Raw genomic sequence first — 71,668 nt, forward strand, 5'->3', positions numbered from 1 at the left:
GCCTTTTCAGACATATTCAGATATATGTGGCAGGCCGAGTAGCATTATGGATGCATACTTATCTGTAATCTTATCATGCAAATGCTTGCACATGAGCCTTAAGCCGCTGCGCCATGTGCAGCCAGCCATTTTGTGCGCGGAAGCTGCCCAAGTATGGCTTGAATCAGTAGCGGCCTCTACAGGCAGAGCAGGGAGTGCGGCAAGCAAGTCACAGGTGTGGCTCACCCCCAGTCACCTCTCCCCGACCGGACTGCTTCATTCTTCTTTGCTTCCCCCACTGCTGTGTTCACCGCAGGCAAGTGGGCTTCTAATTCACTTGGTTCCTCAACCCAGGCAAATGAGAAGCCCACACATCTGGGGTTAACATGGCGGCAGGGGAGGTGAGACCGAACGAGGCAGCCCAGGAGGTGGGAATGGGGGAAGGTCAGTGGGAACAAGACCCACCTGTGGCTTGTTTATAACCCTGCCCTGCTCCACCTGTATGGGCCACTACTGTTTTGAATGCATGCACAGTTGGTGACATTAACTGAGCAAAGAGGCACCTTTTTAAACTGGCGATTCTCTTTTTGAGCAGGGGGAGAGCAACTGGCCCTGTCCATCCCCAGCACAGCATCCCTCCAGTGGCTGTTGCTGGAGTTCATCTTATTTATTTATTTATTTATTTATTTATTTATTTATTTATTTGAAACATTTGATATACTGCCCACTCCGAAGACTCTGGGCAGTGTACAAAAACATGAGAACAAGACAGCATTAAAATTACATTCTAAATAAAACTAAAGTAACTAACAGGGGGGGGGGGGGATAGATAAACTACAGGGCAATAGCCTGGCGAAAAAGAAAAGTCTTCAATCAAGATTTAAAAATCTACAAAGAAGGAGCTGAACGAATCTGCAGGGGAAGGGAATTCCAGAGAAGTGGGGCAGCAACCGAGAAGGCCCTTTCACGGGTTCTAGCTCCCCGAACCTCTCGGAAATCGGGACTGACAAAAGGGCCATCTGACCAGATCTGACCGGATGGGATGTAACTGGATGGGAGAGGCGGGTCTGTAGGTAAACAGGTGCCAAACCCGGTTTATGAAGAAGGCTCTTTATAACTTATGTTTCTTTTTAAATTCAGTTCATTTCCATTATTACTGTCACAGACAAGCACAGTTTACAAACGGAAACCCAATGTTTCTGTTTTAGATTGTGAGCTCTTTGGGGACAGGGAGCCATTTTATTTATTTACTAGTGTTTTCAGGCCCGTTGAAATAACAGGCGCTAGTAGGGGAGAGTTTCTTCCCCCTGCCCCACTCCCTCTCGCCTTTGTCCCCCCTGCCCCTTGCCCGAGCAACTTGTCCCTTGTCCTTGCCCCTTGCCCTTGTCCCCCCTCCCTCTTGCCCGAGCCCTCATTACCCGATCCAGCCGGCGACAGTCGGGCGAAGTAAAAGCATATTTTACGAAGAAGAGAGGAGCTCGCGAACAGAGCTCCTCTCTGTGCTAAGCCACTGCCCAAACTGCCGCTATGGATGCAAAGGATGCAATATGGATGCAAAGGATGCGCCCAAAGCACCAGTTTGGGAAGAGGCTTAGCACAGAGAGGAGCTCTGTTCGCGAGCTCCTCTCTTCTTCGTAAAATATGCTTTTACTTCGCCCAACTGTTGCGGGCTGGATCGGGTAATGAGGGGTCGGGCAGCTGGGAGGGTGAGAGGGCGGCCGGCGGCCGCAGAGGCATTCTCATGGGCCTTTTTGGCCCTTAATCATTTGGGGGGGAGCGGGGAAGGAGAAATTGGGCAGCTGGGAGGGCGGGAGAGTGGTCGGCGGCTGCGGCCGCGGTGGGAAACATTTGGGGCAAGGGCAATTTTGGGGCCGGGCAAGGGCCACAAAGTCTTCCAGCCGCCCGTCCTTGGCGGCGCCTCTGCCGCCACCTTGGCCAGCTTCCCCCACCGTCTCTTCCTTCTGCCCGGCTTCGGCGGCACGGCCAGGCCTCGGCCATGGCTCCGGCGCCGCCGCCACCTCGGCCACGCCGCGTCCAATGGCAGAGGCGGCGGCTCTGCCGCCGCCTCGGCCAGTTTCTCCTGCCGCCTCTTTCCCGGCTTTGCGGGGCTTCACCGGCTTCTTCGGGGCGGCCGCTTCTGGCCACCCAACATGGCCGCCGGGTGCTGGCGGTCGTGTCTCCCTCGGCCTGTTCTGGGCATGTGCTCTGCGCATGCCCAGAATGGCCGAGGGAGGCACAGACACACACTTGGTTGTCCACGGACGGACACCAAGCCTTTTATTAGAGAGGATATCTATGTAAACCGGTTTGGGGACTTTTGTTGAAAAGCGGTATATAAATATCCATCGTCATCGACATTGTCACAACAACAACAATAACAATAACTAGCTAACCTGGTGCAGAGCATCTGCGCCCCTAGTTCTCTCTATCTCCCTCTCATCCCTTCAGCTGTTCTCCCCACTCGCTTGAGCCCCAGTTCATCCCCTCTTCCGATGGATGGCCTGGCCGCCGCTTCCTCTACCTGCCTGGCAGCTGGCCTGACCACTGCTTTTTCTCTCAGTTTGGTGGCCAGCCTGACTGACGGTTTCTCTTGCTGGCCGCTTGCCTTCATCTTCCCCTCCCATTGCTCACAAAATCTCATGAGAGCTGCCATGCATGGGATTAGCGATGGGTATGCCTTAGAGAACTATATAGATAGATAATGTGATAGGCACATTCTGTTCTCCTAGTGTAACGTTAACCAAAAGAACCATTTTCCTCTGGTCTTTTTCAGTCAATGGGGAGGAGGGCTGGTCTTGTGGTAGTAAGTATGAATTGTCACCTCTCCTAAGTAGGATCTGTCCTGGTTTGCTTTTGAATGGGATACTACATTTGTGTGCACTGTAAGATATTCCCTTTAGGGGATGGGGCTAATCTCGGAAAAGCATCTGCATGCTTGCAGTTCCAAGTTCCCTCCCTGGCACCTCCAAGATAGGGCTGAGAGAGACTCCTGCCTGCAACCTTGGAGAACCCGCTACCGGTCTGTGTAGATAATACTGAGCGAGATGGACCAAGGGTCTGACTTAGTATATGGCAGCTTCCTATGTTTCTAATGGAGGACCAAGCCATTTCAGAGTCCGTTGATGCAGCAATTTACCCCTGCTAATTGGGCAAGGAGACTTTTAAAATGGTGGCTGCTTGAACTTGGAGCACTCATACTAAGCAGTACAGAGACTGCTCTCTGTCGCCACCGCACCTTTGCAGTGCCTGCAGAGAATGCCAATGGCATGCAGTGGGCAAAGTACAGGACTGCTGAGCACTGCCCCCTCTGAGACGGTTAAAGAACAGCATGAATGGCTTGTCAGACAGTCCGGAGGACAGCGGGGCACTCAAGAATAGATTCAGGGCACATTCCTGAGTGGCCCAATGCTGTCAATATGCCGTGCATGACAGTGTGCTTGGCTTTTAGATGGTGAGCCCTTCTAGGAACATAGGAAGCTGCCATTTACCGAGTCAGACCATTGGTCCAGCTAGCTCAGTATTGTCTACACAGACTGGCAGTGGCGTCTATGTTCAGTATGTTCCTATATTCCCCTGGCACTATGTAGAGATGATCTAGGGTTGCCAACTTTTCTTTGCCCCAATAAGGGACACAGTGGGGGAAATATGTGGGGGGCTAATTGTGATCCCGAGTAGTAGTGCTGTATGTATGTAACCACATTCAACTTAAACTAGTTACAACTTAGATTGCTTCCTCTGCTTATTGATATAACCATTGTTAGCCAAACTGCGTGTGACGTAAATTTGTTTTCTAGGAAGAGAACGTAAGAACATAAGAATATAAGAACAGCCCTGCTGGATCAGGCCCAAGGCCCATCTAGTTCAGCATCCTGTTTCGCACAGTGGCCCACCAGATGCCGCTGGAAGCCACAGGCTGGAGTTGAGGGCATGCCCTCCCTACTGCTGTTACTCCCTTGCAACTGGTACTCAGAGGCATCCTGCCTTTGAGGCTGGAGGAGCATTGTTAGTAACAAGGCTAGAGGTTTTGAGGCTAGAGAAGGCTTTGAGGCTTCTCAGGGCTTTCAAGGCTTTGAGGCTAGAGAAGCGTTGTTAGTAACTATCGGTTTCACACACGAGCACTATCTGGTAGTTATTGCTTGCATGATTGCCATGATCCTGATACCTGGAGAATGACAAGCCAGTCAATCATTAATGAGTCAGTCAATCATTGATGTTGATGTTTCTGTTAATGCCCCCAACATTAGTGGGCAACAGTAGCGGTAACCCACCAGACCCACAGAGGACTCTGGTAGGGAGGGAGAAGGGAAAGGAGGAGAAATGTGTACAGAAGCAGGCTCCTTTCAAGGCTTAGAGGGAGGGTGGTGGTGGTGTTAGGTAAATCAGCAGCATGCACTGAGTGATGATAACCTCATCTGCCATATTGAAAATGACAATTTCTTTGAATTATATTTTTTCTTTGAATACTGATCATGGTGATCACCTTTATTTCATGATTAGTGAAAATAGCTGATTTGATCTGGGCCATAGTTCTTCCCATTGGCTGAAAATAAGGAGGCCATTTTGTCCCTGCTAATAAGGGGCTGTTGGTAACCCTAACTGGTGACCACTCCCACTGTGAGGTGTTGCACTTTGCCCAGAGCCGGGAGGGGTCTTTAAAGGGAACAGAGCCCCTTTGAGCCCCTGCACCATCTGAGAAGGTGGGAAGTGTAGCCCTTCCCAATGCTTTCTTCCTAGAGTGCTTAGAGCTCTCTCTCTCTCTTTTTAAAATAAATTTTATTAGTTTTAAAGATATAAAGATACAAAAGTGAGGGGGAAAAATATGAAGATTAATATAAGATCAAAAGAATAAGATACATCTCCAAACTTGCAATAGCCACTAATAAAAACAGTTTTGCATACTTGTTTAGCAAACTTGTTATCCACAAGTAAAGTACATTCTTATCATCAAAGTTGTCTAGTCCGGCCAAACATACTTTTAAAGCAAAATCCAAGGAAAAAAGTATAGTGACAAAAAAGTGGCAACTCTATCAGTTATGAGCTTCAAATTAAACCTGAATCTCATTGATTTTTTAATATCATTCAGGTATTTAGCGTATTATCTCCCACAAAATATTGAATAATTACATCAAGGCAATCTCTCTCTCTCTCTCTCTCTCTCTCGCTCTCTCTCTCGCTCTCTCTCTCGGGCCCTCCCAGCACTGAGAAAAGCACAGTAGTCTGTGGAGGTCAGCACAGTGTGGAATGGTTCTCACATCGAAGGGTTTTTGCCATAATTGCCCCCACTTGAAGAATAGTGAAGATCACTGCTTATAAAGACCAAAGCAGTACGTGCTTTACCAAAGATCTCAAGGAGGGAGAAAAGAAACTTCTAGCACAGAGGAGATGGCTCCTCCAAGGAATAAAACAGGGCAGCTCCTTATAAATGTGTTATTCTGAGATAGAGCACCCGTGACGCCAGAGGCATCTCATCCTCTGATGTTGTTACTGGCACATCAGGCATAGGATATACCCCTTTATATATACCCCTGAAATTAGACCTTTGGTCATAGTGCCTATTTGGTTGTGAAAAAGCAGAGATTGAGCACAATTATGGCAGCTGGTGCTGGGGCAGTGCGGAGCCTAGGGGCAAAGTTAACAAAATACAAGTACCATATTACAAAAGTATTTCTGACTGAGGCTGTGTTTACATGATTCCAGAAGGGGTTTCTGCTTAATCCCTGTGGGGCAAGAGTGTGAAATCCCCAGCCTTTGAGGAAATGCATGTGTTGTATACTAAAAGGAAGGTGGCAGGTCACTGAGTGAACCAGTCTGGTGGCTAGAGGCCACCTCCAGCTTCAGAGGAAAGATGCCTCTAAATACCAGTTGAGCCTGATCTAGCAGGGATGATCTTATCAGACCTAAAGCAGAAGGCCGCTTGGAAGTCATCCAGGAATTGATAGGGATGACTGTCTGGAGTTTGCCAAATTATTAGGCCATATGAACAATTCAGGGAAGTTCTTTCTCGTCTTCACTCCAGTTTTTGCTTATGTGGATTTTATAAAATGGTGGGGTGGAGAAATCTTTTATAACTTATACTCTTGGGACATCTTATGCTTGTGCTTTTTCTGAGGCTTATGTAGATTGGCTCAATTCCAAAAGATACATATGAATTATATCTATTTTTTCTTCTTTCTAATCAGAATCCAGCTATAACATCTAGTGTTGCAAAAATTTGTGCTGCGGCATGTAGATAATTAAAAAATCTAATCTAATGTATGAAATAATTAAAAAATCTTCCTAATTTTGGTTAAGTACAGCAATTAAGGAATTTATCTATGTTAACCTAGCTATTTAATTGTGATATGTGCTCTAATGTTATATATTTTACTTATGTTATTGTGCTGTTTTATGTTTTGTTCCTGCTTGTGAAAGACCAAAATAAAGATTTCATTCCAAAAGGGAATTTTACCATCTTTTTCCCCTCTCGGATCAATTTGGACCAAACTTTATTGTCCTTCAGCCATTTCCAGAGATGTCATTAAGAAGGTCCTGCCATGATGGATTATATGCATCCATATGCACACCAAAATTACATATTTCCTTCATGTCCTGTAGAAATATTTGATGAAGACTTTCTTGGTAGGGCAGAAGCAGCACAATGCCACACAGAATTGGGCCCATTGAAATCAACAGGCATATGCACACTTAAACCTGCTTTGGATTGTGGTCAGAGTCTAAAACAAGAAGGATATTTGGGAGTGCCGTTTCTTTTGCATGACTTTAAATGTTGGGTTAAAGCATTCAGTCAACGTATCCACCTCTGATAGGAAATGGGGGTGGAAGGTGTTTAGTTGCCAGTTCGAATCCCCGCTGGTACTATATCGGGCAGCAGTGATATAGGAAGATGCTGAAAGGCATCATCTTACATTGCGCGGGAGGAGGCAATGGTAAACCCCTCCTGTATTCTCACAAAAAAGAAAAAACACAGAGCTCTATGGACTCCAAAAGTCAAAATTGACTTGACGGCACACTTTATTCAAGCTTTGCATTCCCCCCCGCCCACCGCTGCTTTACTTCCCCTGCTGCTCTACTGCTGCTGCAACCACGGAATCTCTGGCAGAATCCACCATTACCAGGAAATAGTCGCACTGTACATTTCTTCTAGTGGGCAAACTAAACCCAACCCTTTGCATCCAGAGCATGCTCTTTTAACTAGGGTGGCCCATCTCTGGCTTGTATGATGCTAGGGGAGAGCTCTCCAATGATAATGACATTTTTAGTACATATTATGAAAACATATTTATTTATTTTAGAGGAACATGTCAAGTAGAAAACAACAACAGCTGGATATCAAAACATTGTTATGAGCACATGGATCTGACGAGCCAAAAAAGTCTAAATTGAAGCACAGTATATACAGAAGCATGTTTACATTTACAATTGTGTTACAGAAACATCCATACTATTATTAACATTTATATCCTGCTTTTGCTCCAAGCAGTATACACGGGATACCCAAATATCCCATTTGTTTCCGATTAGCCTGCAGGGCTCTACAGGGCTTCTGCTGGGAGAGCGGCTTGAACTGCTCTCCCTGCAGATAATCATCCAGCTACCCCTGGGTGGCCAGATCGGCCACCCACATGACTACTGTCTCCGTCACGGAGCCAGTAGGGGCGGCAGGGATCAGGGGGCCACCTGGCCCCCATATGTCCCAGAATGCCCCACACAAGTGCACAGGGCATTCTGGGGAGACCGTGGTGACTCACGGTCAGGAAAAGGGGGTTAGCAGAGCGCTTGCTCCACTAATCTCATGGGGGGGGGGCTTAAGCGGGTTAGAAGCCGGGAGCCTCACTGCTCCTGGAGGTTCTCACGACCCCTCGAAAGCGGGCCGGGCTCCCTTAGCCCGCTTTCGAGCGGCCATGTGAATAGCCTCATTATGTTGAGCACTCATTACAATCTGTGTATAGTGTACACAGGTGCAGTGATCCACATGTTATACTGAACACAGGCACAGCTGGAACTTTCACATGTTATATTGAACACAGGCACTTTCTACCTGTACCCTGCATTTGAGGGGGCATTACTCAGCTTCACTTTTCAAATGAACACAGGTACAGCCATTCACATAAACATGTTTGTGTGCAGACCTCTGAATGCAGGTACAACATAATGTCTGAACAGGGCTTGTGTAAGGATTTCAGCATGAGTCCAGCATTTTAAACACAGCAGCACATCAGTTCCCATGAAACCACACTGGCTGTCACCAGCTGCTGAGGAAAAACTGGCTCTATTCATCCATATTGCAAATGCAGCAAAAAACTGTATTTGCTTTTCATCGCCATGATTTGTCTGGAGTCCAGAAGAGAATTTCAAAAAGAAGCCACTCCAGAGAGTTTCAGCTTGAAAATCCTAGCAGGAGCATAATTTGAAATGTGATAAGCCCTCCAACCCTCTTGGTTTTCTCCTCCAAATTAAGCAAGGAATCGCTCTTCCCCCTTCGAGGAGAAAGCAAAAGCACTTTCCTTGGAAGTGCTTTAATCAACCATAGAAAACAAAGGAGTCTTTCAGCATCATGTCTGTACCACCCATGTGAGAAAACGGGATCTGGCCCCATTTTCGAGATGGGAAGCCTGAGGCGGTGAAGGAAATGCCTGAGACCCCACAGGGTGGTGCTGTTATCTGGCAAAGCCTTAAGGCAACCGGCCACACAACCCAAGCTGTACCTTGGGAAGGCCCAAACCATTTGGGAGACCGGGTCCGTAGCTCAATGGTAGAGGTCCCACGTACAATCCATGGCATCACCAAGTAGGGCTGGGGAAGGCCCCTGTCTGAAACCTTTGAGGGCTGCTGCCAGTCAAGAGTAGACAAAACTGAGCTAGATGGACCAATGGATCGACTCAGTGGAAAGCAGTCCTATGGAACCCTCTCCAGAACCAGGGCCAGTTGGGGGAAACAACAGCCCAGGATTAGTTTCTGGGTAAGTGTTGTATTCAGTTGCTGGGCAGTTGCTGTATTCAGGCTCCCCACGAACGGCAACTTTGAGTGCAGCAGTCAGTCAGCACTGGGCATGCGTCTATAGAAGTCTAAGGAGTAAACAAGGATGTCGGAGGGAGAGTGGCTGGTACGCCAATGTCCAACATGCTCAGGATGCTTTTTGAGTCGCTGCTGGATAAGTTGCCCTTGATGTACAAGATGGCAGTCAAGTGCTTCTTGCTGTGAAACAGAAAACATCAACCATCAGAAACACCACGAGAACACGGAGGGAGAATAGAGGCCAGAAAGCAAACTTGGGAACTGCAGCCCCGTCCTGCAAGGAAGTCCCTGACTGCAGATAATTAACCTATGGAATTCTCTGCCACAAGAAGCAGTGACAGCCAACAGCCTGGATGGCTTTAAGAGGGGTTTAGATAAATTCATGGAGGACCGGTCTATCAATGGCTACTAGTCTGGTGGCTATAGGCTACCTCCAGCCTCAGAGACAAGACGCCTCTAAATTACCAGTTGCAGGGGAGCAGGAGTAGGAGAGAGGGAGTGCCCTCAGCTCTTGCCTGTGGGCTTCTCAGAGGCATCTGGTGGGCCACGGTGTGAAACAGAACGCTCAACTAGATAGGCCTTGGGCCTGATCTAGCAAGGCTTTTCTTATGTTCACAGCAAGCAGAAATGATCTAAGGGTCCTTCTCCATGTCTTTCCCAACAGCAAAGTTAGGAGCCCCACTACCCATTGAGATCATCCAGAGAGGTCCGTCTGCTGTTGCCACCAGTTTGTCTGGTGGCCACTCAGGGATGGGTTTCTCTGTTGCTGCCTCAAGGCTTTGGAATGTGCTCTCTGCGGAAATAAGAGCCTCCCCATCTCTGAAAGCTTTTAAAAAATACTCTTAAGACACATTTATTCAACCAAGCCTTTTAACTAGAACTGTGGTTTTAAACTGTTTGGATTTTCTGTTTTAATTTGTTTTGTAATTTGTTGTTGTAAACTGCCCAGAGATGTGAGTTTGGGGCAGTGTAAAAACACACCAAATAAATATATAATTAAAGGTAGCACAGAGACAGCATGTGATGGAGGAAGAACCTTATTCAAGAAGCATTTCCTGTTTAGGGAGTTCAGAGCTCCCACTGCTATTTTGTTGCTTACTGAGGACTAGTAGCATGATTCTGCATGTCTAGGGCTGCCATATGGAAAAGAGGACAGGTCTCCTGTTTCTTTAAGACATGCACGGAAGACAGAATTTCAGCAGGTGCAGCTTGTCGTGCAGGGAAAAGAAAAGCTCATCTGCTATAAACCCATCCCTAAAAATCACCTGCTAAAAATCCTTATGCTTATTTATTAAAGGCACAGGAGGAGACCTGACCTCTTTTCCATCTGGCAGCCCTAAGCATGTCTCTTCCAGCAGCTAAAATGTCACGGAGAGAGGATGGAAAATGGAAAATGCCTCATTTAGGACGTACTTCCTGATGAGAGAGTTCAGAGCTACCACTGCTCTTTTGCCATGATAGTTCTAGTTCATGAGGACTAGTAGCAACTGGTCTGAGAACCAGCTTCTCAATGTGTGGATTGTAGTTGTCCAAGCTCTAATCTAGAGCAGCAAACACCTGCAAGATACCCCTTATGAAAGTGCTTTTTCAAGGAAGCAGAACTTGGTGCAGGTTCGGTTAGTATCTGCTAGGGTGTGTTACTCCAAGGCAGGAGGAAGTGGAAGTGAGACAGGTGTGAAAACAGGAACTGAGTTGGGCTGTCCCTACTCTAGACTCTGCACAAATGACTGGCATATGATCATACCGGAAATTATATCTATCTGCTCCCTAGATTTTCAGGCTGGGTTGCATAGCTAGTGTACAGCTAAGGTGCAGGGTGCATTGGTCCAAAGCTGGTGAGCTAACAACCCGTATAAATATGCCATAGCCTTTCACCTTACAAGTCAACTTACAAAATGCTTTCTCCCCTACCTGATATCAGGATATCTACTAGCCAGTCCACCAACTTCAATCTTGATGGCATTTGTATCTTGGAGCTTGAGGATCTCAGCTATGCTTGGGAGAGCAGAATCCAACCATGTAGCCTTGGACCCCTATGTGGGGGGCAGGGGGGCGGGGGAGAGAAAAGTCAATTAAATCACCCATCATGCAGGCGCCTATATACATTCTCCCATCCATATGCAGAAAGGATGCTTCGCTATAGAATAACTTGGTTGGCAATGACCCGGATGCCACTGGAGTTAAGTTCTTTCCCACAAGGCAGAATCCTGTACATGTTAGACTGAGAATTCATCACACACCCAAGGCCAGCTTCACGGCCTCGCAGACCAGTTTGATTCCAAACTTTATTGGTCCATCCTTTGCTCCTCAGTCAAAGGAGGAGTTCACAGGGGACCACAGGCAAAGCCTGGCCATGCACAACGTCCCGAGCCTTTGGAGCTTGTGCTTGTACCCCTCCCATGCCTGTGTGATCTCCTTCCAATTTAGGTTACAAGAAGTCAAGATCGGTCATGATGTCTGTACCTTGCTGGACATCATGATCAGTCTTCCCTCTAACAGGGATTCCCTGATGCTGTTGACTACAACTCCCAGCATCCCCAGCTGCAATGGCCTCTGGCTGGGGATTATGGGTGTGGTAGTCTACAACAGCTGGGAATCCCTGTTAGAGAGAACACTGCTCATGACTGATCTTGACTTATTGTGTTGTCAATGCTGACTGGCAGAGGCTCTCCAGGGCTTCAAGCAGGAGTCTCTTCCAGGCTTACTTGGAGAGGCCAGGGATAGAACCGGGCACCTTCTACATGCAAAACAGATGCTCTGCCACTGAGTGATGGCCCCATCTTATGCATTTGCACTATTGTGCTCTTATGCCAACATCCCCTGCAGCATAGTTACCCCTGCTAACTTTCAAAGTGGTGATTCTCTTCTGTTTAGCAGGGGGAGAGCAACTGGCCCTATCCAACCCTAGCACAGCATCCCTCCAGTGGCTGCTGCTGGTATCTGCCTTAGGTTTCTTTTTAGATTGTGACTTGTGAGCCCTTTGGGGACAGGGGGACATCTTATTTATGTATTATTTATTTTTCTATGTAAAAAGCTTTGAGAACTTTGGCTGACGAGCGGTATATAACTATTATAGTAGTAGTAGCAGCAGCAGCATATACAGCCTACAGTGTTCCCACCCGAAGGTGCACCACAGGTTCCACTTGCACAACTCTAGTCTGACATAGCCAAGCCAACTAGTGCGACACCCTTGCGTCTGCACATGCACAGCATTAATCTGGATGCTAACCAGTATTGTTCTGAATCGTGCACCAAAGCAGTTGTTTCGGCCTACAACTCCCATCATCCCTTGCTACTGGCCACTGTGACTAAGGCTGATGGGAGCTGTAGGCCAACCACAGCTAGGGGGCCGCAGTTTGACACCCCTGATATAGGGCAATGGTGAAGCCCAATAAGCTTTGCTAGGCCGTACATCCAATCATACATCCGTACATCCAATCATACATCCAATCATTCTCTAGAATCCTCGGCAGTGCCCAGAGGTCCCATGGCAGAGCCTTGGAGTCACTGGAAGGCCTGTAGCTTGGTGGAGAACCACACACGTTGTATGCCAAAGACCTCAAGTTCAATCCTTGATATTTCCAAATAAAGCTGGGAAAGACCCCCTGCCTGAAATCCCGGAAAGCTGCTGCCCGTCAGAGCAGACCATGAAGGCTAGATGGTCAGTGGTCTGTCTTGGTATAAAGCAACTTCATATGCTTATAAAAATGAATAGGAGCTGAAGCCGAGACTCAGTGGAAGAGGATCTGCTTTGCATGTAGAAGGCCCCAGGTTCAATCCTCAGTGACTCCAGGCAGAGTTGGGAAAGATTCCTGCCTAAAGCCTGAAGAGTCAGTGTAGGCCAGGGATTCTCAATGTTGGGTCCCCAGATGTTTTTGGACTTCAACTCCCATAATCCTCAACCAAAGGCCACTGGGACTGGGAATTATGGGAGCTGAAGTCCAAAAACATCTGGGGACCCAACGCTGAGAATCCCTGGTGTAGGCAATACAGTACTGAGTTATATGGACCAATAGTCTGACTCAGTATAAGGCAGTTTTTTGTGTTCATATCCTCAGGGGTTCCTCAGCAGGCAAATCATTGCGGAAAGTATTGCAGAAATCTTGAAAATCCCCTTTTCAAAGTAATGTTGTTTCTGAGGATATGTCATAATATTCTTTCCCCATTCCCCATTCTTCCCAGATGTCCAACATCTGGCACATTTTAAAAAAAGTCTCCTTAAGTTTCGATGTTTGTTTTTCTGTTCTACATACTATGCTATAAAAATACCAAGCCGAAATTCTACACTTCAGTCTCTAGCTTAAGCAGTTCATAGTTCAAGTCTTGGACCCTGTGGACATGAAGGAATGCCTCAGACTATGTGACAATTACGAGGCTTTCCCCACACAGACTAACCACAGAATCAAAAGAAGAAGAAGGAAAAAAAGACCTATGTTTTGCAAATATATGTTTGCTCTAATTTGACTGTGAAAACAAAGGAAAAGGAAATGTGGTCTAGGGAAAACAGGCATTTGCGTTCAAAGCACCATGGGCCTAATCCACTGGGAATGGACTTCATATATATCCCAGCAAGCTAGAAGGGTAAATATTACAGAAATAGCTATGTTTTCATAAATGTGTAACATGTTTATGTTAAACATTCCAGGTTGGATTGCAACTAATACTTCCATGGAGGGAGGACATTCCATTTGTGCAAGCAGGAAAAGATGATTTTCACTCACCCCCCTCAATCTGCTCCCCTCTGAAAATCTCCCAGCCCTCAGGAACATATTTTCAGAGGGCACGGAGGGCTGCAGAAGGAATGGGGGGGGCAGGGTAAATGAAAATTCCTCGCTGTCATTTAGCAGGCCAGCGGCGCGTGGCGGGGCGGTTTAGAGGATGATGTCCTATGATGTCACTCTCTGCTGTTGCTGCCTGTACTTTAAAGGTAAAAACTACCTGAGGCAGGGTGCTAAATGTTGTCCCCCTTGCATACACCCTCTTCTCCCACTTTCCTTTAAAAAAAAATGGGGGGAAGCCATCTTGCTGGTGCCCCAATAACCTGCTGTCCAAGACAACTGCCTCACCTTGCCTCATGGAAGGGCCGCCTTGCACTTTCCCTACTACTTCCATCCAGGGAAGTGGGTGGCCACCCAGGGGTGGCCAGCTTGAGGATCTCCAACTGTTGTTGGACTCCAGCTCCCATCATCCCCAGCCACATATGGCTAGAAAGCCTCAGGTTGTCCACCCCTGCATTAGTTGGGATCCAATCTGTTTCCTCTGTATCCTGATATAGGCTGCTTTCTCAATGCAGCCTGATCTGACATGTTTTTCTTTCTTTCTTTACTAATTACTACAGTTGGACTTATTCCCAGAGAAATGAGTCCAAGATTACAGTCTTAAAGATCTAAGGCAAGTACCCTCATGTTCATCCCCCTCAGTTGTCCCACACAATAAGCAACTGGACTTACATTCTCTTTGCAAAAGGTGCACAGAATGGAAGCATTTCTTTGGATGAGGTCAGATAATTTGCTCTGCTCCTCTGGGGTCTTGAAGTACGCTCTCTTCTTCATGAGCCTTACAAGGTGCTCTCGGACCAAGTGGAGGTGGATTTTCCCCATGATCGCCTGTGGCAGAAGAAGCAAACAGTTCATTGTCTGAAGTCAAATGCAGCAGGGAGATAAAAGGTGCCTTAGCTAGGGAGGAGCTGTAGTTCAGTGGCAAAACATCTGCTTTGCATGCAGAAGGTCCCAGGTTCAATCCCTGGCAGCATCTCCAGTTAGGACTGGGAAAGATTCTGAACAAACCCTAGAGGTTTGTTGCCAGAGTAGATAAAGGGAATTTGTGAGCTGGCCATGAGACCAGTTCAGTTTGAATCTGGACCAGATCCGGGCTTGGGCTCGGTTGAACTGGGTCCAATCCAGTTTGGCCATCAAACCGGGCCCAACTGGCTTGGGGGTGGTGGTGCAGCAGCGGCATCGACATCAGAGAAGGTGGGAGGCTCCTCTAACCCCCCTCCCACTGGCCAGCCAAATGACAGTGCGGGCTGGCAGCGGCCTGGGCCAGAGGCCATTTCCATGACTTCCGTCCATTTGCACAGGCCACTTGTGTCACCATGCGATTTGCCTGAATCGTTACCACCCGAACCAGCCCGGCTCAAAGCGAGCTGGCTCGCACATCCCTAGTAGACAATACTGAGCTAAACAGATCAGTGGTCTGAATGTTGGGTTACACACTGCACAGTGCTCTGTCTGCCTAGCAACCGAGCATTTGTGCAGTTGCACAATGGCCCTCTGTTACACAACTACATTCGCACAAATTTAGCATCTCGTGAAAGAGTGCCCTTGTGCAACTGCACCAAAGCCGCACTGCCAAGTGGACGGAGTGTTGCACAGTACGTGAGCCGCTCTGTATACGGCAGCTTCCTATGTAACCTATGTGGATCAGCTGTGCTTTTCAAAATCCTTTTCTAGTAACTCTGGGATTCCTCACTGAGAAGATCAGTAATGATGGATGGACTTTCCTGAAAGTTCCCGAAATGTGCTTGAACCACGGTTTGAACCATGGTTTATGCACTTGCCTAGACTCTTATGAGGCTGCCTTATCCTGAGTGAGACCACTGGTCCATACATCCCGGGATGGGCGATTTTGACTGGGAGCAGCTCTCCAGGGTCTCAGGTAGGGATAATTCCCCACCTTGCCACAGGTTGGGCCTCAGGCTGGCCACCCCTGAACTAGTATTTCCATGGATGGAAGTAGTTCCATGTGCATAAGAGGCAAGAGCAGCCCTCCCATGAGGCGAGGCGAGGCAGCTGCCTCAGACAGCAGATTATTGGCCTGCCAGTGAGATAGCAAGATGCCCTCTTGTCCCACACTTTAAAAAAGGGGGAAGGGGGAGAGGAGGGTGCACACAAGGGGGGCATCCTGCCTCAGGTGTACAGAGGTCTTGGGCCTCCACCAAGAAGGGGTGATTTTCGCTAACCACGCCCTTCCAATTGCAGCCCTCTGTGGAAAAAATGTCCTGAGGGCTGGGAGATTTTCAGAGGGCAGCAGAGGGAAATGGGGTAAGCAAGGGTCATTCCCAATCCTACCTGGTGATGCCAAGGATTGAACCTGTGACCTTCTGTATGCAAAGCAGATGCCTCTCCCTATCTCTACTGGGCAAATGCAATCTCAGTGGTTCCAAAACTGAGATTTATTTGCTGTAGATTTGTTTAGTAGCAGGGAAGTTTAGATCCCCTACAGTTACATAATATCTGGATCTTGTCCCAGCACAGCCAACTCTGAGGTTTTCTAGATGGCAGTAAAACACACTAAGAATAGAGCTTGCCAATACATTTAAGGCAAGCGCTTAGGGAGGATCCAATCAATCCTACAGATTGCCACTGTCTTTTCTTTAGGGATCTGATGGGGTGGTCATATGGGAAGAAGGCTCCTGGCGCGATTTGCACTGCGCCCCCTGCTGGCCAGCTTATGTCTTTCATGATGAACACAGCCCTTTTCAAACCACTTTCCTACTGAATGGAGTTAATTCCAGAAAGCAAGAGCTGGCCAGCAGGTGGCACTGCAAAAATTATGCCAGGAGTCTTCTTCCCATGTGACCACCACCTTGTCAGATCCCAGAAGAAAAAACAGTGGCAATCTGTGGAACTCTCTGGATTTTCTGTAAGTGCTTGCCTTAAATTTATTTGCAAGTTCTGTCCTTAGCATGTTTTACTATTGTCTAGAACAGGCTTCCGCAACCTGTGGGCCTCCAGATGTTGCTGAACTACAACTCCCAGCATCCCTAGACACAATTTATTGTGGCTGGGTATGCTGGGAGTTGTAGTTCAGCAACATCTGGAGGCCCACAGGTTGGGGAAGCCTGGTCTAGAAAACCACACATTAGCATAAAGTATGGGAAAGTCTCATAAATAACCTGCACTGCAGGCATCAATGACTGTCTTGAATGTTGCTTATCATACAGCGCTTGTTGGTGGTGGTGGGGAAGTACTTTAAAATAATAATTAGAATGATTATTACAGTCATAAATGATGGATAAAGGGTGATAAATATCCAGTGGAAACAATAAACCCGCCCCCTGGGGGAGTTTGTGCTTTTTTCTCACTTGGTCCACATAAGTAACTTCATTAGTGCCGCAGATTATTTTAAGAATAAAAAAGTAGGAAATTCAAACAAATGGTCCTTCTTTGGAGAGTTTACATTGGCTTTGAGTTTACATTGGCTGAGTTTACACTGGAACAAACATCAAGCAGTAGGTTTTCAGAGGAAAAGAAACTCTTGTGATATGACTGGAAGGGACTTGGCCCAGCTCTTAGACTTCTGAGATGGAAAAGGTCATGAACACAGAAACAGATAATTTGGTTCAGCCAATCTGGGGCACGACATGGAAGCCAAAGAAGAGAAGCTGAGCAGGTCTCTTTGTTGAGCTAAATCAGTTGTTTAGTGGAAGACCCAGATCTGGGAATCCTGGGTCCCTGTCAAACATGAAAAAAAGTGGTGTGTGAAGGTGTTATTTGGAAGGGAGAAGCAACAAGTGGGGGAGTTTGCTTAACTCTTCCCCAACCTACCACTTCCCTCCGCACTCCTTTCCCCAAGCCAATTTCCCGCTGCTGGTGGGGAAGGGTAGTGTAGGGGGGAAACAGTAGAGAGGGGGAAAGTTAATCATTGTTCTCCCATCCATCATGTATCCCTTCCAAACTGCATCTTCCACCCTCCCACAACTGCTTTTTTTATAAATCCGGTGAAGCTCCAAATTCCCAAATGTGAGTTTCTGTCAAAGTTCTAGTATGACCCTTTATTGCCACAATACCCATAGCTTTCTCCCTTGGCCCTAACAAACACTGCAGGCAATAGTTTTTCCCAGAAAGATGGAAGTGGTTTTCAAAGTGGGTGCATTGAAAAAGGCTTTTCTGCACACACTGGGTTGACATCTAGACTAATGATGCATGCATGGAAGAACATTTTGCACATGCAATGGGAGAGCGGTGATTTTCACTCCCCCCGCTTTCCTCAACAGTCCACTATGACCCCCAAAATATGTCCCTGAGAGTTGTGGGGCTTCTCAGGGACATATTTTCAGGAGGTATAGGTGGCTGCAGAAGGAAGCGGTTGCGGTGGAACAAGCTGTCATGTTGGGCAACTTATTGAAAGTGTTGATTCAGTATGCGGTATCTCTGAAAAAGGCAAATTCCATGCTTGGAATCATTAGGAAGAGGACTGAAAATAAAACAGCTAATATTATAATGCCCTTATCAAATCTATGGTGTGGCCACACCTGGAGTACTGTGTACAATTCTGGTCACCACATCTAAAAAAGGACATTATAGAGCTGGAAAAGGTGCAGAAAAGGGCAGCTAGGATGATCAGGGGCCTGGAGCACCTTCCTTATGAGGCCAGGCTACATCTGAAGCTTTTTAGTTTAGGGGGAAAAGGTGACCAAGGGGAGACATGATAGAGGTCTATAAAATTATGCATGGTGTGGAGAGAGAGACATTTTCCTCCCTCTCACATAACACTAGAACCAGGGGTCAACCCATGAAATGGATTGTCAGGAAATTTAAAACAAACAAAAGGACTTTTTCCACATACAGACTGATTGCCAGGAAATTTAGGACAAAGAAAAAGGAAGTACTTATTCACACATAATTAATCGATGGAATTCTCTGCCACAGGATGTGGTAAAGGCTACCAGCTTTAATGGCTTTAAAAGGGGCTTAGGCAAATTCATGGAAGACAGGTCTATCAATGGCTACTAGTCTTGACGACTATAGGCTATTTCCGGGCTCAGAGGCAGGATGCCTCTAAACACTAGTTGCAGGGGAGCAACAGCAGGAGAGAGGGTATGCCCTCACCTCTTGCCTGTGGGCTTCTCAGAGGCATCTGCTGGGCCACTGAGGGAAACAGAATGCTGGACTAGATTGGCCTTGGGCCTGATTCAGCAAAGCTGTTCTTAAATTCTTAGGAAGGGAGAACTGCCGAAAATCACCCCTCCCCTGTTGCACACGTGGAACGTGAAATGTTCGTCCGTGCATCTGTCATTAGTTTGGATGCCAGCCAGTGTGTACACTCATCCCACTTTAACCTCAGACAAACAGATTTTGCTGGGGGTTTTATTCTTTCAAAAGCTGCAAGACGTGTTTGATCAAAACTGACACCGAGAGAGAGGACATGTGTGAGCACGATATGGAAAACAATATTGAAACAATTGCCAACCTAGTCTGTCTCCAACCCTCAGACTACAGCAGTCACCTCTGATCACCCTGCATAACCTTCCTGCTTTTTGGGGTCCTGCATTGGTTTACCTCGCGAAAAGGGTCTTTGAGAGACGTGAAGATGGAAGTGTGATGTCTAGTGGTTGCTATGATGTCATCTATAGTTCTTTCGCAAGAGCGCCATTTCTTCTGGGTAAATGTTTTAAAGAGAGGCTGAAGAAAGTAACACACATACATAAATACCTGCTCAACATTTGGAAAGCAAATTCCTATGCTATGTTTATTTGAATCCAAGACTAGTTTTCTTCTGAGTTATTTAGTTTTAGAAATTGAGGATTGTCTTAAATTTGGAATCCTGTTCCCTTTGGGTAAATGGAGGTATAACCTGTATTTAACCCCTGTTTTTAAGGGTAAAGGTGTTGAGTCGGTGTCGACTCCTGGTGCCCACAGAGACGTGTGGTTTTCTTTGGTAGAATACAGGAGGAGTTTACCATTGCCATCTCCCGCACAGCATCAGATTATGCCTTTCAGCATCTTCCTACATCACTGCAGCCCATTATACTGTAGCTGTTTCCCATAGTCTGAGAAACATATCAGCGGGGATTCAGGGTCATCTTTAATTCAGGGATTCTATTTGGGTAAATAGAATTATATTTGGGTAAATATGGTATTTCTTTCTTGGATTGTCCCTTTTGCTAAGCAGGGTTTGCATTTGGTTTGCAAATCTGGATGATTTGCAAATTTGCCCTGGTTTGCATTTCGATGGGTGACCACATGTGAGTGCTGGCTGTTGTATGACCCCCTTGGGGGATGGGGCTGTAGCTCAGGGGAAGAGTATCTTCATTCTTGCATGCAGAAAGTCCCAGGTTCACTCCTTGGCATCTCCAGGTAGGGCTGGGAGAGACTCCTTGGAAAAAGACTACTGTTTACATCATTCTGAGCTATCTGGACCTATGGTTTGACTCGATATAAGGCAGCTTCCTGTGCAACCCTTTCTGATTATTAATATTAGGTGTGGTGGCAGGGCTGGGGGGAAGAATTCAGGACCTTTCCAGTCTTTCTCCTCCAAAATCCATCATAGTATATGAGTTTCAGAGGGAAGGAGTAAAGACAGGGCAGGTTCCTATTGCATCATAGGAATATCGGAAGCTGCCTTGTATGAGTCAAACCACTGGTCCATCTAGCCCAGTGTTGTTTGCACTGATTGGCAGCAGCCCTCCGTGGTTCAGATAGGAATCTTTCCCAGCCTTAGCTGGAAGCACCAGGGATTGAACCTGGGCTCTTCTGCACACAGAGCAGATACTCTATCACAGGGCTATAGCCCCACCCCACAATCTCCTCCTTACTGGTCACTGGCAACATCTCTGAATTCACTTTCTATTCATTTCCCTTGGCTGGCCATTTTTCACTGGGAGTTAAAGCTTTGCCACTTTGATATACAGTCAGCCAATAGACATGCAGCATATCCGGAGGATTACCTGCAGCTCTTGAAACAAGTCTTGAAGGAGCACATCAAACCCGATGCTTTGAATTTCACGGAGTGTAGTAAAAATCTTCTCTTTGACACTGTCCGATGCGGTGCTTTTTTCCGTGTGGGTTCTGAAATGAAACAAGCAACAGGAAAGGGATATGGCTTGTGCTATGTTTGTTATAAAATATCCACCCTGTCCTATCTTTGTGCTTGAAATAACTTGCAAAATGCAGTGGGCACAGTGCCATATACTTTTTTAAGGGCTACAATCAAAAGATATTACTACTTTTGAACATTTGTTTTATTTTTATTACTTATTTGGTACATTTGTATGCCACCCAAAACTTGCATTTCATGGCAGTTTACGCAAACGTTAAAACATACAAAACTGCTTTATATAAGCTGGTGGCCAACGTTCTGACTAATAATGTGTGCTTGCCTCTAAAGGAGCTTGTGTCCACAGCAATAGCATCTCCTGGGGCTCTCACACAGGGGTTTGATTTTTGCCAGACTCCCCTTTCACTGGAAGCACTCTGTGCAGCATGAAATTATGTCCCTGAGGGTCACACAGTCTTCAGGGGCATACTTTTGTGCTGCACAGAGTACTTCCAGTGCCTTTATTAACTACACACATGGAGTATTAGTCAGGATGGTGGCCAATGTCACTTGGCAGGGTGTGTGTGTGTGTGTGTGTGTGTGTGTGTGTGTGAGAGAGAGAGAGAGAGAGAGAGAGAGAGAGAGAATTTAAATTGAATTTGTAAATTAATGTGATTTTTCAAATTAATGTGATTTTTGATGTAATTTGGCATGGTGCAATGGTGTAATTTACTTTGTTTAGTTTCCTTTGTTTGTGGCAATGGATACCCAGGTGGCATTGGTTACCCAGAGTGTTGTTGCTAGAGGTAAGCACACCAGCTGTAGCCCTACCAGGAGAAGGGAACCTAACTCCTCAAGAAGCAAGAATCTCAATGAAAAAATCTCTCCTCTAAAGGGATAAATTGACCCTGCACACAATTTTATACATGTGTGAACACTTAGGATGCCACTGACGAAGATCCTGAATCGAAACGTGTCTGGTTTCTCCTACAAAAGCTGGGAGCCTCTGTTCGAAGGAGTCAGGCTACTGGCAGAAACAGGATTCTGGGTTAGGTGAACCTAAGGTGGAGGCCATGCATATGTACATATGTCAAATGACTATTCCAGTGCATATACTCCATTGCAAAATTAGCACGCATGCTCACTCAGTTCTTACCGAAAACTCAAACAATTGTTAATATTTGCAATGATTGTAGCTGCAAAATATTTGTGCTGCTTGTTCTCCCTGATGTAGATTCCCAGCTCCTTCTTGTAGCTAGAGAGACAGGGGGTTGGGGCAAGGAGAGAAATAATGATCAGAACAGATGGGTCTGAATCCAGGTTTGTCACTGTACAGCATGTATCTCTTCAAGAACTTGACCCTACCTTTGCAAAAAGGCAAAGAGCTCTTCCAGAAGTAATGTTGTCATTTGTTTGCTGAGGTTTGGTGAAATCTCATTCACTTCCTTTTCTATTCCATAGATAATCTAAAACATCAAATATTGAATAGTCAGCATTGTACCTCCTCATCCATGATCTTCCATTCCCATACCATTAAAGGACATGCATATTTGAAGCTACCTTGTACTGCCATGCTGTCAGTCCGTCTAGTTCACTATGGATAACCTTGACTGGCAGCAGCTCTCCAGAGTTTATTTATTTATTTAAAACATTTATGCCCCCACCCGTCCAGTACACTACTGCTCGGGGAGGCTCACAACATTAATAAAAAGTTACAATGTAAAATAAGACTAATAAAGTTGAACAAATTTACGTCAAACAAGTTAAAAGACCAGGCTAAAACCACATTTAAAATTACTGTTTTAAAAGTTTCAAATTAAAAGTTACAAATGCTAAAAATGGAGAACTATAAAAACTAAAGAACCTATCAGATATAAACAGAGATGAAACATTTAAAAGCCTCTTTAAGAAAACACTGAGGGAGGGGGCATGGCAAAGCTCTTCAGGGAGGGCGTTCCAAAGCTGAGGGGCCACAACTGAAAAGACCCCATCTCTAGTTCCTGCCAACTGGATCTATGTTAGTGGTGCGGCCATGAACAGAGCCTGAGATGATGAGTGCATGGCCCTGGCAGGTTCATATGGGCGAATGTGGGCCAGACAGATAACCCAGCCCTAAAGCCATGTAGAGCTTTAAAGGTCAAGACCAGCACCTTGAATCTAGCCCGGAAGCAGACTGGTAACCAACGAAGCTGCCACAGAATGGGGGTGACACTCATACAGTACAATACAATACAATACAACAAATATTTATATACCGCTTTTCAACTAAAGTTTCCAAAGCGGTTTACACAGATATAAATAAATAAATAAAATGTCTCCCTATCCCCAAAGGGCTCACAATCTGAAAAGAAACATAAGCTAGACAGCAGCAACAGCCACTGGAAGGATGCCGTGCCCAGGATGGAGAGGGCCAGTTGTTCTCCCGCTGCTAAATAAAGAGAATCACCACTTTTAAAAGATGCTCAGTTAGCAAGATACATGAAGTGACTTGTGCCCACAAGCATCCTTGCAGCAGCATTCTGGACCAGCTGAAGCTTCCAAACCGTCTTCAAGGGCAGCCCCATGTAGAGTGCATTGCAGTAGTCTTTCCTAGCCATAAGTGGAGATGCCAAGGACTGAAGCTGGAATCTTCTGTAGGCAAAGCATGTCCTCTAGCACTGAGCTACGGCCCCATCCCCAATCATATATCGCACAACTCTTATATCCTGTTACTAGTCTACTGTTGCATTGTCTTGCCACTGAAATAGAATTCCTAACCCTATCTGTCTTAAGTAAATTGTTACAGCTTTTGTTGGATGCTGAACCTTGCAGTCCCAATCCAGCACAATCATTTCAATGGAATTTAAGTGCACGTAGCCATGTGCTGGGTTGCGGGGTGTATCTATGCAATATAATAAACAAGTGGGGACACATGAAGTGCAATGGAAATGTCCAACTCTGAGGACGGAGGAGTAGTTCGGATGTAAGAGCCAACCCCAGCTAGGGGTGTGCATGGAACTGGTTGGCCCAGTTTGGTTTGAGTCTGAACTGACCAGCCCAGTTTGCTTCTGTACCCCCTAGAACCCCACCCCACCCTGGTCCGGTCAGTTTAAAAAAAAATTTTTTTTAACCTTTTGAAGGCTGGCGGGGAGAGGCGGGACCTTCGAGGACACCCGCCCCCCTGCTGCCCCAACCAACTCCCCCAGAGGGGAGAAAGGTAAAAAAATTCACGAACTGGTGGGGGGCTTCAGTCCTGGTCCAGACGGAACCGGGGGAGGGGGTTCGGTTCAACGCAAAACCATCAAACCCCCAAACCAACCCCCCGAACCAGTTCGCACATCCCTAACCCCAGGCCCTGGCACCAGGTCGAAGCATACATTTGCCAGCCAAGAGACCCCAGAGTCAGAAATCCCAGCACTGGAGACCCAGAGCCAGCACCTACTAAGCCTGAGCAGAAGCTCCCCGCACCTCAAAGCCAGTCCTTTCTTCCCCAAGTACCTTGTGCTCCCCCAGGTCAACACACCAGAGATCCATGATGGAGTGGAGGAGGAGTGCAAGACTCCATATTAGGACGCTGCCCCTTTAACTCTCTCTGTTCTTTAGCTAGGGAGATGGAGTCTGGGAGGGGGTTGTCTGATCCAGGAGCCATTTAAGGCATCATTCCCATTCTGACCCTTGCCAGAGCAAAGTGCTCACATGAGCTCTCCAGGGTCCTGCAGCCAAGCCTTGCCTTGCCTTCTGTTGGACCTCCTGGGTTCTTCTCTGTGGGACAGGACAGACAGGAAGTTTTCTTGACTGCAACCTTCCTAAAGTTACCAGAATCTGCTTGGATTGGCTTCAAAGAATCCTGAATTAATTCAAGATTTGAACCCACACCCTCCAATTTCAAGAATCTGGACTCTGACGGCACCTTCCTTTTCCTGACAACCCGACTGGCATTTTGGTCTGAATAGTGAGGGAAAGTAATGACAATTAAAAATAGTTTGGTTTAAGATAAGTTCCCAATACATAAAGGAAACCTTAATTTGATTGAACGTATATATATATGAATAAGGTATATTACCCGGATGACATCGATTGGTAGTTCACTGTGAAACTGATTGTGGAATTTTCCAGGTTCCTTCTCTTGTGTCCAGTTTTTGACTTCCGTTTGTAGACACTTGGGCAGGTAGCATTTAACAGAATCCTTTATAGGATAAGGAAACATAGAAAGCTGTCTTATACTGAATCAAACCATTGGTCAGTATTTCTAAGGTTTCAGACAGGAGGTTCTACAGCCAGGGATCAAACTTGAGACCTTCTGCATACGAAGCAGTTGCTCTATCAGTGAGCTACAGCCCCATCCCCAACACCAACAGAGAAAACCCCAAAACAGATTAAGCAGCTGGAGTTTCATTATCGCTGGCTGTTTTACAATTAAAGGGCCCACCAAAAGTGTCTGAAGGAGTGCCTGCTCCCATATGAACTTGCCCGTTCATTCTGTTCATCATCTTAAAAGGTTCTTTTGGGGGGTCCGCTGAAGGTTAGGTAGATGGCAAGCAGTGTTCCCTGTAACAGAGATTCCTAGATAGTGTTGACTACAATGCCCATAATCCCCAACTGCAAGGGCCTTTGGCTGGGGATTATGGGAATTGTTGTCAACAACATCTGGGAAATCCTGTCACACGGAACACTGATGGCAATGGGGAATAGGGCCCTTTTGTAGTCATGGACCATAGGAAGCAGTCTTATACAGAGTCAGTCCATAGCTCCATCTAGCTCAGTATCGTCTACATTCACCGGCAGTGGTTCTCCAAGGGTTCAGGCTCAAGTGTCTTTCCCAGCCCTACCTGGAGGAATTGAACCTTGGACCTTTCCCAGCCCTACTTTCTGCATGCAAAGCAGAAGTTCTACTACTGAGTGATGGCCCCATCCTCCAAAAGCTGCCACATGTCCTGTATAATGTGTAGCTAGTCCCCTACCAAGCATGTAGGAAGCTGCCTTATATTGCGTCAGACCACTGGTGCATCTAACTCAGTATTGCCTACATCAGGGCTGCACAGCTGTGGCCCTTCCACAGATGTTGGACTACAACTCCCATCATCCCCAAACAACAGGTCACAGTGGCTGGGGATGATGGGAGTTGTAGTCCAAAAGCAGCTGAAGGGCCAGAGCCTTGGTCTACACTGACTGGCAGTAGCTCTCCAAGGCTACCTGGAGATGCTCCAGGGACTGAACCTGGGACTTCTTGCATGCCCAGCAGATGCTCCACTTCTGGGCTACCTCTCCATCACTGTCTCATGGGACATCCTCATGAGAAAAGTCCTGCTGGATAAGACCAAAGGTCTATCTAGTCCAGCATCCTGTTTCCCACAGTGGCCAACCATATGCTTCTGGGAAGCTCTGAAGCAGGACATGAGGTTACCAGCCCTCTCTTGCCATTGGCAGGAACTGGTATTAGGTAGCATACTGCCTTTGAACCTGGAGGTAGCTTCAGAGGTACACCTAGATAATTTGAACCTGGAGGCACACCTAGGTCATTTGAACCTGCCTTTGGACCTGGAGGTAGCTTCAGGGGTGCACCTAGGTAAGCCCCCACTTGAGAGCATGTTATCTATATATATATAATTCGCTAAGACATACGTGTGGCTAATCCCATGCTCTCGCGAGATTTGGCGAGCGAGGGGAGGGGGAGAGGAAGGTGAGTGGTCAGCGAAAGGAAGTACCGGACCTGGTCGGCAAGAAAAGCACCGCCTGGCAAGAGGAAGCTAAGCTGCGGCCAAGATGGCCGCCACCTGGCAAGAAGAAGCTAAGCAGAAGTCAGGCCAGCCGCCAAGCGGTGAGAGGAAGCAAAGCGGAAGCCAGGCTGGCCGGTGAGCAGCGAGAGGAAGCAGTGGGCAGGCTGGCCGGCTGCTGAGAGGAAGTGGCAGCCAAGGTTGAATGGGGTGGGGGGGACAAACTGGGGTTGAAGGGAGGGGGGAGAGACAGGGAGAACTAGGGGTGCAGATGCTCTGCGCCAGGTCAGCTAGTTTATTTTACTTTTAACCATCTGCCGCTGTGTGGCGGGGATTGCCACTCAAGGGGGGGCCAAGGCAGGGGAGGCGGCAGCAAGAGCTCCCTCTCTGAGCCCACCTGCATCCCATATGACAGACTGGGCCATTTTTGGCCCATTTCAGGTGTTTGTGCATGCACTTGTGCAGAGAACCCCTAAATGGGCTAAAAATGGTTGAAAGTTTTTTCTAAAAAATTGTTTTATTTATTTATTTATTTGTTTGTTTGTTATATTTTAATAAAAATAACAAATAAAAAATGAAATAATAAAATTAAAAATTAAAATAAAAAATAATAAAATTTTAAAAGATTTGTGACACGGTGGGCATGGGGCAGCCGTGGGGCTCTGGGGAGCACCCCCCGAACATTTGGAGGCCCCAGACCTAATCCCCACAGTCTGTGGCTAAATCCACCTCTGGGTAGCTTATAACCATCATGACTCAAAAGAACTGCCTTTCTGGATCAGGCCCAAGGCCTATCTAGTCCAGCACCCCATTTTCCACAGTGGCCCACCAGATGCCTTGGAAAGCCACACAACCAGGAGATGAAGGCATGCCTTCTCTCCTGCTGCTGCTCCCCTGCAACTGGCATTCTCAGGCATCCTCTCTCTGAGCCTGGAGGTAGTCTATAGCCATCCAAACTAGTAGCCATTGATAGACTTGTCCTCCATTAATTTATCTAAAAGCCATATTTACTCATTTATTAAAGCCATCCAAGCTGGTGGCCATCACCACATCCCATGGCAGAACATTGCATAGATTAATTACGTGCCATTTGAAAAAGTACTTCCTTTTGTCGGTCCTAAACTTCCTGGCAATCAGTTTCATGGGATGATGCCTAGTTCTAGTGTTGCAAGAGAGGAAGAAGAACTTCTCCCTCTCCACATTCTCCACACCTTGCATAACTTCAGAAACCTCTAACATGTTTCCTCTTAGTCAACATTTTTCTAAAATAAAAAGCCCCTTGCTATGGACTTGCAGCTACCTTCCCACAGATGATTGGCTGGTGCCCATTCCATTAATTTTTAGAAACCAGATCAAAACTGTTCTGTTTGTCTGGACTTTAAATGATCAATAACATTCATGGCATTTGTTGGGAGGGAGCTTTTTTGGCTGTTGCTGCTGCGGGAACTATTTTATATGCAGTTTTTATTGGTGCGGCTTTGGTGTATACTGTACTGTGATTTTGTCTTTTTATCCTATTTCAAAAAACATTTGACTTTATTGATGGGTTGCCTTGGAAATCCTCAGATTGAAAGTGAGCATAGAAATGTTTTAAAATTAAAACATTTTTAATTTTAAACAATTAAGCAAGCACTCGGGCCCAAAAGCTCCCTTCACACAACTGCTAACTTAACAAAACAGTTTGTTGAGAAAGCTAAGGACATTTTGGAGATGCCCTTTAGACATCCTCCTGGACACATGAGATGCGCTTACTCAAGAGCAGTTCCTGTACAGCTGGGAGGAGGTCTGCAGTGCACTTGCACAATTTCAGTGGTGTGCATTTCTGCAAATGACAATTGGCATTCACCTTAGAGAAGCTTTCTAAATGCCTTTGCAGGAACTGTGACTTTGTATAATCTCAGCTCCTTCCCAGTCTCATCTCATGATCCTTCCCTGCCCCCCCCGCCCCATTTGTCTTTGGCATACAAATCAACATCATATGGGTGTGCATGAGTTCAATAGTACTAATTTAGGGAGGGGAAACAGTGAGTCATCAGTCCCAAGTAAGTACACGTGAAAAATCTTATGCATCGGATTGTATCCTAAGTCTAGTACTGTGACAATGAAGCTGCCTTATGCTGAGACAGACCACTGGTCCATCCTGGTATTGGACTACTTTGATCGTAGCAGCATGGTGAAGTTGGGCTTTCCCCCACAAAATGCATCACTTTACACTTGCTTACATTGAACCACATTTGCCATTTTGTCGCCCACTCACCCAGTTTGAAGAGATCCTTTTGGGGCTCCTCACAATCTCTTTTGGATTCCCTAAATAATTTGCTGTCATCTGCAAATCTGGCCACTTTGCTGCTTACCCCAACTTCTAGATCATTTATGAATACGTTAAAGAGCACTGGTCCCAGTACAGATCCCTAGGGGACCCCCACTTATTTCTCCACTCCATTGTGAAAACTGTCCATTTATTCCTACCCGATGTTTCCCGTCCCTTCAACCTGTTTCCAGCCCACACATGAACCTGTCCCCTTATCCCATGACTGCTGTTTATTCAAGAGCCTTTGGTGGGGATCTCATTTCCATGACATCTGCAGGGAACTCCTGCTACTTCACTAATACTGGGTCGGGACCACATGCAAGTCGCTCCCACTCATTGCTCAAACACAAATTTGACTGTGACCACACAAGTTCTTAGAAATCAGGATGAAAGCGCTTGTTAAAAGAACAAGTAGGCTCTTACCACTTGGTTTGCCACGTACGTCTGTTCAAACTGTCGGATTCGTTCTTGTGGCAAAAGGTCCCCAAGGCAGGCTTTGTCCAGCTCTTTCACTAAATCAGGGTGGTTTTTTATTTCGCTGAAATCAAAAGAAGATCACATCAATGATTGCCTTTGCAATCTGAAGCAAGTGCTTTCTCCAAAGACAGACTTCCAAGAATTCTCAATATGAAACAGATGTGAAACCCACAGCATACTTAGATCAAATGTGAACATCGCCCATGTCTTAGAGGCAAACCTTTCAAATTCTGACTTGTTCAGAAACTGCTTCCTGAACAATGTTTATATTTCTCAGGACAAACAGTTAGTGGATACTGCCAAGTTTTTTCATGAGACATCAAATGCAGTGTTTTGTACTGGCTGCTGAAAATCCCTTTTAAGACAGGCAGATGAAACCACTTTTCAATAGCCAGGAAATCTGATAGAACTGGAGTTCAACTTAAAGACAGCCTTCCTTGAAGATACAAATTAAAATATTTCCTTTGAATACCCATATTCTGCTATTGTTCTGATTGCTGTCATTGAAGTAAGGCAAGTATGTGTTTCAGTGTTTTCAGACTTGCCACATCTTCATGCTGGTCTTTGCTTATGATTTCCATTAGAATCAAAATGAGTTACAATAATCAGATACTCCATATGTACGTATACATATATGTGGGTTCAGATGACCACTGGCTAATCCATAAGGTGTTCATATCTCAGCAAAATGTCAGGACATAAAGGTGCATGCTTCTGCTGGGTGTGATGTCTGAACCCGCCCAAGTCTGGTTCCTGCACTTTCCACCTGACATTTTACCAAGATCAAGATGTGACATCTGATTTCCAGACCTTGAGTACAGAAGTCAGTAAAATCCTGGGTGGAGATGTTACTGGTTGGAGATCATCTGAACTCGGCCTATTTATGGGACGATTCCAGCATTAGATTCCCCCACTTGCATTCTGAAGTGGTACTGTTGTGGATATAGAAATAAAATCATCCCACCTTTCTAGGGGATGGGGGCATAGCTCAGTAGAAGAGCACACGGAAAGTCCCAGGTTCAATCCCTGGCCTCTCCAAGTAGGATTGGGAAAGACTCCTGCCTGAAACCTTGAAACGCTGCTGCCAGCCAGTGCAGATAATACTGAACTAGATAGACCGATGGTCTGACTCAGTATAAGGTAGCTATTTATGTTCCTAATTTCATTTGATTCGACCATGGCCTAAAAAACGAATGACCTTTGTTTTGTGGTGGTGGATACCTTCTGCCTTTTAGGATCAACTGTCAACAGTAAAGGATCCATCAGACAAGAAATATGCCTCAGACTAGCACTTGGTAGGGTTGCAATGAAGGCCTTGGAAAAGATATTTAGATGCCATGACATGTCTATACCTACAAATATTAGAATCGTTTGGACTGGTTTTCCCCGTGACACTCTATGGATGTGAAAGCTGGACTTTGAAGAAGCAAGATAGAAAAAGCATTGATGCTTTTGAACTTTGGTGCTGGAGAAGGCTTTTGAGGATAACATAGACAGGCAGAAAAACAAACAAATGGATCACAGAAGAAATCAATCCAGAATTTTCACTCGAGGCACAAATGACCAGGCTCAAACTATCATACTTCGGACACATTATGCGAAGACCCAGCCCCTTGAGAAGTCCATAACGCCGGGAAAAGTTGAAGGAAGGAGAAAAAGAGGATGACCAGCAGCAAGGTGGATGGACTCGATTACAACAGCAGTGAATACACTACTGAAAGACCTTAAAGGTCAAGTTGAAGACAGCTCATCCTGGAGAGAATCTATCTATGTGGTCGCTAAGAGTCGACACTGACTTGACGGCACTTAATCAATCAAGCAATCAGCCTCTTCATCTGAAATTTCATGTTTGTGTTTCTCAAGATGTTTGCAAGTTAATTAATTTAACTTAATTAGTTTGTTAATCCAGTTTGGCTATCTAAGTTTGCTCTCTCTTCCTCAAACAAAAAGCTTAGAGAAGGAATTTATATGAAAAGGGCCTAATTGTCTGTCCAAATCAGAGTAACAATGGAAAATGTCTAAGTGGGAACTAGTTTCCTATTAAGACAGGACTGGAATGCTGATTTGTTTTTCTAAGTCATAGAAAAAGTTGGAGTACCCAACCTGTGGTGCTGCAGATGATGCTGAACTACAGATCCTAGCATCCCCTGCTACAATTTATTTCAATGTGTAAGTATAGCTATGTTCATTGAACTAATGCTAACACTTGAACTTGAACGACACAAGCAAAGCATCCAAAGAGGGGCCATAAGCCCCACCCCAATCCATCACTCACCCAGGCCAGTGCACCACTCATGGTTACAGCGGCGTTAGTCTGAAGAGGTTAACACCACATCCATGATGGCAGGTGTTTCTGTGATTGGGAGGCTGAGGTGCCCCAGGCTCTGGATCATGGAAACACCTCCCATCTCGATTACAGCATTCGCCTCTTCCAACAAACACCACTGTAACCATGAGCGGTACACTGCCAGGGGTGAGCGATGAGCTGAGATGGGACTCCTGGCCTCGCTTTCAGTGCTCTACTCATGGAGAGTGTCCTTTCCCCAGCATGTCCAAATAGGGCTCTTGTGTACACTGCACACACTTTGTATGAGTGTTGAACATAACATGCGAATAGGGTTAATACCTCTACCAAAAGAGATAAGAACCCAAGAATACAGAAGAGCCCTGCTGGATCAGACCAAAGATCCATTTACTCCAGCATATTGGCCATCCAGATGCCACCAGGAAGCCCACCAGTGGGGCTTGAAGATGATAGCCCTCCCCTACAGCTGTTTCCCCAGCAACTGATGTCCAGAGCCATACTGGCTAGATATCCAACTCTATGCCAGTGAGAGGTGCAAGGCGGAGCAGTAGGGAAGGTTGCTACTTACTTTGGATAAAGGTTCTGCACCCAGTTGAGGAGGTGGTAAGTGTCCTTCTGGCCCAGCTCAAACTGAGCAATCATCTCCAGCTGAGAAGAGAAGTAGTGGTGGTAGCACTTGGCATAAGTGCTGCATACTTGGAAATGCTCTGGGTAAAGGGGTTTAATTTGCTGTACCACTTTGATGAGATCCAACTTCATAGTCTTTCCCATGTGCAGGAAGAAGCGAGTGGTGGTAGAGAGGCCCTCCATATTATCAAACGGGGGCTCTTTCATTCGCTCGGCGACAGATGCCTGAACCATCTTCCTCCAGTCCTCTTCCCATTTTCCGGGTTGTGAACTATCAGAAACTTTAGAGAAAGATCTCTCATCCTTCACCAGTTCTACGATTGCTCTTACTGCATCCTGCAGTAACTCTGGATCAGCTGATGCTAAGCGTATGGAGAAGCGGATAACTCTGAAAACCTCTTGCCTCAAAACCTCGAGCAGAGCTTCAATCTCATCCTGATTTCCTGTCTTTTCCTCTTCACTTTTACAGCTGGAGTTGCTATAAGTTCCCTTCTTCATGTCCAAGAGATTCTGGGCAGCATCAAAGAACTGCATGTCCTCAATTTGCTTTCTGATCTGGTCAACTGGCAAAACAAAATATGAATATATTTGTCCCCCTTGTTGTGATTCTCAATGAATTATTTGTAAAGCACTAGGTAGACCACAGCAAGATCTCAGAAGGGATGTCTGCATAAGTAAAAAAGCAGCTGCAAAACAGAAGATTTATTCCAACGTGTTTCGATTGAAAACATTTTCAAGGAATATTTTCACTAAACTGCCTGGAAGAGATACTTTCTTGCAAGAATCCGAGGCAGACTTCTAATTTGCAGTTGTTTTTCGTTCTGTTGTGACTATCTCACTTGACACCAATCCTCTATATAGTTTTGTGTCTGCATAAATCCTGTAACCTCTCCTCCCATGGTGTCAATATCTTGATCCAAGGCTGATCCAAATGCACTAGAAGGGCCTGCAATTAAGCTCTTTTTTGGACGGATTTATTCTGCAACTGGATCCTCGCTGGATTCCCATTTACAAACATGCCCCCTTGAACTAATGAACCGGTTCTGAACTGGTCTGGCAGTTCAGTCCAAGCCGGGGGTGAATTTATTTTGTCGAATTTGCCTTCTGGTCTCTTGCCTTTAAGGAGTTGGATCTCCAGTGGGGAATGGGGTCACAGCTCAGTGATAACGCATTTGCTTAGCATGCAGAAGGTTCCGGGTTCAAATCCAGAATCTCCAAGTAGAGCTGAGAACAAATCTTGCCTGAAACCTTAGAGAGCCACTGCCAGTTATAGCAGACAATACTGAGCTAGATGGACCGATGCTATGACTCAGCAGCTGGCGGCTTTCTATGTTCCTGTAAGTTCAAAGGGGCATACATGAAACAACCCCACATTTAATCTTCACAACAACCCTGTGAGGTAGATCAGGCTGCCTAATAGTGACTGGTCCAAGGTCACCTTGGCAAATGGGAAACTGAACCCAAGCCCAACACTTCTGTTTACTACACCAGCTCTTCATACAGAACTGGCTTGGGCGAGGGAGGAGTTGAACTCATAACCCCATGGGCACAACCAGGATAAAAAGACAGGGCTGACTACACTGCTACACCATACCTGCAGGTGTTTCTATGTTCCTGTATTTATTTATACATACATGTATACATACATACTGTTGGGAGTCAGGGATTCTACCCGTGTTCGTTCCTTGGTTGGGTAATTTACACCAGGTACCAGTATCACACTTTTAAACAGAGCTTTATTAAAGTGTGTTAGCAATCAAAGCTCATTGGGTGCGGCTGCGTGTTCTAGTAGGTTCTACTTCTCTTTTATATTGAGATAACAGTACATTCCACACGTGTGCATTGCATACAAGGTAATACATCCCCTTTTAACCCAAACGGTCTCAGACGTTTTCAAGTGTGACTTCTCTCACTCACACAGACATAATCAAGCACCTTCAAGGCAAGGAACAGAATCAGGGGCGTAACTACCATTAGGCAAGGGGAGGTGGCTGCCTGGGGGCCCCCACGCCTTGAGGCACCCCCCCGAGGCAAGTCACATAACTATATAGTGTGAAGTGTGTGTGTGCGTATCAGCAAGGGGCCCATTTTAAAATTTTGTCTCTGGGCCCACTCCAGCCTTGTTACGCCCCTGAACAGAATGTACCAGATACGAAAAGTGCCATCTATCTCAGCTAGCTTGCTACTTATCTATATTATTATTTCTCCTGGGTGTGCCTTCGAATGTGCATCCTGGCGCCCCAGCTGATTGGCTGGGCACCGGCACACCCAGGACACCAGAGGCGGAGGCGAGCCTGTCCGCGGAGGCAAGCGGCAGGCGGGCCCGGCTGCAGAGGCAGGCAGCAGTGGCGGGCCTGTCCCCGAGACGGAGAGGTTACTGGGGAGGAGAGGTAACCGCCGGTCCCGAAGAGCGCACAGATGCTCTGTGCGGAGTCAGCTAGTTCAAACTAATTCATTTCGCTGCTTAAGCACATTTTCAAATATTTCCCCATAATACATATATATTTATATACCGCCTCCAAACGCAAGTCTCTGGGCGGTTTACAACAAGACAATAAAAACAACAAATCAAAAATTTAAAACAATATTAAAAACTATTAAAAACCACCAAACTATTAAAATCAGTGAGACTCGCCGTTAGGGGGTTTGCAGAGACGGTCTCTGGAGACAATCGCCCGTGGAGCTCTGGGCGGCTGGATTGGCTGCCCACACGACGGCCGGCTCCGTCACGCAAGCGCAAGTGCGCGGGGGGCATCCTGGAGAGACACCCAGGGCCGGGAGGCTGGTTTCAGCCTCCCACCGGGGGTCTCCTCATGTGTTGCGCTCACTCCGTTCACCTTAGCTAAGTGGAGGGGGAATTAGGCGGGTTAGCTGCCGGGAGCTGCACGGCTCCTGTGACAACACACGACCGCCAAAAAGCAGGCTAGGCTCCCTTAGCCCAGTTTCTGGCGATCGTAAGAATCGCCTCAGTATCTAATTAAAAGTCTGGGTAAACAAATGTGTCTGCCTTTTAAAGGACTGCCTTTTTAAAAGTTGTAAGAGATGGCGAGGCTCTTATTTCAGCAGGGAGAGTGTTCCAAAGCCTCGGGGCAGCAATGGAGAAAGCCCTTCCCTGAATAGCCACCAGACGAGCCACCAGGCGAACCTCTCCTGATGATCAAGCGAAGAAGAAGAAGTTCTCTTCAATACCCAGGGCCCAAGCTGTTTAGGGCTTTATAGGTTATAACCAAGGCATTTTGGGCATTAATACAGATGGGGAAGCAGCTATCCTGAAACACCCTATGAAAAACAGGTGCAGCATGACTCATCACTTTGCAATGGGATCCCCCACCCACAGATTCATGAGAGAAGGGATACTATGTGCTTTGGCATAGTGTTAAGTAAAACGCATATTCCTCTTTAACTGACACTTGATAACTTCACAGGCCTGAGCACATTTCTCATTACAGGGTGATGTGAAACATTAAATTACACAGGCACTCTCAGGGCTGGATGATGACATGCTGAGATCCTAAGCCGGGGTAGGCAACAGTGTTCCCACTAAGGCATGTGTGTTAGACATGTGTGCTCATACGGTTTTTGATGTCCGCTCAGTTAATTTTAGATCCTGCTCAGGGTTAATCAGTAAGGTCCCACTCTGAATGCACATGCCCACACACTGCTTTGATACTGCCAAGGCAAAACTCATTCCGCACACAGACAAAAAAAATTAGAGAGAGCTCTAAACAGCTCTCCAGCTGTTGCTGAACTACAACTTCCAGTATCCCCAGTCACAATTTATCATGGCTGGGGATGATGGGAGTTGTAGTTCAGCAATAGCTGTAGAGCCAAGGTTGCCTTTCGCGGCCCTAAGCTATGTCAAGCTTAAAAGGCCCTATAGCATTTTTTAAAAAAAATAAAAAAAAAATATTCTGACAAAAAGGACAATGAAAACTGAAATAATCAAGCTTTGGTTTTACTTGCAAAATGCAATGAAAAATGAATGGTCAAACAAAAACAGTTCTCTTACAATAAGATTATCTGAATTAGAAATGCCTTTACATGGATATACATTGAAACCCTTCTCAGGATTGGTGAGAAGGGCTAGCCTCTTTTGCAGGGAGGAAGCCGGAAAGCGCTTACCTCCCCACAGACGAGCACAGGGATGTTGCTGGGCATGCGGATTGCCCGCCCAGACAAGTGGAGGCTCTCCTGCGGGCCACCCACGCCTCGCTCAGCCGCTCCGCCCCCCCCTCGAAGCCAGCGTGGTGCTGTGGTTAGAGGGCTGGACTAGGACCGGGGAGACCCGAGTTCAAACCCCCATTCAGCCATGATACTTGCCGGGTGACTCTAGGCCAGTCACTTCTCTCTCAGCCTAACCTACTTCACAGGGTTGTTGTGAGGAGAAACTTAAGTATGTAGTACACTGTTCTGGGCTCCTTGGAGGAAGAGCGGGATGCTGTAGTGGTTAGAGTGCTGGACTAGGACTGGGGAGACCTGAGTTCAAATCCCCATTCGGCCATACTAGCTGGGTGACTCTAGGCCAGGCACTTCTCTCTCAGCCTAACCTACTTCACAGGGTTGTTGTGAGGAGAAACTCAATTATGTAGCACACCGCTCTGGGCTCCTTGGAGGAAGAGCGGGATATAATTGTAAAAAAAATAAAATTAAATTAAAAAAAGTAAATAAATAAATTAAAATAAATAATAAATAAATAAATAATGCACTGCGTGAGTCTGGAGGTTCTCACAAGCATGCAAAACCAGGCTGAGCTCCCAGTTTTGCACATTCATGAGAATAGCTTCATTATGTAAATTGGAAAAAAAATTTTAATTCAGAGACCCCTTACAATGTGAGGCCATAAGCTGTAGCTCACTTAGCTTGTGCCTAAATCTGGCACTGACTTCTCTGTAGGGTGGAATTACACACTACAAGGAGGACGGGCCTGCTGCCACCAAAACTGACAGCCCCATGTCAAGTTTCTCCTCCTATTTCATAAAAACACATACAGAAGACCTGCAGATATCGTGGATGTCACTTTTGTGGTTTTGCTCTTTTGTGGGCAACTGCCTATTACACAAATGGAGTTAACACAGGTGTAGTTTTGGTCTTTCGTAGCATTTTCCGGGTGGTATTTAAAATCTAAAGGGAAAAATCCTTTAAATTCTAAATTCCCCCCCCCCCCACAAATGACTGAAACTACCTCTATAACTAAATTTGTGTTCTGGGAATAGGCAGGTGGCTCCATGCCATTTCTCAGCTGAGAATGCGTGGGGGATGTAACATTTAAATCCACAACCTGTTCTCAGCTGAGAAACAGAATGGGGTGCTGATTCGCCGGGCAAGCCTGCAGCTACTTCTCAGGAAACTAACCCCCCTTTTCAGGATCGGCTTTAGCGTTGAATAGCTTCGTTTTAACTTGGTTTTCACTGTCACTGTACTGCACATTTACTTTGCCTCTTCTCCACATCCCTGGCTGCTGCTGGCAGGGGAGGAGAAACGCACAATGCAATGACACCTGGACATGGGGGTGGTAGGAAGTTGTACTAAACATTACAGAGGACAAGTATGCAGTCAACAAGGGGTTGCCATCAGTTTTCCTGTAACAGGGAATCCCAGCTGTTGATAACTCAAGCATACTTCTGCCCCAGACTAGTTGATATATAACAGATCTATCTTGCATTTCCACTTTAAAAAAAAAGTTTTCAAGGAGGCATACAAAATATAACGATCAATTAAAATGCATTACAGTAAAGCTTCACTGTTGGATTACTTTTTCCCCCAGAAGAGCAAGATAATTTGTTTTAGAAGAAGAATCCTAAAAGCAAAAATCAGCATTAATAAGGCAGGGACAGTATAACTATAACAAAACAACAAACAGGAAGACTTAAAGGCAGTCCACATTAGGGGTGTGCATGGAACCCCTTGGTAGTTCAGTTCGAATTCGAGCCGAACGGCCAGTCTGCAAACCGGTTCCTTAGAACCAGCCAGCAGTTTGGTCTGGTTTAACCTGCTTCAAAGGGCTATGGTTATAAAGAGGAATCTGGTGAGGATCCCCCTTTACGAGCAAAGGGGTTTCCTCCTCTAAAGGGGTTCAAAGGTGAGAGGGCACCTGACCGGTGGTGCAGTGGCGGCGGATCCTCGACAGCCGTGATGGTCCCTCTAGGCCCCGCCGGCACTCCCTCCCAGCAGCGTGGGCCTCACCGTATTCCCCTTTACAGGCATAGCCCCTCAGACTGGGCCGAACTATCTTGATCCAGTCTGGGTCCAGTCTTGTTTTTATCCAGTACACACCTGCAAAATGGGAGCATGCTCAGCTCTCAAAACAGGAAGGACGTCTCCTATCCCCTTTATGGTTATGTGAGCTGCCCTTGACTCTGCCACCTAAAAGGCAGTGATGATGGGTGGCAAATCTCCCTGGGGGCACATTTTCAAAGCTGGAGTGCCACCACAGAGAAAGCCTTCCCTCTGGTAACCAGCTGCATAACCTCTAAGGCAGGGGCACCAGGGGGAGAGTTTTAGAAAAGCATCTGAACTTATGGGCAGGTGCCTATGGGAGCAGGCGGCCGTTCTGTATGGTCCTACTGTACCTGTGACAGGCTTGAATTCATTCAATGGAGGCTCCTTGGAGGGGTCCGTCTCGTTAGGTTTTCCTTTGGGTCTTATCATTGGACCTAGTTTGAATATATGATCATTGAGTACTCGCAAGATTCCTTTTTTGGTCTTGTTGCAGACCCCGTTGTTTTCTGCAGGTGCTTCAAGGGGGAGGTCCTGAACCGGTCTGCAGTTTTTTCCTTTCATGGTGATTTTTATCTGAGCCTCTTCAGCCGATTCACTTGACCCAGAGTCGGGATCCGATTCGGATGTTGAAGGCTTTGCACTTGCGTTGTCTTTAAACCCACGCTCGTCGATGTCTTTGGCAGGACTTCTGTGGAAAAAGGGCATCTGTTTTATCATCTTTCTTCTCTGAGCCTGCAAATCACATTAAGAAGTTGTCAGGCTCTAGGACTTGCATTCCATAAGCAAACAGACCACAAGTCTGGGAATACCTTTATTAGGACCAAGCCAAATGACACAAAGTTGTGAGGAGCAAGCCTTTGAGTTCTCTTAGCAAGCATGTTAAATAAAGCATAAAGTGGAGTGTGAGGAGGCGTATCTAGGGAAAATAGTGTCTAGGGCAAGCACTGAAATTGCGCCCCCTGTCCAAACATCTGACACCCATCTTTCAGATAACTTTACCATAATATCAGCTGAAAAATACAAGTCAAGCTCGTTAATCTTTTAATATTTCAAAAAATATTTAGCAGTGGACATAGCCAGACCAAAAAATGCTGGAAAACTACACATTTCAGTATGTGGGGGCTCATGAAATACCCAAATACTATGTGGAGATGTACTTGGAAAACTAAACAGAAGTGCCTGTCTAATTCTCTACTATGCATTGTAGCATCACTATTACATAAGTTTTAAGTATTTCAGTAAGACAGTTAAAATGAGAGAAAGAGAGCAAGAAACTCCCAGTGGGCCTCAATACTAAGGATTTCACACTGATTCAAAGACAAACTCACCATTAACAGCCATATTATTAAGACATCACATTTAACTCACTTATCACAAGAAGCAAAGTAAGAGCAAATGAATACAATCCTAGCTCAAAAGCTTCAGCTTAGTATTCACAAGCCCTGATTCTCTGTACATAGTGCCAAACTAAATATGTGTACAGTGACTTATATTATATTAAATTTTTAAAATTTAGTTTACCTGTAGCCCCTTCGGGGGGCTTCCTAAAGGCTGTGGGGGGGTCTGCAAATGGCCCCCCTCCCCCCGCTGGCCTCTAGGGCTTCGCAGGGACCATTTGAGCATGTGCGGTGACCATTACATTTTTTTTTTAAAAAATAGCTGCTAAAAACAAAATGGCCACCTTGCATGCTCAAATGGCCTCTGCGAGGCCTGGCCTGGCCTAGGGCCTCACAGAGGCCATTTGAGCATGTGTGGTGGCCATTTTGTTTTCAGTGGCCATTTAATTTTTTTTTATAATTTTGGAAAATGGCACCCCCCTTCAAGTGGCGCCTGGGGCACGTGCCCTGCCTGCCCTACCCTAGATACACCCCTGGTGAGGAAATGAGCAGAAGAGCTGGCAGATTAGAATCTTGGAATTAGCATCACTGAGAATAGCATCACTGCTTCAGAAGTTAGTTTGGATTGCAGCCAAAAGTTAGATTGAAGAGGGAAGATTAATTTGTTGGAGAAGATATAGGACATGGATGGCCAACCTGAGGCTATCTAGCTCTTGCTGGACTACAACTCCCAACATCCCCAGCAGCATTCAACTGGATTGTCTCAGGTTAGACATCCCTATATTAGTTGGGATCCAATCTATTTCCTATTTAGGCTGCTTTTTCACAGAAGCCTGATCCGACGCATTTTTTGGAGGGCTAATTATTACAGTTGGACTTAATTTCAACTAAATGTCTATAGGATTGCAAGTCCTCAGGGGATTCCTCTGAGTCCAAGGACAAGGGAGGGCTGTATCCTCAGGTTGTGGGGGAGGTGCTGTCTGGGGTTCCCCTCAATCTCCCAGTTGGGAGGGGGGGTTCATGGCAGCATGGGATCACTCGGGGTCACATCTCCTGAATTGTCCGCTTCAACACCTCAAGGTGGGTGGTGGTGCTCCTTGACCAGTATTCCCTATAGCAGGGATTCCCAGATGCTGCTGACTACAACTCCCATAATCCCCAGCTAAAGAACACTGCAGCTGGGGATGTTGGGAGCTGCAGTCAACAACAACTGGGAATCCCTGTTACAGGGAATGCTGCCCTAGACTCAGGGTCATGGCAATATGCATGCAGTTATTCACAGATTATGTTGAATGCAGGTACACCAGTACACTTCCTAGCTGTACCCTCCATTTGAGGGTACAGCTAAGAGGCAAGATGCCTCTAAATACCAGTTGCAGGAGAACAACAGCAGATGAGAGGGCATGCCCTCACTGCACCTCTTGCCTGTGGGCTTCCCAGAGGTGTCTGGTGGGCCACTGTGTGAAACAGGATGCTGGACTAGATAGGCCTTGGGCCTGATCCAGCAGGGCTTTTCTTATGAGGGAGCCTATTCCCAGGTTTACTTTTCAAATGAATGCATGCATAAACGTATATCCAGACATGTACATGCATACAGACACCTGTAAGCACCTAAATACATCCGTAATTTGAATTCTTTATTGGAATTTAGGAGAGCCCTAAAGACCTACCTGTTCGGCCTGGCCTTCCAGTGCTCTTAAATTGTTTTAAAGGGTCTTTGATGTTTGTGAACCGCCCTGAGCTATTTTGTAAGGGCAGTCTAAAAATCAATCAAACAAACAAACAAACAAGGCTTCAGTCAAGACTTTTTCTTTTTAGGACCTTGGGCCAATCAGAACTGGCCATGCCATGCCATGCCACAAGGAAGAAGTGGTGATGTTTCTTTTTCTCTGTCAATCCAAGCACATACAAAATCTGCTGGGTCAGAGCATACACCAATCATCCTGGGAAGGAGAGCTGGTCTTGCGGAAGCGAGCATGAATGGTGCCCTTTGCTAAGCAGGGTCTGGCCCGTCTTGCACTGGGATGAGCGATATGAGCACTCTCTGCTGCAGTTCCCCTTCGGGGATGGTAGAGCATCAGTGGTAGAGCATCTGCTTGTATGCAGAAGGTCCCAGGTTCCATCCCTGGCAGCATCTCCAGATAGGACTGGGAAAGACTCCTGCCTGAAGCCTTGGAGAGCCACTGCCAGTCACTGCAGACAATCCTGAGCTAGATGAACCAATGGCCCAACCCAGTATAAGGCAGCCCCCCAGAGTGGCTAGGAAGCCAACGTGCAGGGCCTGAACAGAAGAGCCAGCCTTCTCCTGGGTGGCTCCTCAGGAGCTGGCCTTCAGCTGCTTAATGCTCTTGAACATACGTAGCTGTCTGCTCCTGAGCCAGACCATTAGTCCACGTGGCTCACTATTGTCTCTGCACTGCCTGCCAGTGGTTCTCCAGGGTTTCAGAGAAGCTCTTTTCCCATGAATTTGTCTAATGCCAATTCAAAGCCATCCGGCCATGACGACATCAATTAGCAGAAAATTCCATCAATTAATCATGCATTGTGCAATGAGGCATTTCCTTCTGCCTGTCCTCCATCTGCTACAACATTCATTTTGATGACCCTGAATTCTGCTATAATTACAATGGAAGAAGGTGGGACCAATGTCCCTGGGTCGTTGAGGCAGACGTGGGGGCCGCTGGCTGTGCGGCAGCTCATTCTTCTCTCCCCCTCCTGCCTCACTGGCATGCCAGGCTCCTGGATCACAGGACTTGGCTTCAAGCAGACAAGAGTCCTCTCCAGGCAGAGAGGGGGAGGAGTGCCAGGCAGCATCCTGTGTCTTTGATATGCTCATTCTTCACTCCCCTCTCCTGCCTCACTGGCATGCCAGGCTCCTGGATCACAGGACTTGGTTTCAAGCTGACAAGAGTCCTCTCCAGGCAGAGAGGGGGAGGAGTGCCAGGCAGCATCCTGTGTCTTTGATATGCTCATTCTTCACTCCCCCCTCCTGCCTCACTGGCATGCCAGGCTCCTGGATCACAGGACTTGGTTTCAAGCAGACAAGAGTCCTCTCCAGGCAGAGAGGGGGAGGAGTGCCAGGCAGCATCCTGTGTCTTTGATATGCTCATTCTTCACTCCCCCCTCCTGCCTCACTGGCATGCCAGGCTCCTGGATCACAGGACTTGGCTTCAAGCAGACAAGAGTCCTCTCCAGGCAGAGAGGGGGAGGAGTGCCAGGCAGCATCCTGTGTCTTTGATATGCTCATTCTTCACTCCCCTCTCCTGCCTCACTGGCATGCCAGGCTCCTGGATCACAGGACTTGGCTTCAAGCTGACAAGAGTCCTCTCCAGGCAGAGAGGGGGAGGAGTGCCAGGCAGCATCCTGTGTCTTTGATATGCTCATTCTTCACTCCCCCCTCCTGCCTCACTGGCATGCCAGGCTCCTGGATCACAGGACTTGGCTTCAAGCAGACAAGAGTCCTCTCCAGGCAGAGAGGGGGAGGAGTGCCAGGCAGCATCCTGTGTCTTTGATATGCTCATTCTTCACTCCCCTCTCCTGCCTCACTGGCATGCCAGGCTCCTGGATCACAGGACTTGGTTTCAAGCTGACAAGAGTCCTCTCCAGGCAGAGAGGGGGAGGAGTGCCAGGCAGCATCCTGTGTCTTTGATATGCTCATTCTTCACTCCCCCCTCCTGCCTCACTGGCATGCCAGGCTCCTGGATCACAGGACTTGGTTTCAAGCAGACAAGAGTCCTCTCCAGGCAGAGAGGGGGAGGAGTGCCAGGCAGCATCCTGTGTCTTTGATATGCTCATTCTTCACTCCCCCCTCCTGCCTCACTGGCATGCCAGGCTCCTGGATCACAGGACTTGGTTTCAAGCAGACAAGAGTCCTCTCCAGGCAGAGAGGGTGAGGAGTTCCAGGCAGCATCCTGTGTCTTTGATATGCTCATTCTTCACTCCCCCCTCCTGCCTCACTGGCATGCCAGGCTCCTGGATCACAGGACTTGGCTTCAAGCAGACAAGAGTCCTCTCCAGGCAGAGAGGGGGAGGAGTGCCAGGCAGCATCCTGTGTCTTTGATATGCTCATTCTTCACTCCCCCCTCCTGCCTCACTGGCATGCCAGGCTCCTGGATCACAGGACTTGGCTTCAAGCAGACAAGAGTCCTCTCCAGGCAGAGAGGGGGAGGAGTGCCAGGCAGCATCCTGTGTCTTTGATATGCTCATTCTTCACTCCCCCCTCCTGCCTCACTGGCATGCCAGGCTCCTGGATCACAGGACTTGGCTTCAAGCAGACAAGAGTCCTCTCCAGGCAGAGAGGGGGAGGAGTGCCAGGCAGCATCCTGTGTCTTTGATATGCTCATTCTTCACTCCCCTCTCCTGCCTCACTGGCATGCCAGGCTCCTGGATCACAGGACTTGGCTTCAAGCTGACAAGAGTCCTCTCCAGGCAGAGAGGGGGAGGAGTGCCAGGCAGCATCCTGTGTCTTTGATATGCTCATTCTTCACTCCCCCCTCCTGCCTCACTGGCATGCCAGGCTCCTGGATCACAGGACTTGGTTTCAAGCAGACAAGAGTCCTCTCCAGGCAGAGAGGGGGAGGAGTGCCAGGCAGCATCCTGTGTCTTTGATATGCTCATTCTTCACTCCCCCCTCCTGCCTCACTGGCATGCCAGGCTCCTGGATCACAGGACTTGGTTTCAAGCAGACAAGAGTCCTCTCCAGGCAGAGAGGGTGAGGAGTTCCAGGCAGCATCCTGTGTCTTTGATATGCTCATTCTTCACTCCCCCCTCCTGCCTCACTGGCATGCCAGGCTCCTGGATCACAGGACTTGGCTTCAAGCAGACAAGAGTCCTCTCCAGGCAGAGAGGGGGAGGAGTGCCAGGCAGCATCCTGTGTCTTTGATATGCTCATTCTTCACTCCCCCCTCCTGCCTCACTGGCATGCCAGGCTCCTGGATCACAGGACTTGGCTTCAAGCAGACAAGAGTCCTCTCCAGGCAGAGAGGGGGAGGAGTGCCAGGCAGCATCCTGTGTCTTTGATATGCTCATTCTTCACTCCCCCCTCCTGCCTCACTGGCATGCCAGGCTCCTGGATCACAGGACTTGGCTTCAAGCAGACAAGAGTCCTCTCCAGGCAGAGAGGGGGAGGAGTGCCAGGCAGCATCCTGTGTCTTTGATATGCTGTCACTGAGCATTTCCCAGCCAGGCTGAGGGAGGGGTGCGCTGAGCTTGAGCACTTAGCCAGCCAGTCATGAGGAGTGGGGGCTGGGCTGGGGCCGGGGCAGGGCCAGGCCAGGCGTGGGCTGTGCAGTCTTGACCATGGGGTTCTAGCATTGAAGGAATCTTTTGGATCACAATTCTTGGTGCATATTCAAGACATGGGAAGTGGGGTGGGGAGGAGAAGAAGGTTGGGGTGGGGGCATCTTCACTTGTTCCCGGTCCCACTCCAATTTTGCTATGCTTATTGTATGTTTTCTAACTTTTGTGAACTGCCTTAGGATTGTTTTTAATGAAAGGAGGTAAATAAATTTAACAATAAATAAAATAAAATGCCCCCGAGGAAAGAGACAGAGGAAAACTTCTAAAGTGATGATGGACACTTGACATTCCTTCATTGAACCCAGTGGAATTTCTGTCCTTGACATGAGAGGAGATACATATTCTTTTTAGTTTTGGGGAGATTCTCCCTTAGGCAGGAAAAGCATAGGACTGCTTGAAATCAACGAGTGATTCAGTCTCATGTGAACAAGACAGCCTTGCCACTATCACAAGGGATGGTTTGGAATATGACTTTAAAAAATAATACTGTTTATTTGAGTTCTGAGAGGGAATGAGGACATTGCGACTATCACGCTGCTTAAGGAAGGATGGCATCTCTTAATTACATCTTAAACAGCAATGGTTCTGTAATTTCCCAAGATTAAACAGTTACCAAAGAATATGAAGAAAGGCTGTATGGTTTCCTTCCTGAAAACGTAACAAACAGGGCAAGCCTGTTCATGTTTACATGGAAGGCAGACTCACTGCTGGGAGAGAACCAGCATGGCTTCTCCAAAGGGGAATCTTGCCTCACAAACCTTTTGGAGTTCTTCGAGAGTGTCAACATGTGGGTGGATCAAGGTGATCCAGTTGACATAGTATTCCTGGACTTCCAAAAAGCTTTAGACAAAGGTCCTCATCAAAGACTCCTGAGGAAACCTAGCAGTCATGGGTTAAGGGGACAAGTACATGTGTGGATTGCTAACTGGTTGAAGGACAGGAAACAGAGGGTAGGTATAAATGGAGAATTTTCACAAGGGAGGGAAGTAAGAAGTGGGGTCCCCCAGGGATCTGTACTGGGACCGGTGCTTTTTAATTTATTCATAAATGATCTAGAAGCAGGGGTAAGCAGCAAGGAGGCCAAATGTGCAGATGATTGCAAACTCTTTCGGGTAGTGAAATCCAAAACGGATTGTGAGGAGCTCCAAAAGGATCTCTCCAAACTGGGGGAGTGGGCGACAAAGTGGCAGATGCGGTTCAATGTTGGCAAGTGCAAATTGATGCACATTGGGATGAAACACCCCAACTTCAAGTATTTGCTGATAGGATCTGAGCTGTTGGTGAATGACCAGGGGAGAGATCTTGGAGTCATGGTGGACAGCTTGTTGAAAGTGTCGACTCAATGTGCGGCAGCTGTGAAAAAGGCCAATTCCATGCTAGGGATCATTAGGAAGGGGATTGAAAATAAAACGGCTAATATTATAATGCCCTTATACAAAACTATGGCGCAGCCACACCTGGAGTACTGCGTACTCAGTGAAGCTTACTCTCTAATCAGTCTGCTTAAGTTAAAACTGAAAGTCCTATGCACAATTCATTAGTGTGTTATTCCCCGAAATAAGCCCCACTGAACACAGTGGCTCTGGCCTCCAGACTAACCCCCTGCTCATGTTGTTAACGTTGTGCTGGTGGGAGGGGCAATTCTGTCAACCCGAGGGTGGTGTAGCAGAGATATCCAGATGTTTTTGACGACAACCCTCAAAATCCCCAGGCAAAGGTCATTGCAGCTGGGCATGTCAGGAGTTGCAGTCAGTGCCACAGGAACACATTTCTGGCAAGTATACAGGTCAGGGCTTCAGAGTGCAGGGAGATCAACTAAAACCTTCCTTTCCCCCAGCACCAGTGCAGTGTGGGCAGTTTAAGTGTTGGTTTCATCTGGATATCAGCCTGTGAGACTTACTTCCAACGTTGCACTGAAAATTAATCAACGTGATGTTTATTTTAGAAGATTACTGTGTTCGCGAATCCTTTTCAAGGAGGGTAGATAAGTTTAGATCACGGCAATTTAAAGCAGCGATTTAAATGGTCATTTACATCAAAAAGGAAAAAAAACCCAGCAGATTTAAATCACTGCTTTAAATCAGATTTCCTATCGGCACTTCATATGATTTCCTAAAAATGATTCATATTAATTGGTTAGTCCAATACCAAAACACATTGCTTCACAACTAAATATAGCACTGATATTATCCAAGAGTGTATCGTTCTTTCCACTCTTACTGCTTTCTATTTCACTCCTGCTCCGTTTCCTATATCTTTCCTGTCCCAGTCTCACTCCATCCCCATAGCAGATTTGCTCATTGCCACCCTTCTCTTTGCACATCTACAAATATGACAAATATCTATATCAATCAATCTTTATTACGGTCACAGACCAGCATAAAGTACATTTTAAAACCTAAGTAGCAATAGATTTTACACTCTAAGACTATCATAAGATGATTTTAAAATATACAATAAGAAATATAAAAGAGGTTAAAATACATTACTAACATAAAATGATTTAAAATATTAAAAATAGGCATGTGGCTACACTAAAAATCTAGCTATGGCTCTAATAAGAGACATGTCTTTTTTAAAATTTAGATTTGGGGACAGAGAGCCATTTAATTTATTTATTTATATCTATGTAAACTGATTGGGGGGCTTTTGTTGAGAAGCAGTATACATAGATATAAATAAATAAAATAAATGGCTCTCTGTCCCCAAAGGGCTCAAAGTCTAAAAAAAAGAAAGAAAGAAACACAAAGCTAGACATCAGCAACAGCCACTGGAGAGATGCTGTGCTGGGGATGGATAGGACCAGTTGCTCTCCCCTTGCTAAACAAAGAGAACCACTACTTTAAAAAGGTGCCTCTTTGCTCAGTTAGCAGGCCTCTGTCTGTTTCGAAAGTATAAAAGCCACCAAATTTTCCAGAAGCACATGGTTATTGTTAGCCATTTACTTTCACGCATAGGTAAGGAAAGGTCCTCTTTTCTCCTGCTGAGGAAATATTCATAATTTGAGACCTGAGCAAATTGCAGGTTACAGGGTAGTTAAAAGAGCATAAACATAGGAGTATGCAAGACCACCCAGGTGGGCACAGTGGATGATTATACATAGGGTGGCATCTTCTGACTGGAACCAGGAGTCAGATTTGCAACCCATGAAGGGGAGGAACGCACCCCTTCTCCACCGTGCAACACTAGCCTCCCCTCCACAGTGGTGCATATAGGTGAAGCTTCAGGTCCTGAGCTGCAGGGAGCTTGCTGGCTGACACATGACACAGTCAGAAGAAGAAGTCCCTCCTTGGGGCCACACTGGACTAGTCACAGGGTCTCTGAGGAAATGCTGCTGCAAAAAACACGTGGCTGGGGAAATGGGGTGGGAATTAACAGCACAGCAACTGCATATGAATCAGCGCCTCCAGCAAATGTTACACATGAGTAGACCCATTGTTTCCCATAGGCCTACTAATGGGTAACAGCCGCTGATTGTTTTGAGCCACTTTTTAATTATATTATTATTATTATTATTATTACTGCATTTATATCCCGCTCTTCCTCCAAGGAGCCCAGAGCGGTGTACTACATACTTAAGTTTCTCTTTCACAACAACCCTGTGAAGTAGGCTAGGCTGAGAGAGAAGTGACTGGCCCAGAGTCACCCAGCAAGTCTCATGGCTGAATGGGGATTTGAACTCAGGTCTCCCCGGTCCTAGTCCTGCACTCTAACCATGCTGGCACTTGGTGCTTGCAGCAGGATCATTGGAACTCTGGAACCCCCCTCTAGCACAGAAATAGTTGTGGGGGGGGGTTAAATAGTTGCAAATCCAGGATAAAAGTCCACATCTGGGAACCCTACCTCTGAGTCAGGAACAGGATAGTATGAGATGTGGAGAGCTGTGGGGGGAATTTGCAAAAACCATACCAGGGACCGAATCTGCAGGGGCAGTCCTTGCATGAGGCGGAATGAGGTGTTGCCTCCGGTGGCAGATCACTGGGGCATCAGCAGGGCACCCAGAAGATGCCCTCCACTGCTCTGACTGGAGGAGCTCTTCAGGACCAATCGGGCTGATCTGGCAACAACAGCCAAGTCCCCAACCTGTGATGCACACCATCAGGGGCAGATTAAGCTTTTTGTTGCCCAAAGGCAATCAGAGATTTGCCACCCCCTCTGTCCGGCAGGAAAGCGGGTGGAAGAGAAGCTTTGTGGAGAGGAGGGAGACGGCGGCCCATAGGCTATGGGAGGCAAAAAGCTTAATCAAAAGCTATTGAACTGGTGTTTTATGATGTTTTAATTGTTAGTTATTATTTTACGCAGTTTTATCATTTCTGTTTTAATTGTTAATTGATCTTAATGGTGTTTTAATGTAAACCGCCCTGAGCCTTTTGGAAGGGCAGTATAAATTTTTTAATAATAATAAAATATATTAAATAAATAATCCGCCCCTGCCTGACACCAAGGCCTGCAAGAGCCTTGCGCGAAGGGCTGGCCATGCAAGTGACGAGCTGCCAGCCTGGACGAAGGAGTGACCCCCATCACTTCAACAAAACACCACCTGGCAGGGGAGAGGAGGGAGAACCCCCTCCCAACACACACATAGCTTTTGCAAGGCTGCTTCCCCCCACCTCTCCTCCGTCTCTCCCCATCCTCTCTTCTTTCCTGCCGTTGCCTCTCTTCTTCACTCTCTTCCTTTTGCAGTCCTTTCCCATTCACTCTCTTCCCCCGCCTCCTTCTCCCCCTCCCCTTTACCCCTTTCCCCTTCTCCATCCACTCTTCCAAGTCTTCTGAGCCTTGCCCCTCCCTGCTTCTTCTCTCCATTCACTCAATGGCTTTTGAGATTCAGCATCCTTCTCTTTGGAGGGTTCATCGCAGGCACTCCCTCCCTCTGAATGTGCTTGCTGAGCAATCTCCACCCACCCACCTTCATGTGGAACTCTGGGTCTCCTTTCCAGCCAAGCGCACTTGTGGGGGAAGCCAGCCCCTCCCCCTGCTTTAGGACATGCACGCCCAGTCTGGCCCCGGAGACTTGGGATCTTCTTTCTGTGCATGTAGTCCTCATGGAAACATTCACCAGAAGTCCAGGGCGGGGAGAGGGGTGTGAACTTGCCTCATCCTAATTCTGTGGGAAGCTTCTGCCCCGCAATACCCTGCATTGAGCCAGTGTGGTATAGTGGTTAGAGTGCTGGACTGGGACCGGGGAGACCCGAGTTCAAATCCCCATTCAGCCATGAGACTTGCTGGGTGACTCTGGGCCAGTCACTTCTCTCTCAGCCTAACCTACTTCACAGGGTTGTTGTGAGGAGAAACTTCAGTATGGAGTACACCGCTCTGGGCTCCTTGGAGGAAGAGCGGGATATAAAATGTTAATAATAATATGGTGGGGGTTGGTGGGGGTGTCCAAACGAAAACCAAAAGTGAAGGTTGTGTGCCAAACATTTTTTGTCCATGGATCCTAGAGCGTGCACCTTTCGGTTTCTGGAGAGAAGACGTTAGTAAGGAGCTAACCGAAAGGTGCAACCTTTCAGGGGGATGAGTGGGGAAAAGCAGAGGGAGGGATCCTGCTGTTTGGGTGTAGGGAGTTGGAGAAAGTCCCTTGCAGAGAACTGTAGGCATTCTCTTGCAGTCCAGCTGCAAAGATCGGGGGAAAGGGTGGTGAAGAGTGGGGAGGGGGAGGGAGATTGTTTCAGAGGGTCAAAAATTTGCCGCTCCTCAAAATTTGCCACTGTAGGCGAGTGCCTACTTTGCCTATGCATTAATCCGCCCCTGCACACCATGCAACAAGAAAATAACAACCCTAAAGGGAAAAAATGTCAGGGGTCCAGTCCAGCCAAAGTCAAGCACTTTTATCATGTCCTGAGGATTTCAACTGAAGTCTTAAGCAAGTGCCTAACTTTGACTGGATTTGGCTCTTGGAATGTACTCAGTCAAACCAGATCAATGGCAATATTTGAAACATCTCTGACTAAGGAAGAAAGGGCACAGAGCTGTGAAATGTCTGACACATTCCCACACTTCTCATGCTGTAATTGTGGGAAGAGAGCAATGTCAAATTCATATCCTCCTCTATCCTTTAGGGAAATCCTCCACAACATAAAGAGCTCTTTAAATAAAGTGTGTGTGTGTGCGTGTGTGCGTGCGTGCGGGAAAGTATCTACAAAAAGCTTGGAATGGCTACTTTTTATTTTTAAAGATACAAACATTTCACCATTTCCTAAGAAGTCATTTCTGAATGTTCTCTCTCTCTCTCTCTCTCTAATTTGTACACTGCCCAAAACTTTCGTCTCTCGGCGGTTAACAATAGCATAAAACAAATACACATACAAAAACTTAAAACAATTTCATTTAAACTGAGTGTTTTTGCGACTTGAGAGATTCTTTCTTCTGTAATGTGTTTTCTTTTTCATTTCTAAGCAAATGCAGATCCACAGCTGCTGCTCTTTCATAACTGGATTCTTGGAAGAGCGAATGCAGATTGTGGAACAGCAGAAGATACCTAACTGCTGAGCCACTTTTCTCAAAGCCAGCAGCCTTTTTATTCAACTCCAGGATAGTTCAGTGATTCTCAATGCAACTGGTACTGAGTCACAGTAAGTGGCTTTGATTTTCTACAGCCTTTATCCTAATAAGCACTGAGGTCTTACTAGGAACAACATCAGCTGCCTTCTGCTGAGTCTGACCATTCATCCATCTAGCTCAGTATTATCTACACTGACTGGCAGCAGCAGCTCTTCAAGATTTCAGACAAGAATCTATTTGGAGATGCCAGAGACTGAAATTGGGACTCTCTGCATGCCACATGTGAAATCTATCACTGAGCTGCAGCCCCGTGGATACAGCAATGGCACATGACAGGTATCTTTTATCATTCATTTCTATTGCCCATTTCAGCACACATGTTTCTTTACCATCTTATTTGCTCTCTGCTTTTGAGGGCAGAACCGTGAACCTCACAGATTGTGAGGTAGGATAGGCTGAGAAGCTGGTGCTCTCATGCATGAGATGCAAAGCAGTTCAGTGCCTTTAGAATAGAAATATATACTCTGGCCAGGATGCTCATTCACATTACAAATGCCTCCTTTGTTTCCAAATGAATAAGGATCAGGACATTTTTTGCAGGAGGCTTAAGCACATTTGTACTGAAATGGGTCTGTGACACAACTGTAAACTGTTGGCCTGGGCTGCATTCCTAAGCACACTTACTCATTAAGCCTCATTAAGCTTAATGGGATTTATTTTTGAGAGAACAAAGAAAGCTGCCTTATACTGAGTCAGACCATTGGCCCATCTAGTCCAGTATCATCTACTCTGACTGGCAGCAGCTTTTCAGGATCTTGGGGAATGGGAAGCCTTTTCCAGCTACTGATCTTTTAACTCAGAGGTTCTCAAATTTGGGAGAGCCTAACTTTAACTTAGGCCACCTAATGGTGCAGGGGAAGTAACTCACCTAGGGAGCAAGAGGTTGCTGGTTCGAATCCCCGCTGGTATGTTTCCCAGACTATGGGAAGCACCTATATTGGGCAGCAGTGATACAGGAAGATGCTGAAAGGCATCATCTCCTGTGCAGGAGATGGCAATGGAGAAGAGAGCTGGTCTTGTGGTAGCAAGCATGACTTGTCCCCTTAGCTAAGCAGGGTCTGCCCTGGTTGCACATGAATGGGAGACTAGAAGTGTGAGCACTGGAAGATATTCCCCTCAGGGGATGGAGCTGCTCTGGGAAGAGCATCTAGGTTCCAAGTTCCTTCCCTGGCATCTCCAAGATAGGGCTGAGAGAGATTCCTGCCTGCAAACTTGGAAAAGCCGCTGCAAGTCTGTGAAGACAATCCTGAGCTAGATAGATCAATGGTTTGACTCAGTATATGGCTGCTTCCTATATTCCTAAACATCTCCTGTATTCTACCAAAGAAAAACCACAGGGCTCTGTGGTCGCCAGGAGTCGACACCGACTCGACGGCACAACAGCAGCTTTAACTCAGAGGTTCCCAATCGGGAGTTCTCAGATTTGGCCTTTCGCCATTGTGGCTGGGGATGGTGAGTGCTGGAGTCAAACAACATCTGGGGCCTCACGCTTGAGAGCCCTTGCTTTAACTCAAGGGTTGGGAACGGACTTAGGAGTTCTTTGGACGGAGGTGGCCTTTCCTACTCCAGTCTGAAAATGCCAGAGATCGGACCTGACCTGAGACCTTCTGCATGCAAAGCTTATGCTCTTCCACTGAGGTACGGCTGCTCCCAGAGCCCCAAATATAAATAAAATGCTCAAGCTGGCTCCTACTTCCCTGCAGTGTGGCATGCCCAAGCTGGAGAAGGAATGAGGTTTTCATACCATTGCACCAAATCATAAGCTTTGGATGGCCACATTTCATTCCACCTTCACACTGTCCTCTAGGGGTCTCTTTCTTCTGAATCCACTCTCACCTTCACAACAACCACACTTGGCACCAACAGTGCAAGACTTGTTTAAGCGTCATGTGTAGGCAGCAGGTGACTGTGGGGAGAAGGAAACAGCCTGGATGAAAGGAATCTGTGGGAGGAGAGCTGGTCTTGTAGTAAGGGAAAGTGTGCCCTCGAGTCGGTGCTGACTCCTGGCAATCACAGAGCCTTGTGGTTTTTCTTTGGTAGAATACAGGAGGGGTTTACCATTGCCTCCTCCCGCGCAGTCTGAGATGATGCCTTTCAGCTTCTTCCTATATGCTGCCCAATATAGGTGCTTCCCACAGACTGGGAAACACACCAGCGGGGATTCGAACCGGCAACCTCTGGCTTGCTAGTCAAGTCATTTCCCCGCTGTGCCATTAGGTGGCAAGCATGAATTGTCCCCTTTGCGAAGCAAGCTTTGCATTTGAATGGGAGACTACATGTGCGAGCACTGTAAGAGATTCCCCTGAAGGGATGGGGCCACTCTGGGAAGAGCAGAAGGTTCCAAGTTCCCTCCCTGGCTGCATCTCCAAGATAGGGCTGAGAGAGATTCCTGCCTGCAACCTTGGAGAAGCCACTGCCAGTCTGTGTAGACAATACTGAGCTGGATGGACCCGTGGTCTGACTCAGTATATGGCAGCCTCCTATGTTCCTAAGACAGACTCAAATGTGCTTTTTAATGTTAGTCTTGTCAGATGTGAAAAGACATCAGACATAAGAAGCATGAGGAAGGCTCTGAGGCAACCAAGTTTCACATATGAAAATGGCAACAGGCTACTGTAAAGCTCTAAGCTGAGCAAGAATTCAAATTTGGTTCTCTCACACTGAACCGCAACACACTATCCCCTGATTCTCTACATTACGTCCAACTCACATACAATCAGTGTATTATACCGATTGTATTATACAATAATAATTGCATTATATCATATTGTAATATAATACAATAATATGTATTATACCAATATAAGCTCTACATAATGTCCAACTCACATACAATCGGCACCCAGAGCCTCTGGATGGGGTGGTTTATAAATTTAATTAATAATAATAAATAATAATTAATACATTGTATGCACGCATGCACAGATCTGTACGCATGCACAGTGGTGCAATTTCTTTTTTCTTTTTTGCATTTTAAATTTTTTATTGGCTTTTACAATAGCTTTACATTCATTTATTTAATTAAGTAAATATTGACTTCCCGCTTACCTATCTGAGTGGTTCACATTAACTATACATATAAGCCATTGCTATAATAATTCAAAACATACATACTCCACATTGCTACTCGATTTTACCCAACCCAACCTGCTGTTATTACTATATTTCAAACACTGCAGAAAAGTCCATATTAGAAAAAATAGTTCTTTAAGTAAGGTAAAAAATAGTCCCCAATCTTCTTTGAAATATTCCAAATTTTACACAGTGGTGCAATTTCTGTCTGTTCTCTGCATTTGAGGCAACCTGCTCCCTGGTTCACTTTTAAAATGTACGCATGCACAGTCATTCACACAAACCTATGTACACGTGTGCAGGAACCTATAGGCACGTTCAGTATAATGTCTGAAACAGGGCAATTTATGTCCCTTAAAATATCCACCCAGATACAATCATCCCCAGGATGGATCGGAACAATTGCCATTCGGATTTTGCAGAGCTATCAAGTTGGTCCACATATCTTGCTCATCACCCACGGCATCCAGAGGTGACCTTCTTCAATCTGTGAATGAGCCATTACAGATGAGAGCTGGTCTTATGAAGGCCAGCTGGTCTTGTGGTAGCAAGCATGAATTGCTCCCTTTGCTAAGCAGGGTCTGCCCTGGTTTGCAGTTGAATGGGAGACTACATGAGTAAGATATCCCACTTTTAGGGGATGGGGCTGCTCTGGGAAGCGCACCTGATTGCTTGCTTGTATGCAGGAAGTTCCCAGTTCCCTCCCTGGCATCTCCAGAGAGGCTAAGTGAGATTCTTCTGCCTGCAACCTAGGAGAAGCTGCTGCCAGTCTGGGTAGACAATACTGAGTTAGATGGACCAACGGTTTGAGTCTGATTCTGCCGAAGGCAGCTTCATTACAGCAGAAAGGACTTTTCATACCCGCGGAGTTAGAACTTTTCATATTGCTGGACCAACCCTTAATTAAAAGTGCAGTCTTCCTCCGTGCACACATCCTAACCAAATTAAGGTGTTGGCACTCTACCTTGAGGCTGTCGCAAACTGCAGACCGTGTGGCTCTTCCATTATGCCTCCCTCTCCCTGCCACTTCACTTCACATGCAGCCTGAAGAACTGGGAAGAACTCAAACGTTTGCTGGGGATGTTGTGATGTTTTAGTGGCCCCTAATAAAGCGACGGAGCCACCGAAAGGCGCAGCGGGGAAGCAACTTGTCTGGGGAGCAAGAGGCTGTCAGTTTGAATCCGAATCCCCACTGGTATGTTTTGCAAAATATGGGAAACACCTATACTGGGCAGCAGCAATATAGGAAGGTGCTGAAGGGCATCATCTCTGTGCGGGAGGAGGCAATGGTAAACCCCTCCTGTATTCTACCAAGAAAACCACATGGCTCTGTGGTTGCCAGAAGCTGACACCCACTGACAGCACAATCTTTCCTTTCTTTCAATAAAGCAATGACTCTACGGTGACTTTATGGTGAGCGGCGGCAACCTCACGATCCTTCCACACAGACGTGTGAACCAGCCTTTTACCTAGCCACTGCCAGTCTGTGAAGACAATACTGAGCTAGATAGACCAACGGTCTGACTCAGTATATGGCAGCTTCCTATGTTCCTAGACCCCATGGATTTGGGGGACTCAAGGTCAAAAGTGGGGTGTGCATATGGGTCAGGTCTAAAATTACTGCTGGAGCTGCACTGTAATCAGTGGATTCCTTTGTGAAACGTTCCCGAGGCCTCTGGACTCATCTACAGTGAAAAAACGAGTTCTGGGTGGACCCTCCCTCCCTCCTCGCAGCGATATGGATAGTTTTCGATTGCAGGAGACCACCACAAGCCTCTCTGTTTACTTTAAGCTTCCTGGAAGAACTTGATACCAACTAAACGCAGCAGAGAAGAGGCTAAAAGCGGAGATGATCGAGAGAAAGGCCAGCAAGGGCACGCGGAACTGACGGCCCCAGGAAAAGTTCTTAGATCAGGCATGAAGAGAAAAACGCAGGGATTTCGCGGGAGATGAAGGACTTACAGTGTCCGGCTGTCCCTGGTTCGGTCCTGGCGCTCTGCTCTGCCCGGGCTAGCTGAAACGCGGCTTCTAATTTCGGGCGAGTTTAGGGCTATATAAGTGAGAGGCGGAGAGAGAGGGGAGAGAGGAGGCGCCGGCTGGCCCATGCACCCCGTGTGGCAGGGTTTGGAAACTCCGCCCTAGAAGAAGATGAGCAAGGTCTGGGGAAATCTCCCCAAGCGGAATTTCCTAGCATGACAGCCCAGGAAGGATGGGGCTGGGAGGGGAGGGGAATAGAAAGGGGTAGGATAACCCGGATAGGTCTCAGTTTAGGCTGGGGGCGTGAGAGCAGAGGCGACGGCAGCAGCCACCCATACGGGGTTGAATAGGCGCCTCAGTCTGGCGAGACAAGCTCCGGATCCTCCTTCTTTGAAAAAGTCCGAGAAAGTCATTCGGTCGGAGCTTCCGCGTGGTGTGATTGGCCGATCACCCCGACGCCATCGAATGTTCGGGGCGCGAACATTGGAGATTATTGCCTTTTGCCTTGGTGCATCAACTGCACCTCTCTTGTCTACACGGACTGGCAGCAGCTCTCCTCGGGGGTGTCTGGTGGGGATCTGCCCCTCTTCCCCGGAGAAGCCAGGGACTGAACTTGGGACCTTCTCCTGGTATCTGATTTTTTAAAAAAATAAATATTATAAATACGTGTAGATAAATATTTTAAGCAACAGAGTCGGCTGCCTCACAGTATTACAGTTCGTCGCCAAGGCAAGTGATGCCCCGTCACCGCCTCTATGTTAACAAAAAGCCAACCAGGACAGCAGCAAGCCACATAGAGCGCAGCTCCGTGGTTGATTCATCGGCTGGAAGCTGTTCACACGCGGCTTTTCGTTCGCAAATGAGGGGTTGTCCACATATCCGCCAGATAGGCGGAGATATGTAAAGCCTCGCCGGAACAGAGTGCTCTGAAAAGCGCTAACCCTGTTCGTTGGTTAGGATGCATCGGACAGGGCAGAATTTCATGCACCACACGTTCTCGTGATCTCCACACGTTCTCGTGAACATCTGCATAGAGCCAATGCGTGTACAACTGTATGCACACACAGGGCTCGCTCCAGCCCCGTGCAGAAGTTCAGCGAAGGTACGCCCGGGGTTCTCCACCTCCGGTCTCCAGGTGTTGTTAGATGGCAAGTAGCATCCACAGCCACCGTGGCTGATGGGCGTTGTAGTCCAACAACATCTGGGGACCCGAGGCTGAGAACCCCTGGCTACACTGAACTCATGTGGAAGGGCAGAGGATTGCAGTCGCCTTGGCTGCAGCAGTCTAAGCAGGTTCAAGGGATTGTCTGCACAGACCAGCCTCTGTTCCTGCTACAACAAGCTTAACAGCCCCGTATGGATGGATGTAGCCGAGCAGGCAGAGAAGGTGGGGAGCTTATTGCCAAAGGTGTTTTGGGGAATGGGAAGCTGCATTCAGGCAGGTGCCAAGGTGAGGCTTCATGGTCCGAGCAGGCATGTTGCTAGACCTGGGCTTGCCTTTCCACCGCTTTGACAGGCTCAGACTGGCCCACAGGTGCACCCTACCCACGCAGCACCCCTGCGCCCCAACTCCCACCATTAATTACCTATTCTGCTCAAAACTCGGCGCCCTCCCCACTGTCAGTATCTGGCCACCTGGCAGGGAAGTTCACAGTATCAAAAGGAGCTGCAGAAACAAGATACAGCTCGGACACAGTTCTTCTTTATCGGGCTTGGCTGCAAGCTGTCCACACGAAAGTTGACAAACCTTGCTTTCCAGCAGTGAATCGAAAGCTGGTGATGTAATTTATAGCACAAGCTGAGAGCTCCCAGCTGGCAGGAATTCAAGGCTTATCAGCCCTCTGCAAGAGGCGTTTACCCCTCCTGATAGTTTCTAGCTGAGTTCTTCGTCTTGTAACACGCCTCTGTTGTGGAGTCAGTGGAGGTTGCTTGCATAGCTCCTCTTCGGATTGGTCGGTCAGGGTTTCTGCTGCCTCAAGTTGTTGTGCCTGCTCTAAATCATCTGCCTCAGCCGTTTCTTGGAAACTGACAGCCGGGCTCTGCCCCTCAGACACCCTGCCATCGGCTGGAAAGTTGACAGCTTCCCCTTCCTCCCCACTGTCTGAGATCGAGGGCGTGACACCCACATACATTCCACCACCCTCTCAGTGCCCCCAGTCCGGCCCTGCGCTCTGATCTTGTGCTCTGTGTTGAACAGAAGATGGCAAGGGACTCTGAGATTCCCCTCCATTTCATGGACCCAGTTTCTCAAACTTTATTTAAAAATCCACATTAAAAGTCCAAAACTGAAACCAAGAGCACACCCTATCAACTGGTGTGTGTGTGTGTAATCCACAGCCCTATCTTTTACCTTAAGTGGCACAGCAGGAAATTACTTGGGAAGCATGAGATCGCCGGTTCGAATCCCCGCTGGTATGTTCCCCAGACTATGTAAAAATAAAAACAAATATATATTATACAGTAAATATATAAAAAATAAATATGTAAATATAAATGTAAAAATAAATAAAATAAATAAATATATTGAGCAGCAGCGATATAGGAAGGTGCTGAAAGGTATCATCTCATACTGTGCAGGAGGAGGCAATGGTAAACCCCTCCTGTATTCTATCAAAGACAACTACAGGGCTCTGTGGGTGCCAGGAGTCGAAGTCGATTTGACGGCACACTTTACCTTTTACAGAACAGCTTCCACCATGTGGCATGTTATGACCTGTTTTGTTACATTGACAACAAAATAACATGCCATAAGCCAGCGGTTGTCAAACATGGCTCCCCAGAATAGCAGCCCCTGCTAACTGAGCAGGGACACCTTTTAAAGTGTTGACTACAACTCCCAGAATCCCCAAGCATAAGCCATTAAATAAATAAATAAATAGATAAACGCTGAGGATTCTGGGAGTCGCAGTCAACAACATCTGGGAATCCCTGAGAACACTGCTCCCCTCCCTTGCCCTGGGAAGGGAGGGTGGGGAATTTCATGTAAGGGGCAGCAAATGTAGCTGCCACCAGTATTTTGCATGCAGCATGGGAGGAGGCTCCTGACCTCCCTCCACAGTGCAGAGACCAACCGGGCAGTGAGGGATGGTGCAGCCTAACTGCTGAATGCCAGGTCGGGAGCATCCTCCCTCACTGTGTTCAAGTCAGATACTGGCTGGCAGCAGCAAAGACTGCCATCAGTGAAGTGAAATTCCCCGTCGGGGTCTTCAGAACTGGTTCTAGTCAAACCTGGTTCCAGTAGTCCAGTTTGACCAGTTCAGACTCAAACCAGACCGGACAACAAAAAAGGGGGGCCATTCCAAATTCGTGCCAGACCAACCCCGGTTCGAATGAACCAGTCTGGAACTGATTCAGCAGTTCATGAAGGCATGCTTGTAAAAGGGAGAACCCAGCCTACCTTTTTAAAAAACCCAATGCGGTGGTGAAAGGGCACCTGCACACAGAGCTGGCGGTGCAGAGGCTGGAACCAGGCTGCGCTGGAGCACGGGGCCCAGTCCAGAGAATTTGGAGGAGCTGCGCCACTGCCAGACCACACTGCGTCCATTGCTGTGCCGTGCCGCCAACTCCGTGAACAGGTCCCCTCTCACCGTCCCATTAGGGTTTTTTTCCCCAAAGGTAGGCAGGGTTCCTTTCCTCCGGTTCCTCACCGGAGTCCCCTTTACAAGCCTGCTCCCTCGAACTGCAGAACCGGTTCGACACTCAGAATGAACTGGGGGCTGGTTTGACATGAGCTGGCTTGCAGTCGGGCAGTCCGGTTCGGGTTCGTCTCGAACCCGAACCAAACTGCTGGGACTCTTTCTGTGCAAACCCCTAACTGCTGGAACCATTTCTGTGTGTGTACACACACACACACACACACACACACACACACACACACACACACACCTGAGTGGATTAGGCTGTGCGTGAGAATTGCCAGGATAGGGCCCAATCCCAGCGGGCCAGCACCACCTAGCCTGGCTTTATAGTGGCTGCTAGCCAAGGTTAAGGGAGTAAGTGCTCTCTTAACCCGGGCTACTTGCTCGTGTGCTGCTTCCAGCCCAGCCACACACAGAGTTGGGAGCCTCTATTGCCCGTCTGGGAATCCCCCAATGCATTGCATGTGTTGCGTTGTGCACTGTCGGATCTTTCTGGAGCCCAGGACAACAAGATTACCCGCGCTGCTGAGAGCAGCAGGGAGGTTCATCTGTGCTGGTTGTGTGCGTGTGCGGCTTACACACCTTTAGGGCTGTGAGTGGTCATCTGGGGGAAGGGAGGTTGAACTCTGCCTTCCCCCCCCCGTCCCACTGCCCACCCAACTACATGCATGGGCAGTCATTTGAACAGTCCCAGTACGTTGTACCCGTGCAGATGGTGTTTTAGGAATCTGGGTGTTGCTATTGCCTAGATGAGATAATCGCTGACATACAGAGCAAGGAGAGCATCCTCAGGGATAAAATTGTAAAGCACGTAGAAGAACAGGTCTTGCCGGGAGAGAACCAGCATGGCTTCTGCAAAGGTAAATCTTGCCTCACAAACCTATTGGAGTTCTTCGAGAGTGTCAACAAGTGTGTGGATCAAGGTGATCCAGTTGACATAGTATACCTGGACTTCCAAAAAGCTTTTTGACAAAGTTCCTCGTCAAAGACTCCTGAGGAAACTTAGCAGTCATGGGATAAGGGGACAGTTATGTGTGTGGATTGCTAACAGGAAACAGAGGGTAGGGATAAATTGAGTGTTTTCATAATGGAGGGAAGTAAGAAGTGGGGTCCACCAGGGATCTGTATTGGGACCAGTGCTCTTTAACTTATTCATAAATTATCTAGAAGTTGGGGTAAGTAGCGAAGTGGCCAAATTTGCAGATGACAACAAATTATTTAGGGAATCCAAAAGAGATTGTGAGGAGCTCCAAAAGGATCTCTCCAAACTGGGTGAGTGGGTGACAAAATGGCAAATGAGGTCCAGTGTTGGCAAGTGTAAAGTGATGCACATTGGGACGAAAAACCCCAGCTTCAAGTATACGCTGATGGGATCTGAGCTGTCGGTGACTGAACAGGAGTGAGATCTTGGGGTCGTGTTGGGCAGCTCGTTGAAAATGTCGACTCAGTGTGCGGCAGCTGTGGAAAAGGCCAATTCCATGCTAGGGATCATTAGGAAGGGGATTGAAAATAAAACGGCTAATATTATCATGCCCTTATACAAAACTATGATGCGGCCACACCTGGAGAATTGCGTACAATTCTGGTCACCACATCTAAAAAAGGACATTGTAGAACTGGAAAAGGTGCAGAAGAGGGCAACCAAGATGATCAGGGGCCTAGAGCACCTTTCTTATGATGCAAGGCTATAACACCTGGGGCTATTTAGTTTAGAAAAAAGACAACTGCAGGGAGACAAGATAGAGGTCTATAAAATCATGCATGGTGTGGAGAAAGTGGATAGAGAGAAATTCTTCTCCCTCTCACATAACATTAGGACCAGGTGTCATCTCATGAAATTGATTTCCAGGAAATTTAGGACCAATGAACGGAAGTGTTTTTTCACACAACACATAATCATCTTGTGGAATTCTTTGCCACAAGTTGTGGTGACAGCCAACCATCTGGATAGCTTTAAGAGGGTTTTGGATAACTTCATGGAGGAGAGGTCTATCAATGGCTACTAGTTGGAGGGCTATAGGCCACCTCCAGCCTCAGAGGAAGGATGCCTCTGAATACCAGTTGCAGGCGAGTAACAGCACGAGAGAGGGCATGCCCTCAACTCCTGCTTGTAGGCTTCCAGCGGCATCTGGTGGGCCACTGTGCGAAACAGGATGCTGGACTAGATGGGCTCGGGCCCAATCCAGCAGGGCTGTTCTTATGAGAGAGCAGGACTTCCTAACTGCACCAGTGCAGTTGGGTAAAATGACAATTTTTTGTCCCTGTCCCCTCAATAAGAAAAGTAAGAAACCGTCCCCATTTAGTAACCAAAGGGAGGAATGTCTCCCATTCAGAGCACACAGGAGGTATCAGGCAATCTTGAGCTAAGATGGAGATCTGTGTTTCATCACAGAGGGCATCAGAAATTTATTTATTTATTTATTTATTTATTATTTAATCAGTTTCTATACTGTCCTTCCAAAATGGCTCAGGTTTACAGATAAAACAAAAACAGTTAAAATCAATCAACAATTAAAACAGAGATTTTAAAATTCCTTACAACAACAGTTAAACAATAAAAACAGTTTAAAAACCCTGAAAAAACAGGTGCATTGAAACCCTTTAGAACAATTTAAAAACCCTGGAAGGCCAAGCCAAACAGATAGGTCTTAAGGGCTCTCCTAAAAGCCAATAAAGAGTTCAAATTATGGATTTCTGCAGAGAGTGCATTCCACAGTCCAGGAGTGGCTATAGAGAAGGCTATGTACCAGTGGTAACTGGAGATGGACCTCCTCAGATGACCTTAGCGTGCGGTGGGGATCATGCAGAAGAAGGCGCTCTCTGAGGTAACTCGGGCCTAAGCCATTCAGGGCTTTAAAGGTAATAACCAGCACTTTGTATTTTGCCCAGAAATATATCGGCAGCCAGTGCACCTGTTTCAAAACAGGCAAAATATAGTCTCTCCGGGTTGCCCCAGAGACCAGTGGATGCTGCATTTTGAACTAACTGAAGTTTCTGAATCTAAACTATATACAAAGGCAGCTCCATGTAGAGCGCATTGCAGTAGTCGAGCCTGGCGGTTACCAGCTGGTGCACCACTGTTTTGAGGTCGTCCTCTTCAAGGAATGGACGCAGCTGTTGAATCAGCCGAAGCTGATAGAAAGCACTCCTGGCCATAGCCTCCACCTGAGATACCAGGGTGAGGCCTGGGTCCAGGAGTACTCCCAAGCTGCATACCTGCTCCTTCTGGGGGAGTGTAACCACATCCAGCGCAGAGAGATCTAACTCATCCCTCAGATTCTGAGCCCCTAAAATTAGCACCTTGGTCTTGCTTGGATTCAGTTTCAATTTGTTATCCCTCATCCAGCTCATTACTGCCTGTTGGCAGGCATTTAGGGAATGAACAGCATTTCCTGATGATGCAGATGAAAAAGAGAAGAAGATTTGGGTGTCATTAGCATACTGATAACACCCAGCACCAAATCTCCTGATGATCTCACCTAGCGGTTTCATGTAGAAGTTAAAGAGCATTGGTGACAGAATGGAGCCCTGGGGGACTCCATATAACATTTCCTGTTTTGAGGAGCAACTGTCATGAAGCTCCTCCATCTGGAATCTACCCAAGAGATAGGAGCGGAACCACTGCAAAGCAGTGCCTCCTATCACCAACTCCCCCAGGCGACCCAGATGGACACCATGGTCGATGGTATTGAATGCTGCCGAGAAATTGCTCTTGCTCTGTATGTCAGCTAATAACTCCAGCTAAGACCTACTGAACAGGAGTTGTGGTAGAAAAGGCACTTAAGATGCTTCCTGTTTTTTCCACTTTGCTAATGGTTTTCTGTAGGGTTGGGCATCCTGCGGTTTCATTTTCTTTCAGTTGCTGGAATTCAGTTGCCAGCCTATAAATGCCACAGATATGCCCCCTGTCAGTGTTGTTTCCTGTCACTCTACCCCTTCTATTTTAACTCTGTGGTTGGGGATGAAGGACCGAAGGTTTAAAGTGTGCGCTAAGGCAGAATACTTAGAAGGTTTTACAAATCAAGTCATGCTCTGCAACTTAGTTAAATTCCTGTCTGATTAATCAGAGAACAGAGACTATTCAGACTGTCTTAACTTTGCCTGATTAAGAATTCTGTGCAGTTCAAAAGCTTGCATATTTTATTATTGTGTGAACCAACCCTAGGGCTATATATCTGCACTGAACATTTATGAGCATTGACACTGCAAGCTTTCTGGGGCAGAAATCTCTCTCTTTTTGCTCGTGTTAATTTCCAAATTTCCATATATAATTTTCCATATATTAATAGACGATATATCTAAATATCAGTGATGTCAAAGCCAGCTTTGGATACTCTTCTGGGGTACCTAATAGAGAGAGAGGAAAGAGGTCTCAAACACAGAATTGCAGGAAATGATGGCTGTGCCAAATTACACCCTCAGTCAGATAAATCAATAAAAGAAAAACGCATGTAATCTTTGAAACTCTCATAACTATGGCTGCAGTCCTATGCACCCTAATTTGAGAGTCCGTCTCCTCTTCAGAGAAGCCTCAAACAAAGCAGACTTATTCCTGAGTAAACATGCATTGCATTAGGCCAGGTGTTCCCAGCAGGGGCAGTAGTACTCCCAGGGGTACCTGAAGGGCTCCTGGGGGGTATTCAGAGCCTTCCTACCTCCCCACGCTGCAGCTGTGAGTCCCATCAGATTCCCTATCTGAGGATCACCAGCTTGAGCTAAACGCATCCTCTGTGCAGAAGAGGAGGGATGCAGATGAAAGCCATCCTTCACTGCTCCTGATTGGCTGGCTATGTGCTGAAGCTCACCATACTCTTCCCCTCAGCCTGACTGACAGACTTCAGGAAATTAGCCCTGATTTAGCTTGTCCCATCAATTCCAGGGATTGCTTATGAGTATCTTAGTGTGGATATGAGCCAGTGACTGTCGTAACCTGTCTCCTTAGCTATAACACTTAAATTTATGTGTTTATGTACATGGGAGTATACATTCATCCCTGGCCAATTGTGGGTTTACCAACCGCGGTTTTAAGTATCCGCGAATGGGGATTTGTGTCCAACCTCGCCAACTGCAATCCGAGTATTTGTAGTTGGTAAGGTATTTCAGTGATGGAGGGGTGTAGCAATTTGGGGTTTGGAGGTTCGATCTCTGTTCATTTCTCTTGGTGATCCTTGCTGACCCTTGCTGATTTAAAGTGCCTTTGAGTGATTTTTCAGAGTTCAAAAAATGGCCAGAGGTTCAAGCTGCTCATTCCTCTTGATGACTTGGCGATATTACAGGATGTTTTGGTGATTTTTAGCTATTTTTTGGGGGGGGGTATTTTTTCATGACCACGGTTCCCCTAACCCTGTTTTCCATTTACTTTCATGCCTCGCCAACCGTGAATTTGCCAACTGTGGGGTTTTGCGAGAACATAACCCTTGCTGCTGGTGAGGGATGATGGTACACACAGTCACTTAAATGTGACAGTCATGAGAGGAGCTACTCTGGTCACTGGCTTACATCCAGATTAAGTTATGCATAATTGAAATTAATGGCTCAAGTTTTGTGTCCTGTTAATTTCACACACATTAAAAACCTCTATGGACTACCTAAGCTGAAGGTTTGTGATGGGATACATTTGCTTAAAAAGGTTGGGAACCCCTGGATTATACCATAGTGCTGCCTCGTTCCCTCCAGTGTGGAGTTGGCTTGTGTACCTCATATCTAGTGCATGCAGCAACATGCACGGACACCTCCATTATTTGAATTTGATGGGTGGAGCAAATATCACAACTAAGTGATACTACTGACAACAATGAGGGGATTTATAATGTTTTTTAATGTTCTAGAATTGCAATGACTTGTCTCTTTAAACAAAAAAACCTAGAATGTAAGAACACAGCTCAAGTACTTTCCCCGGCATTGTCATTATTTTCTTTTTTAAAAAATTCCAGTTACATGCTTGGTAGGAACTAAAAGATCTCCAGCAATGCATAACTGAGTATTACATGATACGTTATGTAGTTCCGCTTAATAAAATTTTAGTGTACTGTTAGTTCTCTTTTTAAAAACAAAGATGCCTTATCAAACTGATCAGGAAATCCTGAGGGTTTTCTTAAAACCAAACTTGAATTCACATTGTTTGTTCAGGCAATTGATTTAAAGTTGTTGTTTTTTTAAAAAATAACTTTGTTTGAATGTTGCACTGAAGGATTATTCTTTCTTATCTGGGATTTTCCATAAGCAAGCTAAAGTTATTTTGAATTGGTTTAAATCAGATTATAGATGTATGCTTAGATCTGTTTATTCCTGAAATTATGGAGAAGTAAAGCCAACCTTTGAATAAAGAAGTATAGAATATGTATATCCAGAGACATCAAAACTCAAAGCAGATTGAAGGGCTATGTTACATGTTTATCAAGTACCCTGTTACAGCCCTCTAATTTTTCAAGAGAAGAAATGTCAATTAGGAGCCAAAGTGGATGGACTCCACTTGAATCAAGATGGAACCAGACGGCTGGCACTTAAAATCAAGAAGGTCACAGAGCAGCTTTTAAAATTACGCCTGGGAGTTATTCGCACATGGCTTCATGCTTCGGGGTAAATGTTGAGCGAAGCCACTTTGAACTACACTCGCGGCATTGAGGGAAGCAGCCCCTCCCCTCTGCTCTTGGGTTTTGTTTTGAAACAAGTCCACATGGTATGTGTCTGTGTTTTCCTTCTAGCCAACTGGGGGCAGGGGAGAGCTTCCTAAAGAGCAATATTTGCATTTCCAAAGAGAGCATCCCTCTTATCATGCTAATGATTCAGAAAAAATAGGTAAACACACCTCCCTGCAGGGGGCACTGGTGGGTGACACAAATGATCCAGATCATCAGAGCCCCTCCCACTTGGTACCCTAGGCAGCCACCTAGATCACCTAGTGGATGGACCGGCCCTGGATCTGAACATTTCAAAGACTGAACCATACTTTGGAGAGGGGCATGTGCGAGGCTGAAGGTAATTGCCCCCTTGCCCCCTAAAAAAGCCCTGGAAGCAGCCACTTGCTGATAACTCTCCCCATGCTCACCTCCTGCCACATGTTATTCCATCCATTGCTGGGGTGGTACGGAGCTCATCTTCCCATAAGGTAGCCCACCTCACCAGAAGTGTGCAGCACTGCACAGAGACAGCTGTGCTTTGCATAGCCACCTCTGTGTGGTACCAGCACAAAGGTGCAGATTATTCAGCTTCAGTGCCAACAAAGCACAGGCCTGACATGCAGCATTTATAAGCAATGCACTGTTTTCATTCTCTCACTGGAAGGCACACTTCTAGGAATGTGCAGAACTGGTTTGATCACAAACTGGACTGCCGTGAACCGGGCCCATTTGAACGATTCGATCATGAACCGCTTCAAACTGGTTCAAGCCAGTTTGAGCTGGTTCGTTGAACTGACTGGCCTAGCTGATTGGTTCAACCAAACCAGTTCGCATACCCGTGGTTTGGTCCAAATTCGGTTCGGATTCAGACCGAACTGTGCCAAGCGGTCCGTGCGCACCCCTACACACATCTCAACAAATGTGATGATTCTCTCTTGCACTAAAATCCGTTTGCTAGGGAGTGTGCCTATAGTTTCTCTGAAACATTTCCTAAGTCTCACACTTCATTTGCAGCACATTCCCGGAACACAGGCACTCACAAAAGTGGCTTCCATGCATTTCGCAAATACTCCTGATGGAGTGGCAGGAGAGTACACCACAAGCATGCACTCCTCCTTCCACACAAATTTCAGGGTGAGGGTGCCAGACCCATTGCAAATATGACGCCCTTCCTTCTGCCTAAATTCCAGGGTGCTGGGGTCAGAAGCACAGCTTTGGTCGGGCTCCAAGCAAAGGGCTGGAGGCTGGGGCTTGTATTGCACACGGCCTAATAAGGTAGAATCGCACCCTCCAACATCTCAGCAATGGGAAGAGGGACATGTTTGTAAAAGCTCTATTAGGATGCCAAGGAAATGTTCCCAAGCCACAGCGCCTCCATTATTATGCAAGGGCAGCATCCTAGTGGAGCATTAAAGGCTGATGAGGGCACCGTTGGGGGTGGGTAGCGAGAGGCACCTGCTAGGCGGCACACTGCTGCTTGGAGCAACTTCCAGGTGCGGAGTTACTGGAGGGAAAAGTAAAGGCAACGTGTGCCGTCAAGTCGGTTTTGAATCCTGGCGACCACAGAGCCCCGTGGTTGTCTTTTGGTGGAATACAGGAGGGGTTTGCCATTGCCTCCTCCCGCGTAGTCTGAGATGATGCCTTTCAGCATCTTCCTATATCGCTGCTGCCCGATAGAGATGTTTCCCATAGTCTGGGAAACAGACTAGTGGGGATTCGAACCAGCAATCTCTGGCTTGCTAGTCAAGTCATTTTCCTGCTGTGCCATTAGGTGGCATTACTGGAGGTAAGCACCTGCTATTTACCCTTAAAGGTGCCTCTCGCCATCCAGTGGTGCCCTCACCGACTGCTACTGTGGTGGAATGTGAAGCGGGCTGCTGGGTCATAGGAACATAGGAAGCTGCCATATACTGAGTCAGAACATCGGTCCTTCTAGCTCAGTATTGTCTTCACAGACTGGCAGCAGCTTCTCCAAGGTCGCAGGCAGGAATCTCTCTCAGCCCTATCTTGGAGATGCTGCCAGGGAGGGAACTTGGAACCTTCTGCTCTTCCCAGAGCGGCTTCATCCCCTGAGGGGAATATCTTCCGGTGCTCACACTTCTAGTCTCCCTTTCATATGCAAGCAGGGCAGACCCTGCTTAGCTAAGGGGACAAGTCATGCGTGCTACCACAAGACCAGCTCTCCTATAAGAGGAGAACCTTCCACCACCACTGCCACAGGGCCTTTGGAGACCCTGACCCCCGCTGCAGGTTAAGCATCATTTTTTTAACATGTAGGTTCTTGAGGGCACAAACCACAGCACCCAGGACAGACTAAAGAGGATTTGGGGGACCCCAGGGGGTGTGGAGGCCCTGGACTTTGGCCCCGAAGTCCAGGGATAAGAGCGCCACTGTACTTGGGGGGGAGAAGGGGTGTGAGAGGCAGCCTAAGAAGCTATTGAGGTGTCGGTGGCCGCAGAGACAGCTCAGCATGTGTTCTTTGAACCTGTGCACACTATTACCACTCCACCACTGGTCAGACCCTCAGATGCTAGGGTCAAATTTCTCTAGTGCAAATGGGAACACAAGAAAGTAGGAAGCTACCGCTTATTGAGTCAGACTTTTGGTCCATCTAGCTCAGTATTTTCTACTCTGACTGGCAGCAGCTCTCTAAGGTTTCAGGCAGGGCTCTTCCCCAAAGCTATCTGAGGATGCCAGGGATTGCACGCAAAGAAGAAGCTCTGTCACAGAGTGATAGCCATTCCTGCAAACACTCAAAAGAATGGAATCACTTCCTTTGGAAGAGAGACCTGAGAAACTGGGCCCTTTTCACGTAGGAATCATGCTGACTGAGGGTGGGGGGGAATGACAAACATGGTATTATTATTTCTTGTTTACACAGTCAGACAGGTGTTATTGACTGGTTTGTTTTATCCAGACATCGAGTCCTTCCCAAGGACCTGGGATGGCTGAATTTTATTGTCAGTTGTTATAGATATCGTCGCAGAATATAGGCTGTTCCCAGTAAAGCTGCTTTTTGTAATTGGCTGATGGTGATTTCTGTGGCCCCTATGGGGTTGAGGTGCTCTTCAAGGTCTTTTGGAACTGCACCCAGGGCGCCAATTACCACTGGGATTATTTTGGTCTTTTTCTGCCACAGCCTTTCAATTTCAATTTGTAGATCTTTGTATTTGGTGATTTTTTCTATTTCTTTTTCTTCTATTCTGCTATCCCCTGGTATTGCTATGTCGATTATTTTGACTTGTTTTTCTTTTATTATTATTATTATTATTATTATTATTATTATTTTATTTTATTTTATTTTATTTTTATTTATTAACATTTATATCCTGCTCTTCCTCCAAGGAGCCCAGAGCGGTGTACTACATACTTAAGTTTCTCCTTCACAACAACCCTGTGAAGTAGGTTAAGTTGAGAGAGAAGTGACTGGTATCATGTACCAGAGAGAAGTGACTGGTATCATATACCAGCAAGTATCATGGCTGAATGGGGATTTGAACTCGGGTCTCCCCAGTCCTAATCCAGCACTCTAACCACTACACCATGCTGGCTCTTGTGGTAGGCATTTATTCAGTTATGAACAGTAGAAAGACTGTAAAGCTACACTGTCCTCTTTCAAGACACAGGATAATTCAAGTATATTTCTTGTATACTCAGGAAAAACAAATGGAAATGCAGCATACAATGCATTTATCCATTCCGATTGCCACGGAATGTTCCTGTGGCTGCTAGCATAGATGGCTTCAGAAGGGGTTAGAGAAATTCATGAAGAATATGTCTATACACTATTAGCCATAATAGCAAACTTTAATGTGAAACCTCCACTTTCAGTAGCTGCACTCTACCTTTGATTGATTGGCAACGAGGACAAAACAGCAGATGATAACAATCTCCCTTGTGAGTTTCCTAGGCATATCTGGCTGTCCACTGTTGGAAACAGACTGCTAGGAGAACGCAACGTTTACTCTGCAGTCAGGCAGTTCAATATGTTTTCATGCTAAGGTCGCTTGGATTTATGGTTGCTCAATACGGCTCCCTTAGCAAAAGGGGATTTAATTTAATACACCGTCCCTCCCCAACTCAGTGCTACTTAGACAATGCAGCTTTGTTCCACTTCCACAACACAAAACATGAAGTGAGAATCAGTGCTGCAATGTCACCTTCTGTCTGACAAAAAGCCCTTTGGCTGCCTGGAACTGACGGGATTTGTAGCCTGGGTCTGTCTGTGATTGTCTGCTAGCCAAAGGAAGGGATTGATGTCTTCCCCTCTTCCTCCTTGGGGAAGCAGATAAGGATCTCAGAAGCAGGAATGGTTCCATCCAGAGTGCATACAGCAAGGACGGTCACACAGATTTATTCTCAACTTCCCCTGCATTCCCAATTGCTGGTCACCTAAATGGGGAAGTGATTATCAGTGGGAATCAGGGAACAGAAGAGCAAGCCCTTTATAATAGTCTGTTTTGGACTTTTACTGTGACTTTGGACATATTTTGTCTATATTGGTGCATGAGTTGTGTGATGCTGTGTGTGCGTGCGTGTGTACACATGCGCACCATGTTTACTATTAGGTTAAGCCCCTATTATTTTTATGACCTTGTTTGGAAGGATCGATATGAGAACAAGATCTAACAGTATAAGATCTATATGAGGACAAGAACAGTTTGGGCCCTGGAAATCTGAAGGATCACCTGCTCCCAAGGGTTTCTGCTCATCCAACAAAATCATCTGAGGGGGCTTTGCTCTGTGTGCCAACACTGAAGGAGGCTCAGTTGTCATGCA

At 46.8% G+C, this 71,668-nt stretch overlaps 1 protein-coding gene across 3 annotated transcripts; it reads right to left on the minus strand.

Moving 5' to 3' along the window:
• Positions 1-7,242: 7,242 nt before the first annotated feature.
• On the minus strand, positions 7,243-56,747 carry TNFAIP2 (TNF alpha induced protein 2). Of its 3 annotated transcripts, none has more exons than XM_053285466.1 (12): positions 56,617-56,747; positions 38,737-39,074; positions 32,109-32,730; positions 29,182-29,296; positions 24,797-24,919; positions 22,120-22,220; positions 21,911-22,009; positions 20,666-20,786; positions 19,278-19,400; positions 14,445-14,600; positions 10,906-11,027; positions 7,243-9,174 (listed from the first exon to the last, which is right to left on the minus strand). In XM_053285466.1, the coding sequence occupies exons 2-12, from the start codon at positions 38,945-38,947 to the stop codon at positions 9,045-9,047; spliced, it is 1,923 nt and encodes a 640-aa protein (XP_053141441.1). In that variant the 5' UTR covers positions 38,948-39,074; positions 56,617-56,747; the 3' UTR covers positions 7,243-9,044. The 3 variants fall into 3 exon arrangements, with proteins under 3 accessions (XP_053141441.1, XP_053141432.1, XP_053141451.1); XM_053285457.1 differs by having other exon boundaries at positions 38,737-39,118; positions 56,617-56,719; XM_053285476.1 differs by lacking the exon at positions 38,737-39,074 and having other exon boundaries at positions 56,617-56,716.
• Between the last annotated feature and the right edge of the window lie 14,921 nt (positions 56,748-71,668).

Source organism: Hemicordylus capensis, chromosome 1 (genome assembly GCF_027244095.1).
Source record: "Hemicordylus capensis ecotype Gifberg chromosome 1, rHemCap1.1.pri, whole genome shotgun sequence".
NCBI classification, from domain to species: Eukaryota; Metazoa; Chordata; class Lepidosauria; order Squamata; family Cordylidae; genus Hemicordylus; species Hemicordylus capensis.

Excerpts from the sequence above, each read along its gene's own strand:
- TNFAIP2 (XM_053285457.1), bottom strand. The coding sequence starts at position 39,103 with ATGATAAAACAGATGCCCTTTTTCCACAGAAGTCCTGCCAAAGACATC. Across the intron at positions 24,920-29,181 it reads CGTACGTGGCAAACCAAGTG|GATTCTGTTAAATGCTACCT; the intron begins GTAAGAGCCTAC and ends TATCCTATAAAG. Across the intron at positions 22,221-24,796 it reads TACCAATCGATGTCATCCGG|ATTATCTATGGAATAGAAAA; the intron begins GTAATATACCTT and ends TTGATGTTTTAG.